Source organism: Condylostylus longicornis, unplaced genomic scaffold, assembly GCF_029603195.1.
Source record: "Condylostylus longicornis isolate FDR11 unplaced genomic scaffold, ASM2960319v2 ptg000038l, whole genome shotgun sequence".
Taxonomy (NCBI): Eukaryota; Metazoa; Arthropoda; class Insecta; order Diptera; family Dolichopodidae; genus Condylostylus; species Condylostylus longicornis.
The window spans coordinates 4308304-4369251 of NW_026578007.1; the positions used below are offsets into that span (position 1 = coordinate 4308304).

Genomic DNA, 60948 nt, shown 5'->3' on the forward strand with positions numbered 1-60948 from the left:
TCACCTACTAACATTCACTACTATTTCAGAAGCACCACGCTGTCAACTTTTTTTCTATTTAAAATTTAAAAAAAAAAAACATCTACAAAAATTTATGTATAACAGGTAACATTTTATCACTTGAAGTTGACTGCTATTTTGGTTTTTTTTTTGTTTTTTTTTCTGGTCTTTAGTAATAATAAAACCAAAAACATCACCTTTCTTGAACTTAAATAGCATCAAAATTATCAAAAATAAAGATGGTGTGATATTGTTTTGTTATAAAAGTTTGTATAATAAAAATAAAGAGTGTTCAGTAAAGTGTAACTGTTATACAATATGTGTGGTTTTATATGTATATAAAAAAAAATATTTTTTTCTAATAAAAGTGGAAAAGTTTTGAATAAATTTAGTTAAATATTGGGTCTGTGAAGTAGTTCCACCAATTTTAACACAACATTTTAAAAATTTCTATGTTATTCAATGGCAATATCGCGGGATTAATTCATAATGGAGTATATCTCACCTAATAATGAATTAAATCCGTAAATACAAATTTTTGGCAAATTTATTTCACATGAGACTAGTTCTTGCAGAGTTTTAGTTCCTTCAAGAGTTAATCAAAAATAATGTAGGACTTCTATAAATCCTTTAAAATTAATTTTGACAGATAATACAGGATTTATCAAACTATTAAGAAATTCAATTTGTAATACAAAAATGTGATTTGGTTAGCAAACTAAATCGGTTGGGCCAAAATTGAGATACACGCGTGCAAACACAAACCGACACCGGAATCTCGAAATGCGGTCGGTAATAAAGAATAGCGTAATTCGATATACAATGTGATTCTGAAAGGGATACAACAACATATTCCATTTGTTAGAGGATCGAAAATGGGTAAAACATTTGTTCCGGACTGAGTACCAAATCTCAAGGACTTCCGAGTTCCAGGGATTTTAACGAATTTGCACGAAATTTTTACTTATCCAAGTTTTTTTGATTATAACTTCCGTTCTGAAAAAGGTGGGAACTTCAAACAAAGAGTTTGAAAAATCACCCTGTATATGTCGGTACTCTCTGCATTTATTTACGTACTTGAAAACAATGTTTTGAAAACCAAAACAGGAAAAGCAAATATTATTCATATCTTGTCAAATACTAAGCTTAGAAAAAATGTTATGGAATAGCGGCGTTATTCTGCGTTTAAACTTCACTTCACAATATTTTATACGACAAGCTAAATTAAAACTTTACACAATGGCTTTTTTCAAAATCCAACAATTCCGACATTTTAAATTTAAAATATATTGTAAATGTATGCACCTTGTACCTTTTCCCACTTAATGTACATAACATGTACATATTTAAAATACATTTAGTATATAATGTCTACATAATGTACATAATCATCGAATAGAGCAGAGTATAAGTGCTCGATAGATTTAATTTCTTTTGAAATATGTCGAAAACAAAAAATGTAAAGGTAAAAATATGAAATACTTTTTCCAGGAAAAAATAATCAAGTGCATTTATCACATAAGCATACATATATGTATGTATATGTATACAAATATTGTTATTACATTATTATCATTATGTTATTTCATTACTGTTATAAAAGATGATCACATTTAATTGTGCGCTCAGTTTTTGAAACGCTCTCAAGTTTTTGTTTATTTTGTCACTTGTTAAAGCACCTAATGCATAAATGAATATACATTATATGAATGTATGTAAGCAAGACAACGATACCCACATGTAAATATATTACATGTTACATGGATTTACATTTAATGTACATATTTGTACACACATTTTGTTTTGCCTCACTCAAGTAGTCAATTCAAAAGACCATATAATTACATTTTTTGTACAATATTTAAAAGCACTCAAATTTCTTATACCTACCTATATACAAATAATAATGTACCTATGTATATGTACTTGTATATTTCAAACAGCATAATGTGTTTGTCTATAAATTATAACTGGAAGCTTTTTCTTTTATTTTTGATGGACTTGTATGGTGATATATGGTTTAATGATAATTGATAGTTTTAAATGTTTGCTACTTCTATTATATTATAACATGAAACTAATGGCCCACAACATACCAATATTATACAAAACTGTAATTCATTTTATAGCCGTTAGTACAATTGCTTATAATAAATTTATTTTCATAGGAATAATATTATGTATAAATAATGAAAATAGCTGGAACTAATGTTTTTCAAAACAAATTCAAATCAGATTATTGGTTGAAAAATTGTTGTAACCCCGTTTTTGATTATTAACATGATATTAATTTAAAAGCGACATATACATACATACATACATGCTAAGTGTTTGTTGGCCCAGTTCTGCTTAAAAATTGTGCCCTTTATGCTTATCTTCAAGACATTATTCAAAGACTTTTTCTATAACAAAAGAAACCAGATTACTCTAGTAGGTCACAAATTTAAATACAATAAGCCAATTTTAAAACTTGTAAAGGAAACTCGATAAGCTAATCAATAAAAAAAATCGAAAATTTTTGATCAAGATTTAGGTGTTTAATATTATTTTAATCAAGGTTTAGTCGTTAAGGTTATAAATGTTTTTAATATATACTCGTAGCAATACTTTTTTTCCCTAAAACTAATACCTAACAATTGGAGATATCCAATTTCCAACTATATTTTTTTCTTAAAACCATGTATACGCGATTAAGAAATTAAAAAACAAAAACCATCATAGTCGATTTGTTTGTTTACATACATGCTTTCAGATTACTCAAAGGGAGACACAATTAGTACAACATAATATGATTCAATAGTAGCATCATATTTGCTATACTAAAAATTAAATACCGCTCAGATCTAAAATCAACTTCCAAAATTTTAATCACTGATAACTGCTCCACCAAATTTAAAAAAAAATGTGCCTATAATTTGAGCCTAATCCCAGCCAGAGCCAAACATTTACAGAAAAAGTAATGCAGAACACAGACCATTTTAATAAATTTTTTTCTTGTCCATTTAACCAGAGACCCAACACTAGAATATATTTAAATTAATTTTTTTTCCTATTAAGTAAATAATAATTTACATTAAAAATTTTATTTTAAATGAACAACTAAATTTTTTCTCATTTTTAGTTCTTTCTTTTCTTTTATTGTGGAACATTAAACACGAAAATAAACTCCTACATTCTTATATATATAAAGGTGAAATTAAAATAAAATTCTCGCAGTAAACAAAAATGTTAATTTTTTATTCAAATAAAAATGTGAAAAATATTCATAGTATGTAGTTTGCTTTTTATTTTTCTTGTATTTTCATATTCCGCCCTCCCCCCTGGTTTCCTTTATTGTTTTCCATTAATTTTATTTATACTATGTATAGATATTTGCACAAGGGAGTAGAAAAAATGAAACGAAACTACGCCGCGTTCAACTCAAATATACAAAACGAAAAATGTTTAGCACCTATACACAATAATTTTAAATGGTGTTAGCCCGTAACCTATAAGGGAAATAAACACTAAAAAAAATGTGTAAGAAGTTTTGCATTGAAAAATTTCTAACTTTAACATTATTTTGTATAATTATTTTTAATATAATGTATAAACATAATGTACAACAAGACGACTGTAAGAAACTTAACAGAAATATGTGCACCTTAGTATGTGCACCTTATTATGTTCTATTGTGTTATTTTCCTATCAGTATTTCAAAGAAATCTTCTGAATACAGAATTTTTTGTGCATAATAATTTTTTTTTATTGTTTATAATCCTTTTTTAGTTTTGAATTAATTTCAAGTAGAAAAACGAAAGTGTTTTCTATTAAATATTGATCCTTTATATAAAAGATTGAGTTGAGTCTAATCATGAAAGTATTTCTGTCCAAAAAGTGAAAGTAAACCTGTAGTAAAATCAGTAAGAGATTTAGGAAAAACATTAGACGTATTCGCAACAATAATTGTACTAATAATATTGGTTTTGGCTCAGCGAAAAAATTTCAAAATAATCATAGTGTCCTGATAATATTATTATTGTACATGAAATCACAAGAGTTAGTTATGTCGTATAATCTTTAGTTATCATGTGTTCAATAGTTATTCAGATAACATTATCATTAAGTATCATTTAATGATTTACGAAATTTACATTCCGATCTTTCAATATTGATTCGGAATTAAGAAAAAATTTGTATATAGTTTTTTTGGTTTGAGTTAAAATCTCAAAATCTGGAAAAACAAATCATGAAAAATTTTAATCCCCATAACTATATCTCTTGTAGTCAGAAACAGGAATCACTTTTAAAACTAGATTTTAATAAAGTTGGATCAAACCAATGGTTTGTATTGTAGCACTTTTCCCTTCAACAAGTGAAAATTCTGCTTTTAAATGGAGTCTATGTATATCTAACACACTATTAAAAATATTTTCATTCATATACGATACTCTTTCTAGGATTGCATATATTTCAAAAATTCAAATTTTACAAATTTCAAGAGGCGATAACTTGAGAGGGGGTGGAGATGGAAAAAAATTTTCTTCTAACAAAATGAACTATTTGTTAATGTCTAAAAATTTCAAGCTCCTAAAATTTCAAGCTTCTACAGGCTGGGGTCTAGAAGAAAAACGAAATCAAAAATTTGGAAAAAAAGGACTTTAGATAACGGTAAATTTGAACGGCCATTTTGTTTTTCTAAAGTTTAGCTATAGTATACCGCACATAGTTTCATTGTAACAAATAGTTAAAAAAGGCCATTTTTAGGGTTTTGGGGGGGTATAACTTCTAGAGGGGGGGAGATAGGTAAAAATTTTGTTCTAAGGAAATAAGTTTCTAGTAAAGATCTATGTACGTATTAAATTTCAGCTTTCAATCTTCAAGGGTGTAAAAGTTTTGTAAACAAAAGAAGTGTCCACGGACGGACAGACGGACAGACTGAAATTAATAAGCACTTTTTTTCAAAATTTTTTTGGAAAAGTGCTAAAAACTATATTTCAAAACACAAATATGGCATGGATCCAATAAACTTTTTTATTTAGACAGTGAAACCGAAGTATACGAAATTCGATTCCTCTCTTAATCGAAAAAACGATTTTGTTTTATTCAACATGAAACTTTGTACGAGTATTTCGGATAAAAATGATCTTAAAATTTTAAATTCTAATGATCTAGATCCATGTAGTCATTAGCCATAACCGAAATTAATGTAAATTTCAACTCAAATTAGCTTCCTCATTACATTATTTTAATCGCTCAATCTGCTGCGGTAAATTCCTTATTGTTATCAACGAAAACGTAATTTCTTTTTGTTTATAATTTGTTTTTAATACTGGTAACGTGATTTGGTTGTGATTTAAATTAGTTAAAACACAAAAACAGTCATTAAAATCATTAAAGGGATAAATAAAGCAATTATTTAAAAAAAAACAATTCTTACTTTTTTTTGCCCATTATTTTTTAAATTCTTAATTCAAAAATATAAAAAGCAAATGAAGTATTTAAGGGGCTCTGCTAAAACTTACCTAATTCAGCCAAACATGCTCTTTAAATTCATAAAATTTAAAATATTTATTAGCCTTTTTCTTTATACATAACATAATATATTAGGACAAGAAAATTAGGTGTTGTTAAAAAAATAACAAGAAAATAGTATAGGATCTCAAGTAAAGAATTTGAATCATATCACATGTGTGTCCTAAATATGCACATAATAAGTGTGAAAGAAAAAAAACAATTTTATAAGAATATGACATTTTCATTCCCCATGGAAGTGTGAGATTAATAAAATATTTATTATAAATTATTAAAATTTAGTAAATGTTACAATATTTAGAAATACATATATGCATAATTTAATGAACCGGATAAGGAACTAAAAAATATTATTTTCTTTTCGGTTTAAAAAAAAAAATATTATTGTATTTAACATTCATTAACATTCATTTTTTTTATAGCACATGACAAATAATTAACAGAGAATGAAAATTATCATTTTATCAAAAGTCATCGTTTTCATATAACAAAAAATTTTCTCATTGCCAAGAAAGATGAAAAAAAAAAAAATTTAATTAAAACGTGAGAATAAACAACAGCTTTTAATAATTGATGATAATTTGTACTGGTCGTTACAAATTAGAATGGGAAAAATCTTGAAAATATCTGGTACCGCATCCAATATGTTAATTAAGTACCTTATGATGTAAGAAAAATATTGAAGTCACAGAAAATGTTTTACAGCTGTTCTATTATTTTTTCATGTATAATAAGAAATTTCAGTTTTCAGTCTTTTTTCCTTATTCGGAAATTTTCACTGCACAATACTATAGTTGTTTATTTTGTTATTCATTTGATTGAATATCCTTAACTACAAGTCGCCAATATAATTAATTTATTTATAACAGAAATTAAAATTAAATTGAAGAAATGAATTTGACTAAATTCGTTAATTATGTTCATCCCTTTGATGTTTCCATTTTATTTTTTTTAAATTTTCAGTGTTTTTGATACAAGTTTTTTAAATTCAGACCAAACTCTTGGTAAAGTAAAAGATTTTCCTTGAACAAATGAAAATATTTTTCAAAATAAAAAAGGATAATTTTCAATTAAAATTTCTCATTAATAATATAAGTTCTACCAAAATTATAATATTATGCAATTAATAATTATTGCATACTTTCAGGTTAAGGAAAAAATTAAAATCGTTATTAATTGGGTGAATTTATTTTTGTTAGAAAACTGTTACCGTTAGTTTTAAAAAATGAAGAGTAGTTTATATAAAGTTTCCAAAAATTCGAAAAAATTAGTTGTCGAAAATTAATTATATAATCATATCGGCGTAACTTCGAAGGATTGGTAGTAAAATAAAACAATTATTAAGTTTTAATGTTATATACATTTGTAATATAAAAGAATAAAGCTGCTGGGAGATTCTTTATTACCTTTAAACTGAAAGTACCACCATACGACAACGCATATTTAACAATATGTGGCCATATATGGTTCTGGTGAATAAATCTTACTATTGTACAAAAACCCAAAAATTATTTTTAGGATTTAATGTGGGATATTTATATTTTGCATTTTTAAATTTTAAACAATTGCAATGGATTTTCTACAGAAAGATTAATTAAAATTTCCATTTAACTTTTCTATAGTATATAAAAATAATTTTTAAATAACAAGTAAAAAAAAATATAAAATTACAAAAACTTTCAATAAAATCAAGTCTCAATTTTCTGCTTTAATTTCAGAACTCAATTTTCTGTTCTGAAACTTCAAATTATACGAGTAAGCTCAATTTTATATAAAATGAAAACATTTAAAAATCTGTATGTAGAATGAATATTCCTCCAATTAAGCTCTTAAATACACAGACCTATCAAGAATTTCGTTAGTAACCCTGAATATGAAATTCGGAAAACTACGAATGTTCTAATATGAGTTCCGAATTAATAAAATTCCGGGCCGGTTCGTAGTTCGTAGAAAAAATAAATGTCAAAAGTCTACAAAAGAAATAAGAACACTAAATATAGGCAATTTAAAGAAAATGATTGTTTTAAATTTTTAATTTTTTTTTCAAACTAATGAAGGGAAATTAATTCATATTTGCTTAAAAAATTTTTTCCTCTTTTCAAAAATATTCAAAATCTAAAAACATTGCAAAAATATAAATGAAAATTTGACAGTTGAAATAAAATATTGATTTTGATACTCCGAAAATTATTATTGCCATTATTATTAATAATCTGCTGCCATTAATTATTGATAATTTCTACGACTAAAATTTGTAATCATTCAAAAATCTACGCCATACCTATGTTCGTAATTCGTAAGATTGTACGATTGGAATTAATTGGAGAATCAAGAACTTTTTTCACTGTAACCGAGCAATTTAAAACATTAATAGTGGACACATTTTGTGGACACATTTTCGTGTCATTCTTTGTTCTACTTTAAATTTTCTTTTATAATAAACATTCTGCAATAATATTTAAAAAAAAAAAATTTAAACTTAAATAATGTTTGTTTATGCATATGTGAGTAAATTTTGTATACGATATAGTCTTATACTGTTAAATGAAATAACTGATGCGCAGCAGCAAATTTAAAACAACAACAAAATAAATAACAAAAAACATTCTCACCATTGAAATGAAGTTTATTTGATTTTAATATTAACGGGTTTCTGGGCTATTGGTTACAATGAATCGTGATCAAATTTTATCAATTTATACTTATATACAAATAAAATATGTACTAAATTGTGAATGTATGTATTTTATTTTTTTATTTATTTATTTATTTAAAGTGTTAGAGAAATGTTAAAATTCGTAGTTATTTTTTTAACAGGTTAATTTATTCATCTCATGATCTAATTAATATGTGCGAAAAATTCGAGACGAATTATCACATCATTGTAAATAGCTAACCAACTAAATAATATTATTTGATATGTATGTATGTACATTATATATAAAATGTATATATACTTATCAATTTTAAAAATATTGTGAATGTACCACGGTATGTTTTATTTTAAATAAATATTTTATAACATTATATACTAAATTTATACACGCATGCTTGTAAATATTATATTGTTGACAAATAAGTCTAATGTCAATTAATATTTTTATAATAAAATGATGATTTATCCATTTTAGATTATTCATATAAGCATTAAAAAACTTATAAAAACATAAATAAAAACTTCTTAAAAAAAACGCAATATACTATAGCATTGTATACGAGTATATATAGCACAAAACATTACGGAGTATTCGAGACTTGATGCAGGGACTCACGAATCAGAGAGATAGATTAATATTAACTTGTTGTGGAAAAGCTTATTTTTTATGTAATCTTATGTAGAATTTTGCTTTAAAGACATGCATGACATGCCTCGAATTTTTAAAATATTTGAATTTGAAATTTAGGTGAGAAAAATGTCTTTCATATTGAAAAATAAAAGTTACGTGCTTATAATGCATCAAAGATTAAAAATAAATTTTGTATTATAAGATTTATGTAATTTTGTATGATAAGATTATAAATTTTGTACGTATGATAAGATTTTGCGTAATAAGATTAAAAATAAATTTTGATTTTGTTTTCACAATGCTTTTTTTATTTATTTTTTTAATATTTTTACCCCAAGTTTTCGCCTGATAAGCATAATATTCCTAAGATTTTTGCAACATGTTGGTTAAAATACAAGAGTTCCTATAAAAAAAAACGTTAAGTTAATAACTTTTAATTATGACTAAATTACAATTAAAGCAAATTTTTATGAGCTTTAAAATGAATATACAAATTTGGTTTTACCTGCTATATTTCGTAAGTTAACAATAAAAATGTAAAAATTGAACGATTTTCAGAAATTCCAAATTTGGAGCTTCATGGAAGCGGGGTCAAATATCAATTGCTGTTTTCTCGTTCCTTCCTGTTTAGGGAATACTGCCGAATTTCAGACAGGGTGTACATACATATATACATATTTAGTGTATAAATTAGTAATAAATATGAATTAAAGGTTTATAAAGTATAGTATATATCTCTACAACTCATAAAATATACTATTGCCCACTTTTAGGAGAAGATCGATTATAGAGAATTAAAATAAAAGAAACATTAATGTAATTGCAAAATTAAAGATTTAATTGGATGACTTAAAATATAATGTTATATTTGTCAATAAGAAAATTACCATTAATCGAGAGAATTGGGTTTGAGAATTGGAATTGCGCTCAGGTTAGGAAGCGATAATTATATGAAGAGGGAGAAAGGTGTAAAAAATGTCCTAAGCAAGCGTTACGAATATGTAATATCTAAACAAAATACGAAAAGTGGAGATAAATTATTTTGTCGCAATAAAAATAAAACCATAACGGTCTAAATACATTGTTTTAGTAATTTTCTAGTTATTTTAATAATTTTCTAGTTAGCATAAACTTAAATACATAAAGGTTTTACATAGTTCCTATAAAACTATGGACATACATATAGGCAAAATGTAACACATAGGTTGTTTAACTAGTGTTCATTTTCACAAATATAATATTACAACCGCATACTACAATCGTAATACAAGCCTTGAAACAAAAAAGAATAATCTATTCGTTCCACAATAAAGCTAAAACTGATAAAGAAATTAAAGTGAAGTTATTGATCGGTCTGGCAAAAAATTGTTTTAAATTAAATTCCTTTTATTTAAAATGATACAATTTAACTGAATCGAAACATTAGTTGGGAAAGTACAAACGGATGCTTAGTATTGACATTGATATGATGCAAAAATGCGAAGAAAATCTTTTTAAGTCCCTCAGAATAATCTAAGAGAATATTATTTAAGAAACAGGTATTGAAATTTTTGGTAGAATGTGACTAGATATGAACAAAAAACACAGTTGTTTATGTTTTTAAATTTTTTTTTAAAATTAATGTTAACAAGGCTGATGCCGATAATAGAAATTAAAAAATTTATATCAAACCATAAGCTTTGCTTTAGATTGAAGCACGCACAGATTAACGAATAAGAAGAAAGGCAAATATATTCAACAATATTTTTAGACTAAGTTCCTGCGCTTGATAATGTTTGACACGAAGATTTGTTATTTAAACTTAAGAGATTGATACCTTTACAATTTGTGAAGATACTTCTATCATATTTACCTTAAGGACGAGGACTACCCCATGGATAGACAAATTAGAGCAGGTGTGCCTCAAACAAAACTAATGGTTAATCAGTTTGACTAGTTTTAGGAATAATCGGCCAGCTGCGTACAATCGAATAATTTTTGTCTTTTAATAATTTTGAACATCTGTATTAAAAAAAAGGTCCGTATTCATATAAAAAAATATTCCGTATAGGTCACTATTTATATTTCGGGTCTAGCAATAAAAAACAAACATTTATCATTGGAAATGGTTTTATTGTTTTTCAAAATATTCCCCATGAAGATCAATACACTTTTGCATGCGCTGAAACCAATTTTCGTAGCACTTTTTCCACTCCGATTGAGACACCTCCAAAACATGGTTTTTGAACGCATCGACTGCTTCTTCAGGTGTTGAAAATCGTTGTCCACGCATTTTTTTTTTGATGTGAGGGAATTACTAATACGTATTTTTATGAATCACAAAAAACAAAATGGTTAGAAATGTTCTAGCAATTGCCTGAGAAATTAATAATTTAAAATTAGATTAATTAACAATATCCACCATTTTGAATATAAATTTGAAGTACCATTAAATATCACTGAATTTGAATTAAATACAACTTTTATATAAACATTTTTTATAAAAAAAAAAAAACTTAGGTGCAAATTTTTATTATTCTATTTTTCCCTACAAATTTATATTGTAATAAAAATTTTTTTCAAGGTCTATGCTTTTATACAGAAAAAAAATAATCAAGTTCAAAGAAAGCCGCTCTGTTTAAAAAGATAAAAAACATATTTAAAATGCAAATTTACAGAAATACTAAAAAAATTTTTGGGTTTTGGTTACTTATTTTTTTTTTATTTAATTATTAATTTTATGTGATTTTATATGTAATGTTTTTCGTCTGATTTTAATGCTTAGCACCTACTTATATTATTTTAATTTGCATTTCCATATATACCTTTTCCAAAATATTTGTTAAGTTATAGACTTGTTACACCTATACTAAATATAGAATAAAATGAAGTTGAGTCAAATCAATGGTTTGTAATGAAGCGCTTTTCCCTTTGACAAATGAAAATAATACTTTTAAAAACAATCTGGCCATATAATACATTATTTAAATTACTTCCATTCATATACGAATCTATTTCACGGATTGCATACACTTAGGATGAACGATTAATACAGTCTTTGAAATAAAGCAAAAAGAAATTAGGGACGTATTAACAAAATAATTATAGGGTTTAATTGCGTGAGTTAGGGGTTAATTGCGTGAGTTAGGGGTTAATTGCGAACTATTTATTAGTGTCTTCAAGCTCTTGAAATTTCAAGCTTTTAGAAGCTGGAGTCTAGAAGGAACGCGATATCAAAAATTTGGAAAAAACGAATATTAGATACCTTAATTTTTTAAAGTTCAAATGTGGTATGCCTCGATGGAAGAAGCAAGCAACTACTTTTCTGCAAAATTTGAAAAATTCTTATGGTTTCACTACAATAAAATAGTTAAAAAAATGGAATAGTTATTGTTTTTGGAAATATCTATTACATATAAAATTTAATCTTTCTATTTTTAAAGGTGTAGAAGTTTTGTTAACATGTCCACGCACGGACGGATAGTTTTACAAAAACAAAGTTAATTATAAGCGTAAAAGTTAAGAGCAGAAGGAAAATGGTCAAATAATAGAAGAAAAAATTTTTAAAATTTTGTTTGTTTTTAGCACTTTTCCAAAAAAAATTTTAAAAAAGTGTTTATTGTTTTTGTATTTATGTGTTTTGATTTGCTTATTAAGGGTACTCATAATTATATGTTTTTTGAAGTTTGTTGCATTCGAACGGTAAATATTTAATGGAACATATTTAATAAAATGCATAATGAGTTTATTTAGGTATGAATTTTAATCAAATGAGAGAAATTACAGAAAATACACGTCGACATGCAGAATATTGAGGTTTTACTGTATAAAATTTGGAATAACTCAATAACAAAGTTAAGTTCTATAATCTAATATAAGAAAAAGAAGGGTAACCTCAAATTTTTCTAATATTTTATTATTTCTAAATAATTTTCTAATATTTTTAAATATATAATATAAAAATAAAATTAAATATATACTTTTACTAATAATTTATTGTCTACTGGAAACACGCACATTATGATAATTGTTAATATTGAAAATTTGCTATTTTACAAACCAAATGATTTATCTCAAACTTGTGTTTGTTTAATACTTTTGAAGTTCTTAAATTATTTTTACTGACAATTTCCAATTGCGTCAGAGAAGCATTCATAAAATGGTATAGGATACAAAAATTTCACATGTTTTTATTTGTATTTCATTTACAATTCATTATTATTATTCTTTAAATTTGATTAAAACTAATGAAAAATAAAATTTAAATAAATTTAAAAAAGATGTGAAATTTTTCAAATTTGTTACACGATTTTGTCTTAAGTGTATTCATGTGTTTCTATATACACCTATATGTATTGTGTGGTATTTTTGATTTATTTTATATTATTAATTTGAAAATTTATAAAAATGATATTAGGATATATTATAATACTATTATACGGCAACTACTTGAACCATTGTGCTGCCACTCATATCATTAGTGCATTTTGAAATATCTATTCTACCGACAGACTGGCAGACCGATACCTCTCTAAAAATAGTTTATTTACGCTTCCCTACTATGGAGAAAAGCGTTCCCACCGAAAACTCGATATGCAAAATTTATTGTATGCGCTATCGGTTAAAATATAAAATAAAATATCGCAGGTGCAATAGAATGCGCTCTTTATAAAAAACCAAATAAATTCGTAATTTTTTTTCTGCTTCTTCAAGTATACCATTTCACTTATCATTAAATCAAAGATTAATATATTATATACAAAAATAGTTTCTTTATATTTAATTATATTGCTTAAAAAAATATTCCATTTTGTCAATATAACACGCGCTTCTAATTGCTATAATCATTTCTTAATCTTCAAACCGCACGATACTTACAGCATATATACACATACCGTAATCTCAATTACAACCACTTAAAAGAATAAAACATATTGTATGTATGTATATAATAAAAGGGAAATTTGTTACAATATACAAAATAAATTGGAACCAAAATAATAAAAGCATTGCTTTACTACTTTCTCTTGCCACTTAAAACTTCAATAAGACTTTGTACAAATTCACTTATATAATATGAAATATTGTATACATACAAGTTTAATTTGAATCCCTGCAATAAGTACCTATATATATATTTAAAATTCTACAAAATAAAAAATTCAACATAAAATTATTATATATAGGGGACTTCACTCCTCAAACCAATATGACAGCCTGTTCTTTTCTTCTATTGAAGGATTATTAACATAACCGCAAGTATAATTTATTTATATACATATTTTATGTACACTTACAATTTGTAACACACATGCCCAATACTATCAATAATGACCCATCAAAAGAGTTTACCCTATTATTGAATTCGCCTATAACAAAAAAAGACAAAAAAAAAAGAAAATGTATAGAAAAATAAAAGGAAATTTTCAATTAGAAGTTCTTTAATTTTCTTTTGTGAAGGTTAAGAGCTGATCATAATCAGAGCAATAGAAAAGGTTAAATTTTCCAAAAGAGTAAAAAGAGCCTTTTGATATTCACCGCAAACAATTTCTGCTCTTTTTATGATTTTAAGTATTGCTGAGTGAAATTTTATTTTATTTAGAAAAGAAAAAGCCGAATTTCTTTAGATTATTTAAGAACATTAGTTAAATTTAATATTAAGTGGTGGCGCCAAGACAATAATTATAATTATTTGTTACAAAAAAAGAAAAATTTCTAAATTTACCAAATAATATTATTGTTTAGTAATTAGAAATTTCTTCTCATAAAAGTTAGAGTACTGTATGCCAGCTGCCATTTGAAAATTTCATACATATTAAAAATATTTTATTTAAAACACAAAAAGTAGTGTATGTCAAGTTTTATTGAAAACTTTAGCTGAACAATTTTAAAATAATAAATTTTAGTATAGGATTTTTGACATGATAGATAGTCATGCCCCAGTATCATTGCGTCATGGAGTTTTAAATAGATAGATGACTAGCCTGCCGTAAAACAACATAATATACTTACCCAAAATATCTATATATGTTTACCAAAAATTGAAATTTGGAAATATTTATTTTCGCGAGATACTCATATTTCGTATACCAAATTTAAGTGGAAATAAACCAATCAACCATTGTTAATTCACGAATGTGATGACTCTTTTTTCTGCAAAAACATAACGTATGATGAATACTCAATATATTTTTAACTATTCTATAAAATCAAATCTGTTCATATGCTTTAATCGCGCTACAAATAAACAATATGTGCAGCGACATACTGCGTTGTGTAATAAAAATCGTTGAAATTCCTTGACTCCTTGTTGTGTCTGCCATACAACTTCAAGAGTTATTAGGTATAGCTTAGAAACTATTTAAGAAAAGTCATAGTCTATCCCTTGTTATACCCGTACGAACGTATGTTCGAAGGGTATACTAAATTTGCCTTACCGTTTGTAACGCTAAGAAATAACGGTCTTAGATATAGACTCAAGTGTATGTTTTTGATCAGCGTCAAATTCTGAGTTGATTTAGCTTTGTCTGTCCGTCCGTCCGTCCGTCCGTCCCAACGATAACTCAAAAACTAATTGAGCTAAGTTCACTAAATTTTCACATATGATTTATTTTAGTAAGTGCCAGAACCCTATTTAAATTGAACATGATCGGGGCACCGGTTCGGGTAGCTGCCATACAACTTAAAAATTTATTTTGCTATATCTCAGAAACTATAAAAGCTGTGGTATTGAAATTTCACACAAACGAATATATTAGTAGGGCCAATGTGTCTCATAAAAGTCGTTGAAATTACTTGGCTCCTTCTGGTACCTGCCATACAACTTCAAGAGTTATTTGGCTGTATCTCAGAAACTATATAAGCTATGGTATTGAAATTTCACACAAACGAATATACCAGTAGGGCCAATGTGTTTAATAAAAGTCGTTGAAATTGCTTGGCTCCTTCTGGTACCTGCCATACAACTTAAATAGTAGTTTGGCACACACAGTATTTTGAAAAACACATAGTACTGAAATTTTGCATACATTAATATGGTAATACGGCAACTTAAAGTCATCGTCTGTCGCATAGTCAGTTATGGCATCTTTATTTGCACATAGGATAACAAATTCGTACGAGTATCACAGAGTTGACAAGGTCAACTCTATTTTTTTTCTCGTTTTTCTTTTAAATTTGATTTTAATTTCTTTGAATATCTTAAAACTTATATTTTAGACTTACTTTCTTAATATTGGAATATATTGAGAAAACTTTCTTAATATATTTTAAAAATTTAATTAGGTTCTGTGTTCATTTTTCGTCAATATAATACTCCAAACTATATAACATTGTAAAATAAGTCATCAATTTTTCAATTTTGTGTATAGATCAATTTCTACTCTTCTGTAAAAGAATTTCGAGACAAAACAGCATTTCATTTAACAACTTCTCCCAACCACTCAGAACTTATTTCGAATATTATAATCTTGTAAAAAAATTTAATTATAAGGACTAAAACTGTGTGTAATATCTAACTGTGTGTCAAATTTATACTCTTTGTGCATATTTCTTATACATTACACTTAAAATCAGAAAATACCTTATTTAGTATTTTTAGAGTAAAATTAGTTGGGAAATTTTCTTATACAATATTTAAAATTTCAAATATTATGACACTTTCTTCAAGTTAAACTCAATTAATAATATTCAGTTTTAAGAGATGCCATTTAAAGGTTAGTCACAACACAGCAATTATATCGGATTATTTATAATGTTGCCATAAATGTGGTATATTAGGGACTTGTCAAAAGTTATGTTAACATAAAATTAAACGACCTACTCTGTTAAAGAGTTATTATTTCGAATGTCACTTTACAAAATGTACATGTATATGTACATATGACACGTTTACCAATACTCTTATAATAATCTATTTGCATTTTATACAAAAGAAGCCGAAATTCATTTGAATTTCATCACTTAAAGTTCACACAAAACTCTCGGTTTTTTTCTTTGTGTTCTTCTAATAATTTAAAATTTTAAAAATTGAATTTTTCTTATCTCACCAGATAATTTTTATTGAGGTTTTAGAAAGTTTTTAGCTACTGTTGGTCTGTTTTTCGTTTGCTATGGTGTTGTCGTCTTCTTCTTTATTTTAGCATCCACTTTTTATAAATTTGAATTTTATCAGAAAACGATTAACAATTTTTTTTTTTGCTTATTATTTTTTGTATTTTTATTTTTCTCCTAATGATCAGATATAAATTTTAATTTATTTCGTTTTTTTTTATTATTCATAATGAAACACATTAAAAGAGCAACAACGAGAATTATAAAGCTTATAGCTAGTTAAAATTCATTCATGAAACCAAAATTTTAAGAAATGATCTGAAAAAAAAAAATTTAACTGTTTTAGTGTACATGTAATCCCTCGAATACAGTAATCCTTCGATATAAAATCTAAAAATAACAAATTTTAGAGAAAATGCAATATAATTTAAGTTCGATTGATGTAGATGCAGGATGATTCAGACTACTATCATTTTAATAATCCTTTCGGAATCCAAGTCCGTAGTTCAGGAAGATCCGTAGATCATTAGGTAACCTTGAACAACTGAATTTGTAGCAAAAGGCTCGAAAAAATTAAAACAACACGAACTTTTCTCAAAAACTTAGGTATGTATTTCAATAAATACCTTAGAAAATCTATTTTTTTATAAGAAAAATTAAAAATAATTAAAAATTGAAACATTCTATTAATTGATAAAGAAACAAAAACAGTTACAACTGGTTATGAACTTATACTTTTTAATAAATTGAAGCGTAAATAACAAAAATTTCTTGAAGTTTAGAAAAATTTTTTATATGAATGTGAAAATTTTGGATTCTTAAAGTTCCTCTATCTTCCTTCTAATTTGACACTGCCACTTCTTAACAATAGTTTATAATCCATTTTTGAATTACTAAACCATTGGTATATAAGATTGTGTTCATCAAATTCTTTATGTATTAATACTATTTTCAAACCTTTCGCACTAACACTCGGCACTACCGACAAATGAACTTTCTGGAATAAAATTAAATAAAAAAATATTTAATGAACGCGCTTTTCACACAATTTAGTACTTTCAAGATGAAAATTTTCAATAGTATAAAGAAAGGATTACCATACAATGTCTATTTTTCTATAGCATTTTTAAATTAAATTTTTTGTGACAGCCTCAAAAAAGTAACATATTTTATACCATATAATTTAGAGATATTTTTGAAAATTATAGCAATACTGGATAAATCTCATTATCAAACAGTCATCAAATTTATTAGAGAGATTTAGTTCTTTTAGAATAATAAGTACATACGTGAATCTGAAATCTTAAAGCAGTATATCAAAGGTGCTTATTAGCAGCTTTTTTTTTTACCTTAAAGACTTATATACCTTGTTATCTTACATACTTATATATAGAGATTCCACTGTGCATTATAATTAAAAGTATAAAAAAAGTAGATTAATTTTGTGTTTTAATATTAATTTCTTACCTTGAAACTTGCTAGAATTTAATTTAAAATCGTAAATATAAAACTTTTATTAAAAAGGAAAACTGCAAAATTAGCAAATAATTTTTTTTAAATTTCTGTATGAAACGAACCTAAGACTTTTAACATATTGTTTACACTTTAAACATAAATTTAATGAATTATTTTTAATGAAATTTTAAAAATATGATAAATTTTGATAAAAATGTTGAATATTTAAGGCCTCCACAATATGCACTTATACATTTTCGGGCTTCGTCAAAGATTGATAAAAATTACTACAATGATAATTGAATTTAAAAAAAGAAACTTTAAACATAATCCCTGCTGTACCTAAAACAGTTGGTTTAAAATTTATCTAGTCTCTTAAAATTATTTAAGGCTGCGTCAATATTATTTTTGATTCAATTTTTAGCGTCCTTACTACGTTTCAAACCAGAAAAAACACTTAATTTTTTATAAACTCATCCAATGTTTGCATTCCTTTTACAAGAAATCAGTAGTTTTGGAGTTATTTGAAAATTTTTTTTTGAAGTAATCTATTCTTTTACATATGCATTATTATTATCACTTTCTTTTACATATATAGGAGGTTATAGGTGCAGGTAAGTCTTTAAAAAATGATTAAAATCTATGCCAGCATCGTGGTAGGAGTTTTTGATATAATTTCCATGATCGTTTATGAAAATTTTGGTAAATGGATCAATATAACATGCGATGCGACTAGTGATATTAGAATTTAAAAAAATTTTAAGAAAACAAAGAATCAATATTATTTTAGAAAAAATTAGCAAACTTAGAGAGCAGCGCAGGATCTACCATATATGCAAAGTAAGCATTTTCAATTGGCGCCTTTGAAAACTTAAAAAAAAAAGACTAAATTTTTAAAAATTAAAAATTTTTTCAAATACTGTCAATTACGGGTTTTATAAAAAATTTGGTTTTTTCTATTTACAGCGAAATTAACGTTAATTACAATTATATTCAAACATCGCAAAAGAAAAATCTTAAAGTTTAATTTTAGATTTTAATTCTAAAACTTACCTCGCATTCAGCAAGGCGATTTTTTATGGACAATGCGCAATAGGTAGCCGAAATAAGTTAGAACCGGGCCAAATAGAGTGTAATCATGCCGAAATGTATACGGTGACAAAAATATACGTTAACAGATGGATATCGGAAAACCTATTTCTGCGGAAATTTAGTCTCCACTTCTCAGCGAATACGATGGTTCATTTAGCAAATTTATAACTATAAATTAAATAAAAGCTCTTTTATTGTCTACTTTAAGTAAACACATTACATTTATTTAACATTAATTTAAAAATTTAAATTAATGTAATTAATTTAATGTTAATGTTTTATTTATTAATGTTAATAAATAAAAAATAAGTTTAAAAATTTACTTTTCTTTTTTTTATTTCGGAGGACTTTTTATATGTAAATTCTAAGGCAGTAGTTACCTCCGAGTTTGTACAATACCCATATTCGAATTTATTTTGACATGTTAAATTTTCTCTTTTTAGATTCTTTCATTGTCATTCTAGCGTTAGAAAAATTTCCTAATCAAATCATCTATAACATATTTAAAAACTTTTAAAAAAATGAAAATACTCCAATTACATCCACTATATTTATTTTCTATGGTACAAGTGCGTGTGGTTATTACCGAACATTTTCAAAAATGGTAATAATATGTATTGATGTTAAAATGCAATAAATAACTTACTTTTATAAATATACATAGATGGCAAGTATATTGTTAAATCAAAATAATTGAGAAATATGTAGAATTGAGCTAGAAATTACAATATTATAAGTTTTGAGCACCCATATATGTATACATTATAAGTTACCAGAATTTGAGTTATCAAATAAAAAAAATTTTGATATTTTTACCGTAACATTACAGTCTCGGCGTTTGCAAATTATGTAACGCCCTCAATTTAGTAATTGTGTCAAAGTATACTCAAAAACAAATAAAAATTACTTGGAAAATTTTAATTCGTACTCAGATGAAACTACTCAGCAGCTAAATTACACTTTCACTCAATCGAAAGTAAATAATCTCATAATCTTAATTAAAAAAATGAGTACAATTCAGTGCAAATTTTGGAAACAGATAAAAATAAAACTAAAAAATAAAAGAGAAAATTAGTCCAAGATTTTTTAATATTGAAAAAAACGAAAAATGATAAAATAGACTATGTGAACGCTGTGATATCCGTATGACAGAAATTCCAAAAAGTTGCAATTAAGTTAGCTTACTTAATGAGACCGAATTAAATTTTAATTTAGTTATCTTATTAAAAAAATAAGCTTTGTCTCGTAAATAACCTTATTTCGAAACAAAGCTTATTTTTTATTAAAATTGTGAGACTTATTATTTTAGTAAAATTCATGTGAGTAACTTTTTGATTTTTGTCCAATGAAAATGTTCTAATAAATACATATAATTAAATAATTTTTAAATTTGTATGTCAATTATGGCTTATAAAATTTCAATATTATTTTTCTATTGTGTGGCAAAGTTTTAGTATTGCATAGCTTCTACATATTATCTAAGATACTTTAGAAGTTGCATGGGAACACAATATTATATACCTAAAACCATATACCAAGCTCAATCATATTTATATGTAACTTAAAAAAGATTCTGACATTTTATATCTTAAACTATATAAATAATAATGTAGTGAACTTTTGCAATTTTGCATTTGAGGTATCGATAAATAGACGAACGGATATGTCAAAATTTACCAAGAATTCCACTTTGTAGAATATATGTAATTTACATAAGTCGATCTACATCTATGCCTTAAACTTTCGTGGCTAACACTTATAAAAATTTCGTACTGATATAAAAATAATATGTATCATCATGTACATATGTATATATTGTGAAGGTTTTGGGAATTAAATATGAAAAAGAAACTCATAATTATTTTTCAACATAAAATTAAATGGTTTAAAAAAACGAGTACTGAACTGATTTAATAAAAATCTATAATATTTTCTTTTTATAGAATTATAATTGTTCTTACATGGTGGTTTCAATATTTTCTATATGAGCATATACATATATAGATATTTAGTAATAATTATAATAATACCAATTTTAAATTTCATTATACATAAATATATTATTGTAATTGTAAGTGTGTTAGGTGTATAAATAATCACATAAAAAGGACAGACGCATATACATACATAGGTGTTGTATATACATACATATTTTACATCTTCACACACACCTATAAAAATTATGTATTTTTAATTAAAAATGTGCATTAATTATAACGAAATTCCAGTCATGTACAAGAATCGATAAAAACAATCATCATTTTTCACTTCCATTTTTGTAAATATTTTTATTAATAATATTTTTACAAAATAAAATTAAAATTATATAAATATTGATGAAGGATTATTAAATAAAAATGTTGACAAAATGAAATTGTATTGACATACATATACATAATATCTATGTATATAATATGTGTATATTTGATACGATTATCATACATAAAAATATTAATATGTGTATTTACGTACATACATATATGTTTACAACTTGTGCAAATAAAAAATTTATAATTTTATACCCAAATTAGGAAATTGTGTGTGGCAGGTCTCTTTACTTTTTAATAAAATGGTTAAGAGATATACGAAATATAAAATGCCCAGGCAATTACAACAAAAAATTTATGTGGAAACAATTTTTATATATGGTGTTAATTTATAATTTTTTTTAAATACGTGCTATATGTATGTATATATACAGAGTGATTTAGAAAGCTATACAATAACATATACCATTGGTTAGAAGATCGAAAATGGGTAAAACTTTTGTTCCGGACTGAGTGCCAAATCTCAAGGGTTTCCGAGTTCCAGGGGTTTTAACGCATTTTCACGAAATGTTTACTTATCCAAGTTATTTGGATTATAACTTCTATTCTGAAAAAGATAGGAACTTCAAAAAGTAGTTTCTAAAAGGCCTAGTAAAGGACTTAAAATAAACATGCTGCTTGATTCTGTATTTTACCTACCTTCGGAATATCAAGCATTTGAACTTTATGGAAAATCAAATTTTTCCCTTGTTTTATTTTTTCAGTTTTTTCTAACTGGATAATTTCGTAAGAAAATTTTTTAAACCTTGACATTCTTTTATAGAATTTTTCCCAGCTGTTTAAACTTTAATTTAAGTCTTGATCACTTAATTATTAACATTAAAAAATTTTTATGGTACAGAAGATATAGCACAAAAACCACAAATATTGTGGGCAACAAATTCAATTAAAATTAAACCAAATGTTAATAAAACTAAAAGTAAATTCAATTTAATATTCTTTTATCAAAAAATTTGGAAAAATAAGCATTCCTTATTCAAAAAATTTACAAATTTCTCAAAACACCAAATTCTCCTAAAAAATTCACCTTATTCGACAAAAATTTATGTTTTTCTTCTTTCAAATCTATTTCTATTCAATCGCTTATTTTAAATTAATTGTTTTACTGGAATTCCCCTTTAATTGCATCAACCTTATCCCAATTTATTAGTCCCATTAAGATATTATTTATTAGCTTCATAATGTTAATACAATATAATTTATACAAACTCCATTTTGTATAAAAAAATTAAATTTTCCTATTGAAAAAAAATTTTTTTATTAGAACAAATGTCAAAATTTATATGGCATGACTTTAAAAATTCACTCTAGCTGGATAATTTTAATAACTTCAGATACCAAATGGTGTCTAGGCTTCGAAAATATTTTTTCCAAATTTTTAAATTGCACCCAATCTGAGAAAAATGCATTTAAAAATTTCAAACCATATAGGTACCATTTCTTATAAAAATTGGCAAAAATAAAAAATCTATCATTTTTTGTTACCAAGAAAACTTTCGAAAAAAAATTTTTTGATTACTAGATTTTTTTTTTTATTTTCCAAAATGAAAATTCTAGTTTTTCTTTTCAAAAATTTCAAATTTATTAAATTCAATTTTTGTTTTTCAATTAAAAAGTTTGTATAAAATTTCGTTTCAATTTTATTATTATTTGTTATCTTAAATGTCAACTGTTTTCTCGAGTGACTCTCGTCATCCAAAATTAATGATAGTCGATAATTACAGCGCTTAAAATAAGTAAAAATGAAAAATATTGAAAAATAGGGCCTTTAAAATCTTCACTTAGAAATGATTTTAGTATCTATCTATTTTATATCTTCTGTACCATAAAAAAAATTTAATGCTTGAACACTTAAATTAAAGCTTAAGCAGGTGGGCCAAATTCTATAAAAAGAATTTCAAGGCTTTAAAAAATTTCTTACGAAATTATCTATTTAGAAAAAACTGAAAAAATAAAACAAGAGAAAAATTTGATTTTCCCAAAAGTTCCCCAAATGCTTGATATTCCGAAGGTACGTAAAATACAGAATCAAGCAGCATGTCTATTTCAAACCCTTTACTAGGCCTTTTAAAATCTATCTTTTATAATCTATCTTTTTCAGAATGGAAGTTATAATCCAAAAAACTTGTATAATTAAAAATTTCGTGAAAATTCGTTACAGACCCTGGAACTCAGAGATCCTTGAGATCTGGCATCCAGTCCATAACAAAAGTTTTACCCATTTTCGATCTTCTAACCAATGGTATATGTTATTGTATAGCATTCTGAATCACTGCATGCATATACATGTAACATATTTTATAAAATTTTTAATAATATATTAAATTTTTTTTTTAAATTGATTCCTTTTTAATAATTTCACTTTTACATTTATTTTTATATATACACACATATACGTTATACACTATATTATTATTTTACACCTCATTCTCTGTACACTCATACCTTTATATACGCGTAAATTGCAACATATTTGAGAAAAGTATTTCGTAAATGCTTAGACATAAACAAAATCCCAATAATATATTTATGTACTTATATAGATATTCTTATGGACTATTAAAAATAAAAAATAGTCAAAAGTATTCAAGTAATTTTTTTTTTAATTTTTTTTCTTAATTTTCAAATAAATATTTTTTCTTACATTTCAAAGAGTAACTTGGTGAGTTAACAGGATGCTTCATCTCTGTTCTATCACTGGATATACATGTACATATATACCTGCAATAATTTTGTAAATTAGATTTTTAAATATGAATTTTATTTCAACCTGCAGTAAGATTGTCTGATTCCAAAGATGTTATAGTTTTAAACTTTTCATTTGAATCTATCTAAATGTTTTTCTAAATATTTATTTACATTTAAAAAAAATGGAAACCTCCTTTATTTTATTGAAACTACTCTTCATTCGAATTCAATATGAAACATCCCGTTATAATAAAAGAAAATGAAAAATATTAAAAAACGTGAAAAAACAGAGTTAACTGTGTCAACTCTGTGACACCCGTACGAATTTGTTATCCCATGGCGAATAAAAATGCAATAGCTGACTATGGGACTGACTATGACTTTAAGTTTCCATATTACCATATTAATTTATGCAGAATTTCTGTACAGTGTTTTCAATATTTTCTAAGATATGGCCAAACTGATATTTATCCATATCTTAGAAAATATGGCTAGCTGTACGGCAGCTACGAAAAAAATCCAAGCAATTTCACTGAATTTTATCAAACACATTGGCCCTACTTATATATTTGCTTGTGTGAAATTGATTTATCACAGCTTTTATAGTTTCTGAGATATAGCTAAATAACTTTTGAAGTTGTACGGCACCTACAAGAAGGAGCCAAGCAATTTCAACGACATTTATCGAACGTATTGGCCCTACTACTATATTTGCTTGTGGGAAATTTCAATATCACGACTTTTATAGTTTCTAAGATATAGTCAAATAAATTTTGGAGTTGTATGGCAACTACCCAAACCAGTACCCTGATCATATCTAATTCAATAGGATTCTGGCATTAACTATAATAAAACATTTGTGAAAATTTGGTGAACTTTATTAAAATTTGGCTCAATTAGTTTGTGAGTTATCGTTGGGACAGACGGATGGACAGGCAAAGCTAAATCTCAGACTCTAAGACTCAGAATTCTAAGCGTTATAAACGGTAAGGCAAATTTAATATACCCTTCGAACATATGTTCGTACGGATATAAAACAAGAGATACGCACTACGGAAAACTTCTCAGTCTCACTCGAAAACTACAGGATACAAATATGAAATAGTCATTAATTTCTTCTCACTTGATGAGTAAAATAGTGAAATACATGATAACCTTCTTTATAATATTAATAAGAATGTTACTGGGTGAAAAGAAAATGAGCGACTATATAGTTAGTTACATATGTACATGTTATATGTATATTCGTATAACAAATTTTCAAGTAAAAAGAATTGTTTTGTATTTCGTATATCTTTGGTTCGCCAAATGTGTACAAAATTTAGTCATGATTCATTTTCACGTTTTGTTTTAAAAAATTGAGTAATCAATATTATTGGCAAAATGATAAACTCTAATAAAAATATGAAATGATAAATCCTAATAAGTCTGAAAAAAGAAAATATCCAAAAAGAAGTATACATTATATTTCGTAGTATTTACCGCATTATGCTAATCTTTCTTTAATTCAATTGCAGACGATGTTAAAACCAATACTAAAGATTCGAGATCACTGTTTGAGACAACGCAGACAGTTCACCCCTGTGATCTATGGTATATCAATGTTTGTAAAAGTGGGGTAATAATTTTTTACTCTATTGTACAAAATTCTAAATTTGTACATACGCATATAACAAATTTTGATTTGCAACCAATGTATTTTACTTGTAAATGATGTTCCTATATATTTTTAAATTTATTAAATGCATAAGTTCGTAATTATTCTTAATTCAAAAAGTCTATAAATTGCATTTGTAATAACTTTTTTCCAAAAAAAATTTTAGAACTGTTATAATGTTAGCAAAATACTTTTCCATGTATTTATTTCCATGTATGTATGTATTTTTCATATTTACTCGATATTTGCAGTTCCTATATGAATTCCTTTCCTTTCATGGCAGCTATGTTGGAAACACTTAAACTTAAAAAAAAATTTCAAACAACCACTCTGCTTAAATTGCTTGTTAAGTGTGATTATTTCTTTCGTATGAAAGAAATAATCATTTATGAATTTATTGAAACAAATTTAATGATTTGGTCAACTTCAAATTTAAAGCGTTCTTATTGAGTTTTAAGGGATTCATAAAGTTGAAGTAAACGCATCTAAATTTTTTTGCTGTAAGTCTCTATCCTACTTCTGACTTCAGAAAATAAAAAAGGATGAAGTACATATATATGTACACGCCTTGCCTTTGCTCTTTGTATACAGATCGAGAAGATGCATAGATAAGATATGTAAGTTTCTTTCTTGGAAATTACGTCAAATAAAGAATGATAAAGAAATCGTATGTTATTGCAAGCTGGCTTGTTTCAAAATTTAATGAAATTTACTACCTCAATTTGCTACACTAATTTTTCGGAAAATAATGCGAAAATTACTATACGAGTACTAGTAGCTAATAACAAAGGTAAAACACTTGGACAAATTTTGGTACTGTTATATTCTTGTACGAAAATTGCTTTGCAAACATGCAAAAATATTACGGAATTTCATATTTTTTGGTCATTCATATATTTTTGCCCTACTGTGGCAAAAATTTTTGATTCAAAGTATGCATATATGTACATACATATATAAAAATGGAAAATTTAGAAAAAGTGTAAGCGAAATTATTTTGAATGTTTATTATAAATCTTAAAAAGTCCTTAAAATTATCCACCTTATGGAAAACACCCTATATATGAATATACTACATATGTAAATAAAAATTTTGTTTTTAGAATTATTCAGTAACCTTCTCTAGCACATGAAGCATTATTTGGCAGTTTTTATAAAGCCATCTTAGATAAACGGATTTTTTTTTTAGTTTGCGAATATTCTATTCAACTTTTTTAATAAATTTTAAAACGGAAAAAATTTTATACTTACCTATCTTCTTGGAGCTTCAACAAATCCGAAGCACTTCTTAAATGTTTTCTGCCACGCAAGATAAAAATAAATATGTATATTCATTTTTGTTTTAAACGTAAATAAGAACTCATAATTCTGAATCATAAATGCCGGTTTTGTTGTTATATAGTCACTCAGCAGAGCATACAGCCATAGCTTCACTTTTCTCTTCTAATAATTATTTTCCAGTAATATCCAATTTTGATTTACCGAATTCATCAAATGTTAAATCCTGAACAGTTTTTCATTACGATTTCAACCGGAAATGAAAATATCACATCGTTTGGAGGGCCATAGCCACCCCCTGAAACGACACCCATTAAAACATATTCTCCAAGTTTTGTATACCAATCATACCTATGACCACAAGCTGCTTTGGCCGCTGACATAGCAGAAGATAATTTTCTCAAGCTATCACTGCAGCCTCTCGCTTTTGAACAATTTCAATGAATTTCCCTTGGAGGAAATCTGCATTATTAACAGTATCTTTACTTTGACCGTTTGCAACAACTGTAGTATGTTTCGGGTCGGGGATGTGCGTAGAAGAGTGATTACCCAAAATAATTAAAATTTTGACAGCATCTATTGGTACGTTTTTGAACTTTTTATGCGTGCCTTTGCAAGACATAAATTAACAAATTTATCAAATATGTAACTTTTTATAAATAATAAACCTCAAGGCTAATTTAGAAAACCAACTTGATTAAAAAATAACTAAATTTTTTTTGAGAACGCCAAAAAAAATTTAAAATTAATATAAAAAAATTAAATTGTATTAATTAATTAATATAATATGTCAAATAGTTATAATTATAATAGTTTTTGGAGAAAAACAACTAAATAAAAGCAAGGTTAAGGTCAAAATTTGCCATTTTTACTAATATAACTAAATTAAAAGTAAATACGGTTTTGTGAAGGCACCATCTAAAATTTCTGGAACATTGGGAATTGAAAGTAATGGTTTGTTGAATATCTATGGAAAATTGTATCACTTAAAGCAACGAATTAGAAATACTAAAGGAACATCTTGAAAATGTAGCCAAATGTCTACATTTTCCAGACAAGTTTCTAGTTGTCTCTTTCTTTGCTCCAAGAATTGCCAAAGTCGTAACAGGAGCGTATTTATTTTATTTTCTTATCTGGCTTTACTATAAAAAAATGTGTAATTTGCTAATAAAATTTTTTTTTTAAAGTAAAAACCAAAAATATTTCAAAATATTTTTTCATTTTAAATATCTGTAAAAAAAATCTAATTAAAAACAAAACTCATTAATTTTTTAATCATTGAATAAATTTTGTTTTATGAATTATAAAGTTATAAATTTTGGTAAAATATTTCAAATGCAAACTTCTTTATTAATAACTCCAATCCACTTTGTTTTACTTCTAGGAAAACTGTAATTATATAAAAAAAGACCAAATTTAAATATTCTGTGTATGCTATATTCTATGAAACACAAACCAATTTTGCTTAGAAAAAAATCCGATCATGGTAAAATAATGTCATTCGAAATAATTTTAATTTAAAACAAAACAAAAACAGATGTTTTCTTTGAAAAATTAAAAACTTAATAAAATTTCAACTTATTTTTTAATCAAAGCACTATTAACAAATATTTCTTTTAATTATTGAAATGAATAATATTCAAAATTATATGTTGTAATAAAGCTATTTGTTTTTACAAATGGGAATAACAATTTAGAACTACACACCTTTTTCTTTTTCAACATATTTTTTTCTTTTGTTTCACTTTTTATGTTTTTTTATAAGTTGTTATCAATTAGTATTCTCTTTTATTCTCTGTTTACTTTTTATACAGCGGCACGTAATTTTCTAAATAAAAACACAGCATTTGGCATTTATGTAATGTTGATTTCAGTTTGACAATGCTCGGAGCAAAGAAAGAGACTTACCTAAAGTTTTTGGCTTCACTATGTTTCTTTTCTAGATACTATTTTTAGTGAGTGTAAGCGAGATAGAAACAAAGATGCTCCTTCCTTTAGTATTTATAATTGGTTGACTTAAAAGTATAACGTATAAAGTTGTTGACAAAAATATTTGGTATCCAATTAAAATTAAAGAAAAATGTATTCATAGCAAATATGCCAAAATATCTCTTTGAGTTTAAAAGTGGGAACGAGTAAGTAAGTATATTTTATTTTACGTACATATGTTTTATATCCAGAATTACTAAAATGTTTTTTTTTTTTTTTGAACGCCAGTGTTTTCGCTTTTCTTGATAACACGGTTTGATTTTTTGTAGGCCAAGTTTGGCAAACAAAATTTTAAATCGTAAATATATAAGATTCTTTTATTAGAAATTCTTATTATTTTTATTTTATGTTGAAAAAAAATAATAGGTTTCTTAACAAAACAAAAATTAAAAATAACTGAGTTAACCAATTTTTATTCCTGATAATCAGCTGATTTTTTTGGGTTCTTTTATAACGCTGAAGACTTTAGAGAGTATAAGCAAGATAGAATCGCATATTGAAAATCAATAGAAATTATAGAAATTGTGAAAGGTCAATGTCAAATAGCTTTTTTCTTTTAGAAAGATCACCAATCGTTTGTTAATTTACTAAATTAATGATTAGCGTGATTTGAGTGTGAACAATCATAAAAAAAAATAAAAAATATGTTAAAAATGGACTACTATTATACAAAAGAAATATATAAAACGGCAAAGAGAACAAAATTTTTTAGAAAGGGATGAACAATTCCAAATAGTTATTTGCATTAGAAAAAGCAAATGGATGTTTTCGAAAATAAAATATATATTTTATTTTCAAAGTTATAATATTCTTTATAAACCCGATAAAAGTATTAGCTTGACTTGAAAATCGACTGCGTGTACGCGGATTGAAAGGTTGTAAATGAGAAATGGATACATAATGTTTGTCAGCTAATGTCAAACTCAATCGACTTCAAGAGATTTTATTCCAATATATATTCAATTACAAAATATTATTCCACTATACATAGGATAGTTGGATTCATTGGTTCGTCATTTTTGAGCTGCGCTATTTGTTTTTCTCTAGATTGTTCATTGGTTCATCTGAAAAAAGCTGATCGTTTTTTTTTATTATAATGCATTTATTACTTTTTTGACTAGGGTTATATGTAATTGTAATAGTTCAGTATACGTAAATTTGACGTTGTTTAAAAAAACTTCCGCATTTAAGAAGTTGAATCAGCTTTTTGAGAGAGAGAAAAAAAGCTGTATTAAAAAATACATCGTCTCATCGCGAAAGCGACAAACAAGTGAATCTAGCTTATATACGCAGATCAAGAACTCGATCCGCTATTTGAATGAAATAAATATAGGTATTTACATATGAATTATTGATGAATCAAATTTTGACAATGGTCTTCACAACCAGGCTGGTGTAACGCTTATCTAATATCAGCAGCTGATTTATCTCTAATATGTATTCACAGAACTGTTGTTTTTATTATAATGTAGATATCGAGTAATATGTGTAAAATTGACAGCCGTCAGAATAAATAAAAAAATTTTTATATTTCATCGAATTTTGATTCAATGTTAAAAGTATTACGAAAAAATGTTTAAATTTTGTTTAATTAGTCTCAATTTATCAAATTTTTATTATTAACACATTAAATATCAAAGCCTCTGCGAAAGTCAATAAAAAAATTTAGTATTGCAAAAACAAAACTAATTATTGTAGTTATGTTTAGTGTTAATGATTGTGAATATAATAAGGAAAGTTTTCTTGAAGAAAAAAAGGCTGCCAGAGAAGAAAGAGCCTTAGAGAAAAAACGTGAAAATGCAGCTATTTGTATTCAAGCACAAATTAGGGGATTTATTTCTCGACAAAAATATAAAAAACGTGTCAAGTAAGTAAAACTGCACCCAAAGCTAATCTATAGTTATGCTCAATGATAAAATAAAAATTCTTTTAGTACTGATTTAGATACAGTTCTATCAGAATTTAAAAGTAATGAAGAATATCCGAAATTTACATTTCCTATTAAAGTTTATGAAGCTGCTTCAAGATACTTGACTCAATTTGTTCCATCTGAAAATGACGATAGAGAAAGATTTGATAATTTGTGCCGCTATATAAATGCGTCGATCGAATATGAAAATCCAAAATATAATTACGCTAGTTTGGCGCTAAACAAAGAATTAAGGTAATTAAATTCCTAAATAAGTATGTTCTTCTTTTAACTATAATAGTTCTTTCAGTTTGTTATGGATTAAACATATTAAAAATATAGCAAATACCTGTTGCAAAATAATTGAAATAATTAAGCCTGGTAAAATAGTTTTCAATTAAATAAATTTTGATAAACATTTAATATTTTAATTTTTAGAAAATCATACCGATAGCATATCATTAGCACTTTATTTACACACTTTAATTGTATTAACATCACCAAAAACTTGGGGTATTCTTCATAATAAAAATATGGAAAAAATGCTCCCAGCTTATCAAAAGATTTGCCATAATATACAAGGCGATCTAATTCAAAAAGGTTTTTTTAAATCAATGAGGGTATGATTTTGAAAGTTTTAAGCTTTTCTAGAAAATTATTTACTTTTTTAATTAGACAATACTTTTGCGAGGAACTTCCAGGGAAGAAATAACATTGAAACCAGTGTCGTTAAAGGCTATAATAACATTAACAACAAGACCACTAATTGATGGGAATTTCAGTCAAAATTTATTATCACAATTTTTATCAGAAATATTATCAGTTCCAGCTCTTATTTGGCATATTGAATCATATGCTTTAGATTGCATACCATTGTTTCAATCCATAAACTTGTTAGAAAAAAGCTTAAAAATTACAGATGACTTAAGTTGGTATAAAAATTTTGCAACCGAAGTGCCAGTAAGTAAAACCTTTTAATGATATTTGTATTGAATAATCTTTTAATTTAAATTTAAAAGTTTAAAACCAAAATTGTTATTTATATTTTTTTATTCAAAAACTTAGGGCACGAAGTCTTTGGCATTCTTAGGAAATTTAGTTCAACTTTTCAACGACGAAGAGCAAGAAACTGCTGAACGTATTGCATTTCCTACTTTTACGGTAAATTAAAGAAATATAGAAAAAAATAGCTTCTTTATATGTAAATAATTTTTTGCAGAGCATTGCAGCAATTTTATTAGAAAAAATTCCTGATACTGTTGGTACAAAGGGTGTATTTTCACAATGGCATGATCTACTAGGATGGTATACCCCAGTTCCAGGTGCAGCCCAAAATCAAAATGTACAATTAATAAGACGTCAGTATCATTTGTTATGGGGTCATAAGTGCATTAAAATTTTACTTGGAAATTGTTTGAAAAAGTTAAGCGAAAATTATGAACGAATTGAATTTCAACCCCCGCCCCAAAACACCGGAAGCAATCTGTTTAGAAGAGCTTTAGAAAGAAGTTCAACTAAAGGAAATTTAAGTAAAAGTGGCAGGCCATGGAGAAAATTAGACTCGGTTGAAGTTTTAAGAATTGCAAAAGTTTGTGCAATGTATCACAACGCTTTAAGCACCTTATCTCTGTTGAAACTGGACATTTTATCAGGTTCAAATCAAACTTTATTTTAATTTTTGTTTTTCTATTTTTAATTAATTCAATTTTAATTTCTTTTTTTTTTAAAACATTATTTTATATTAGGAATTTGTTACAACAATACCGTTCTCTATGATCTTTGGTTACTCATTACATCACTTGGACAACATTGTGGATTAAAAGAATTTTATGAAATGCTTAAGTTAGATTCGTCTGTAACTCAACCACAATTGCTGATGCTGATGCTTTTTTGTGAATGTATGACCCATTATGTTACGTAAGTATTACTTAGAGGTTAATAAGCAGTATCCAATATCATGTATATTGTGATTAATTTGTTTTATATGTTTTTAGCATCTTGGATGAATATGAAATGTATACCGAACAAAAACCTTTTCTTTTGAATGATTATGTTGCACTGTCATATTTTTTGAATAATTTTCTTTACAAAATAATACAAGATAATATTTTAGGTATTTTTCCAAATTTATGTTTTCTATTATTTAATCTTTTAATTATCTTGATTAACATAGGTACAAGAACTGTTACATCAAGCCCATTATTCATATCACTTCACACATTGCTTTTGTGTTTATATCGACGAGATTGTCGTAGACAATTTGCGCCCGCTAATCATTGGTTAATACATGAAATTCGGCCTTCAACTTTTCTTAGTGACTTAGATAAAGGCAAGCGACATACACAAATTTTACTACAAAAGATGCCTCATATTATACCACATGATGATCGCGTTAAGCTGTTTAGAAAATACGTTCAGAATGAAAAAGCTGTGTTAGGTTTAACTGAATCTGCGTGTGCTTCTCCAAGATCTGCTTTAATAACTATTCATAGGGATCGAATCGTTGAAGATGGGTACAGACAGTTAGCAGCTCTACGAGCTCACGCTTTGAAAGGTGTTATTAGAGTACGTTTTATTAACCAACAGGGCCTTCATGAAGCTGGAATTGATCAAGATGGTGTCTTTAAAGAATTTCTTGAAGAAACAATCAAAAGAGTTTTTGATCCGGCACTTAATTTATTTAAAACGACATCAGATCAACGTCTTTATCCTTCACCAATTTCATATGTTCAAGATAATCATTTACAACTATTTGATTTTGTTGGCAAAATGTTAGGAAAAGCTGTTTATGAAGGAATTGTTGTTGATGTTCCTTTCGCTTCATTTTTTCTATCTCAACTGCTTGGTCAAACTCATCAGGCGTTGTATAGTTGTGTAGACGAATTGCCATCATTAGATAATGAATTATATAAGAGTTTAACATTTATTAAGCACTATAAGCAAGATGTATCTGATCTGAATTTAACATTTTCAGTAGATCAAGATGTTATGGGTAAAATAGTAACACATGAATTACATCCTGGAGGAAAAGCACGAGTTGTTACAGATACAAATAAGTAATTGAATTTATGATTTAGAAATATAAATACATGATACCAAAACTATTTTAAACATAATTATAGGATAAATTACATTCATTATATGGCATATTTTCATATGCATACACAAATTCGAGAACAAACGGCTGCTTTTAATCGCGGATTTCGAAGTATTGTAAATCCAGAATGGCTATCTCTTTTTTCTGCTCCTGAACTGCAACGTCTTATATCAGGCGATACAGTTCCTCTAGATTTGAGAGACTTACGAAAACATACTCAATATTATGGAGGTTTTCATGATTCTCATCGTGTTATAGGTTGGCTTTGGGATGTATTGGCAAGAGATTTTACTGAAGAAGAAAGAAAACTTTTCTTGAAGGTAAATTGAAATATAATATCTTTTTCAAAAAACAGAAAGAAATTTAGTATATGTATGTATATGATTTTAGTTTGTAACAAGTTGCTCGAAGCCGCCCCTACTCGGTTTTGCACATTTAGAGCCTCCATTCTCTATACGTTGTGTTGAAGTAGGTGACGATGAGGATACTGGTGATACAATTGGAAGTGTTATAAGGGGCTTTTTCACAATTAGAAAAAAAGACCCATTAAATCGATTACCAACTTCATCAACATGTTTTAATTTATTAAAATTACCTAATTATCAAAAGAAAACTACTCTTAGAGATAAATTACGTTATGCTGTATGCAGTAATACAGGATTTGAATTGTCTTAAATAATATATACATATATGTTTATAGACGAATTCTTTTCTTCACTAGCTATATTAAAATATAAATATGATAAGCAAGAAAAATATCCAAAGACGTGAAAAGTAAGATATACACAAAAAAATTTTAGAAATTTAGTTTATTAGACTCAAATTTTGTATAGAAATTCTAAAGAAAAATTAATAAATTAATGTTTAAGTAATTGTCAAAATTAAAACAAAATGACCAAAAGGATAAATCAATCAATTTCAAAATTTTCCACGGAAAATATAAAAATGTTTGACAAGAAAGTGTCCTCTACAATATTTAAAAATTTAATTTCTTTTAACGATAGATATAGCTGACTGGTTCAGTTTAATATTAGAAAAACATAACAAAAACACATTATTGGGTTTTCCTATTCTTATCTTTTTTTTTTTTGTAAAATTTATAAAAATATCTCAATGAAAAATATAATAAAAATTAATAATACTAGGATAAAAACTTAGACTGTAAGAAAAAAAATTTATAAAGACACAATCTAAATAATTATATATATACAAATTAATATTGATACTGAAATGTTACGTACATATTATAAAATTAAGGAAATCATAATCTGTAACACAAAAAAATTATTCAAAAAATCATATTTTTAATATTGATTTTTGTTGTAAAAATTAAATTCTTACAAAAAATAAATAAGTAACAAAATGTTAGTAATTGATGTTTGTACCATGATTAAAAAGTAAAAAAATATCTTAAATATGTATATATATAACTGTGATAACAATTATTAAAAATTAAAAACTAATAAATCATTTTTTTTTATTTAAAAATCTAGCATAATATAAAGTACGTTCCAAAAAAAGGAAAATTTTAATAAGAATTAGATTATAAATAGAAAAATGTTGGATATTTAGTGCTACAAATCTGCGAATGTAAATTACGCCAATTTTGCAGATTTTAAAAAATTTAGTTTCGAGAACTCACGCCTGAATTATCAAAAATCCGCGTACCAAACCTTTCAATGTTTTGTACTTTAATGTTTCTGAGTGAAAGTTATAAAACTAATACTTAAAGAAAAAAGTTATTTCAACAAATTTTAAGTATTTCTAAAAATTTTCATTTTGTTATTTTAATTTTTATTTGAAAAATGACGCACAATTGGGAATTCCAAATCAGAGAACATGAAGGCTTAGGCTCACTTAGGGCTGTAGCGTCAACTGATGATGATGATGATTTGAAAATAAAAATATGTTTATCATAACATTCTGTTCTTTTAAAATTGGCTAGTAATTTGTAGATAAATAATTTTATACTTGCATAGTAAATTGGATAATTAATTTTTTGGTTATACAGATTATATGCAATGTCGCAAGTATAATTGTAATAAATGCAACAGCATCGAAATACTGCAGACCCAAATTCTTTATGAATGCATATAAGAACTTTTCTTATAAAATTTCATTAAGTTAAGCCTTTTGTAAATGCATGTGATATTATTTATTGTGTAACACAAATTTATATGTTAAAATTAATTAATGCAATGTTTAATAGAAATAACATACATATTAAAAGTATAATTCTCAGCTACAAATTCTATATTATGAATTCTGCTTTTTAATCAATCGAAATTAATTTTTAATTACATAATTTAATAATTTAAAGAAATTTCAGCAAAATACATTATCAAACATTACAAATGTTGACATGCCAATTATTTTTGTTAGCAAAACAGAAACAAGTTTATAATTTAAATTGGTTTATTTATTTTTAATTTAATAAATCATACAAACAAAAACAAAATAATTTTAAAAAACATGAAATAAAAAACTCCACAACAATTAATTTTTTTGTTCTTTTAAAATAGGTAGGTAGGTACACAGAAACTTTTTATTCTGGTGTAAAGCAATATTCGATGAATTCAGTAAAAATATCAAATTCTTTACCAAATTTCTGTATCATAATTGGCAAATTTTTTTTTAATAGCGATAAATATTTATAATCGCTTCGATATTGTACAATTATCTCGTAAGTAACATCGACACCATACTCTGGTATTTCATTTGAGCTCGAGTTGCCAAATGCTTTATCTAAATCAATTCCCATTAAAAGTTTTGAAGCATCTTTTTCTAATTTTTCCAGTTTAAATTTTTTTGTAATTTTTTTTGGTTCTATCTCCTTAGTTAAAACTATTGTTGGCTTTATTGTATTGCAATCCATTAATATTAATAGAAAGTTTTTAGTAAAAAATGCGTCACAATATGCTTTCAAAGCCTCTAAATATAAATAAAGGTACTGCTCTCTATAAATTTTTAATACTGGTATTTCTAATATTTTATTTTCAATTTTAGGATAGTTCGGGAATTTTTCTTCATACGGAATGTTAATAATTTTTTCATTTAAATAATTTATTGGTGTTGATGATATTTCATATTTTTGCCAAAGAAGTTTTCTAAATCGTTCGAAAATAAGTTTTGGATTTAAATAATCTGTTGCTGCTGTTTTGTCTTTGTCTAACTTCTTTATAAAGTGATCGATAATCAACAAACGAACTAGAGGTATTTCAATGTGGTTATATATTTTGAAGAATTTAATAAAATTCAATTCACCTACATTGCAAATTTAAATTAAATCAATATTCAAATATCTAGATAAATTAAAAATGATTTACCTGCAAGCGAATCAAATATCTGCTTTGAAAATTGCATTGTCTTCGACTTTAATTTGAAATTTGGAAATTTAATGGCATTTTCCTCAGCATCAGCTAAATTTATTACAACATAAATAAGTGATAGAAGTCGCTATAATTTAATAAAGAAAATATGTGAAAGAAATTTTTTTATTATTTGTAATTCATAAAATTAAAAAATAAAATTACCTTAAAAACTATAATCTGAAATTTTGGATAGTTATTTAATATTAAACTGACAAATAATTCAATTATTTTTAAAATATGATCTGACATAAAATTAGATTCTTTAATTAAAAGAGCTGCAACAATTAAAGGTTTATCACATGTAAATAAATGTTTATAGGGGTTTGACAAATATCTTAAAATCCATAATGACAAATCGGTTTCAAAAATTTTCACAAATATGTCCAGACTTAAGAATAAACGATTTAATTTTTCTTCTCTAGTAAAGGCGTTCATATTATTACATTTTGAATTTTTTCTTTCCCATTCATTAAAGTTAAGTATGATTTCAGATTCAGGAACACTGGTTTCTAATGTTTCTTCTTCTTCTTTAGCGACTTTTTCAATCATGTATACTATAAATAAGAACATATTTCTTTTTTCAACTGGATCACTATTCTCTGGTAAGTATTTAGTTTGATCAACAGGATTTGTACAAAAATTTAAATAGATATTGCGATTACCCTTCCAACAGGGTGGGAATAAATTAATGAAATTGATTAAAGTCAACTTAGATTCATTTATGAGATACTCATTGGTGTAATGCAAAATTTCGTCTTCAAATCCATAAGACTAAAATAAATATAAATGTTGAATGAAATTAAAAAAAAATATTTATTTTTAAAATATAGCCACCTACGTCTTTCAACTTACAATTATTAATTGAAATATTGAATTAAATATATTCTCATCCGGTATTATTCCTTGTTGCATTATACTGTTACAAATTTTTATATAATTTAGAGGACGTTTTTCTATTAAAAACTGATTTATGCGATATGTAAACATTTTTGATATAATAGGTGGACCAGGACAATTTTTTGAGTGGTTATTTTTACAAAACAATAAGTCACGCACGCAATTTGGAATATAATTTAATTTTAGGCGGTCGATGACATCAACGTATTTATCAGAAAGAAATTTTTGTAAGTGATAAATATGTTTTTCGTAAAGTTCTGAATCTGAAATTTCATTGTCCTTATTGTTATTTTCTTTGCCAAAGGATTTCAAATCTGAAACTTTTTTTGAAGTTGTTAATAAAGTTCTCTTGGTACATGTTCCATCGTTGGTGTCATCTGTTTGTTTGCGTTTTTTTGTTTTAACTTTTTCAATTGAATTTACCATTGTAAGTGCAGTGTCTATAAAAGAAAAAGTGTAATTCTGTTTTACTTGTACATTTTGAAATAATTTTAAGTCTATATATTATAAATTATTTATCATAACTGTTTAAGTAAGACCAATACAGGTTCGTATTTATGTATATGTACGCAAGTAGGTACATACTTCATAGAGATGTAACTTAAATCCTGCAATATTTATATTTTAAACTGTTTTCCCATTTTAAGGCGCTTCTTGCCATTAGAATATAAAAAAATTACTTTTTCTCATAACAATATATTTTATCATACATTAATTTGCTTGCTTTTTTATTTAAGTCCTCTCAACAAAATCTCCTTATAAATTTTGTTAATGGCGCGTTATTCATACTTAAATATGTATATGTAGGTACCTAAACAGTATTTTTTTCGTAGAATAATTTATAATAGTGAACTTAAGATCTTCTGAAAACTATTATTATTATTAATAAAAAGGAAAAAAATTTTCGCTAGTTTTCATGTAAGTGCCTAATTCTTTAAAAATTAAAAATGTACTTATGTATGTAATTCACAAAATTGAATACCCAAAGCTTTAGTTTTAGTTTTCGATCGAGTTAATGGCATTCCTATAAGATATTAAACAACATATTATAATGCTTGTTAAAGACTTTTAAATACTTAAAATAAATTGAATATAAATCTTTTACCTAGAAAACAACAAAGCTCCTTTTAGTTTTAATTCTTAAACTACAAATTGCTATTTTATTATTATAACAAAACTGAATCCTCTTTTATTTTTTATTTACCAAATTGCGACAACTGCTTATAAAAATACATACATATTTAATATGTACCTACATATTTTTAATTTTGACAGTCCATCTAACGTAAGGCTAATGAAATGTCAATGGGACACAGATATTTATGTTTACATCAAAGTATATCTATTAAGAAGTAGTTCGACCCTCCGTTTACATCAAAGTATATTTATTAATAAGTAGTTTGACTTGGTCCGTTCCGTTAGTTTTCGTTTGCATTTTGCTTCTAAATTCTTAAACTATTACATTTTTTTTAGAAATAGATGGTAATAAGTTGCGTAGGCATGTAAGGAAAAAAATATTATAAATAAACGAGTGTATTAAAAACATTTAATTAAATAAGAAGATAGAATGTCTACATATTGCTTTGGTAATATTTTTTCTAACTTGCATATCAATCCTTCGTGCCGAACCTTGTCAAAAATTGATGCACAAATTTGCTTTTCTTCTAGAGCTTGCTCAATAATATTTATAATTCTATGAATTTGATCAGTAGTTGAGTGTTCTGCTCTAAACCCAAATTCGTGGTTCGGGATTAATGACCCCTGCTCAATTATAGTTGCCATTCTTTTTAGTAATAACTTCTCAAAAAGTTTCGACAAAATTGGTAGCAGAGAAATTAGTCTATAAGGCTTAATTTCATTCAAAGGTTTACCAGGTTTCGGTATCATTATAACTTCTGCCACCTTCCAAGCATTAGGCACATATTTTAACCTTAATACAGAATTCATTATAATAGTCAACATTGTTATACCCTTTTTTAATAATTGCTTCTGTATCTTAGAAGTAATTAAATCTTAACCCGGGTTATGATTATAGAAATAAATAGGCACTTTGTGGTATGTATATAAAATATCAACATAAACATATGTTATGTACATATGTATATAAAATATCAAAAATCACTTTTCATTTTGGAATCGCCATATTCTAATTTATATACTCATAAATTTAATAACTTCTTTAATTCATCGAATCTTCTATATTAAAATAATATAGCAATGGATCGCATATTCGAACATTGGTTAATGTTATTGGTTTAGAATTTATGGCTATTATTTGAATATTTTTTTTCATTTATATGCGAACACAATTTTCTTAATTTTATATTTACTCTCGAGTTAGTGCAAATTGGCTGTGCATAAGCGCAATAATTGCAAAGCATATCAAAAAACTTTTAACAGTTGTTTTACAATATTTGTAATTGTTTTTATGAATAAAATGCTTAAATTGGAAAGAAAAAATGCTTTAAGAAAGTGAGAAAAATATTGTTTCTAAGTATTTGTTAACACAGGTCGGTGAAGATTATTAATATTCGTATCATTATTTCATATTGTATATTTGTTTCAATACATATAGCGCAAATATGGTGCAAAAATAATTTCGCGGTTATCCCTATTAATTTTGCTTTGTTTACATTTTTCTATCCTGAAATCCTTGTTTAAATATCTGACGGTAGATGTCGCTTAAAAGACATTCAATATCGCTGTATAATACCGCCAATTTTAATTAATATTCCAATCACTTTTAGCGCTAGTAGTAGAAATTAAAGAAGTAATGTGCTTATGTATTTTAAATTATTTTTTGACATTTGCTTATATTTGCGTTTCGCAATCGAATTCGAAATTATTCAGATTCAAATATAAACAGAAAAGCAGTTGGTAAAGTTTTTATAAATTTTCATAAATATTTAATTTTGTTTCTAATTATTTGAAATAATGTGGTTAAATTTGACATTTCAAAAAAATTATAAAATGGAAACAAAGCAAGCACAGCTTTAAATTGTGTTCATAGTGTAGATAATATATGTATGTATATGCACATAGCATAACCAATATATACTTATTATAATATATGTATGTGTATTATTCTCTTTATCTGTATCTAATTGTGTTTTAGATTCGTTTGACAAAAGTACATTAGCATAATTGTGAGTAAAAACATATACATAATAAAAGACAAACTTGTCTTTTATTATATTAAGAGTTAAAAGCAATTCTTAAACTTCGATGTAATACTGAAGCACGTATTCAATTTGAGAGTAAACCAAATCTGCCACTTTTTGAATGTCAAAACCTGTAAAGGCTTTTAAAATTGCACATGAAGAGGCGGTTAAAAAATTGCTGTCAACATATTTGTGCGAACAAGGCTTCTCCACTCTAATAAACCTAAAAACGAAAAACAGAAATCGATTAAACGCCGAAAACTGTATTCAAATTGCTCTTGCATCAGAAAGTTCCAGTTTTGAAGCAATTGTATCGAACATGAAACAAAATTTTTTTTCCAAAACGTGAAGGAAGAAAATTTTCAATTACTCTAATTTTTCAATTCTAATTGTTGTCTGTGCCACCATTATTATTATTATAATTTGTTACGGTACCCCAAATTGTCAACCTTCAATTGTACCCCAATGAGTTTCAATTTGTTACATATAGAATTAAAGAGTACAATATTATATACTTATGTACATATAATAGGGCAGTGGGTAAAATTATTGTTTGGAACTAGTTGTGAAAACCCAACGGTTTCCCAGATACAGTAATTTTAACGAATTTCCACGAAATTATTATTTGCCCAAACTTGTTTGCTTATAACTTCCCTTCCGAAAAAGATAAAGGCTTCAAATGAACAGTTTCTAAAAGGACTAGTAAACTGTTTGAAAACAACGTAATACTTGATTTTTTATTTTATGTACTTTCAGAATGTTTTTGTTATTGTAGGAACCTTCGTATCTGTTTTATACACTTTAAGGGTTATGAAGGAGAACCCATAGTTAAGGACAAATCCCTGACTCTCCAGAGGTGCCAAAGATACCCTATTCATAATTATGAGGGCCTGCAGATAGTCGCCCTTTTTCTCTTGCAACTTTGCCACCCGCCAGTTGGCTGTTGGCCAAACTTCCCCTACTCCTGCTATTGCCTTTTTATACAGGTCGAGAGACCTGCCGTCAGCACAGGCCACAAGTTTGACAAATCCCTGGTGTCAACCTTGGTCTCTGCACGAGGGATATGGGCTTGGATTCTCCTCCATGATTTGAGGAAAGCCCGCCATTAGTCGGTTTTCAACATTTCTCCAATTCTTGACTGAAGATGACTGAGATCCTGCCATCTTCTTGCGCCTGGTCCACCACAGCGAAAACAAGATGGTCGTTCAGGATCTCACTGAAAGGCCTCGTAGTGGGGCGCTTAAGAGTTTGCTCTGTGGGCTTGGGTCTGTAGCTTTCCGAGGTGATTTCTCTGTGGAGCGCTGTCGCTTTGTTTTGCTGTAGACCTTTTGTGAGGGCGTTATCGTTGCCAACGACGCTCTTTTCTTGCTCTGACTAGTCTGTGCGACTGTAGTCATTAAGCAAATTTTTAAAATTAAAGAATTTTTAATTTTTAGCCAATTTTTCGTATAGAAAACTCGAAATCAAAATTTGTAAAAATCATCATTTTTCACAAAAAGCAACAAAAAAAAATGAATCTTCTAGAACTTTAACAAATACATTCACAAAAAAAACAGGGTCCCGGCCTTGATTTTTTGTAAAGCCAAGGTTGGTGATAAACTTCACATTCTTTGGTAGAAGAAAAAAAAATCTGATGTGGTCAGCACATAACCGACCGCATTGTATATTGTCTAGTTAAGTGAAAGGGTTACAGAATATTATAAAAATGTCTGTTAAATACTTCTTTCCAATTTTTAGGACATTAGTAAGCTTATAATTAACATACCTAGAAATATGTAAATTTGGCTCTTAGTAGAGTTTTGCTCTACCCGAATTCCCAGAAATGCTCGCCAGTTAACCACAACTCAAATATTAAATTTCAAGAAATTCCATCAATTCGTTCCGTAGATATGGTGCAAAATGTAAAATCGGCCCGCAAATCAGTTTTCGGGCCCTGATCTTTCCAAAAAAATTACATGTTCATTGTTTTAATACGAGGAATTCAAATATTAAATTTCAATAAAATCGGTTGGTTATTTCTCTTTATATACACAAAAATGTATGTTTGGCCCGTAGTAAACGTCCAGTTGCTGATGCCTGATCTTTCCAAAAAATTTACATGTTCATTATTTTAATACGAAGAATTCAAATATTAAATTTCAATGAAATCGGTTCATTATTTCTCCTTATATACGCAAAAATGTATATTTGGCCCGTAGTAAACCTCCAGTTGCTGATGCCTGATTTGTTCCAAAAGCTAGGAGTTTTCACGGACGGTCGAGCAAAGCTCATATATGAAATTTCAAGTAAACCGGTTGAATATTTTCTTCGAAATGGTGAAAAATATAAAATCGGCCCGCAAATCAGTTTTCGAGCCCTGATCTTTCCAAAAAATTTATATGTTCATTGTTTTAATACGAGGAGTTCATATATTAAATTTCAATGAAATCGGTTGATTATTTCTCTTTATATACACAAAAATGTATATTTGGCCCGTAGTAAACGTCTAGTTGCCGATGCCTGATTTCTTCCAAAACATACGAATTTTTGCGGACGGTCGAGCTGAGCTTATATATAAAATTTCAAGTAAATCGGTTGAATATTTTCTTCAAAATGTTCAAAAATGTAAAACAGGCCCGCTAAAAAGTGCAGTTCCCGAGGCCTGATATATACCAAAACTTGATCGATCCGTGCCATGGTGGAAACAAACTTACATATAAAATTTCATCAAAATCGGTTCAGTCGAACTTGAGATACACGCGTGCACACACAGACCGACAGGTTGCTAAAAATAGTTTATTTACACTTCCCTACTATGGAGAAGTACGTTCCCACCGAAAACTCGATATGCAAAATTTGTTTATTACCGACCCTATTGTTTACACAATACGGTCGGTAATAAAATAAAGTTGGGTCAAACCAATGGTTTGTATTGTAGCACTTTTCCTTTCAACAAGTAAAAATACTGCCTTTAAATACAGTCTATGTATGCCTACGACAATATTAAAATTATTTTTATTCATAAACGAAACTATTTCTAGGATTGCATATGTTTAGGATGAACGATTTATGCAGTCTTTGAAATAAAGCAAAAATTAATATAAAAAGGGGTTGCCATAATACTCAATTTTAAGGGTTAATTGCGTGAGTTAAGAAAAATAATAATATTTTTTAATGTCATGGAATTTACCGTTAGCTTTTTGCGTTTATTAAAAAAGCTTGTGGTTTCGGAAATATAAGGCGTCAAAAATTCAAATTTTAAAAATTTCAAGAGACGAGAACTTGAGAGGGGGTGGAAATGGAAAAAAATTTCTTCTAATGAAATGAACTCCCACAACCTGTGGTCTAGAAAAAAAACGATATCAAAAATTAGGAAAAAACGGATTTTAGATAACGTTAAATTTGAACGGCCATTTTGTTTTTGTGAAGTTGAACTATAGTATACCGCGATAGGAGAAGCAAGCCACTGCCTTTCTGCGTTTGCAAAATTTGGAAAATGCTTATGATTTCACTGCCATAAAAAGTTAAAAAATGGAATTTTTAGGGTTTTTTTTTGTGGGTGGGAGGGAGTATAACTTCTAGAGGGGGGAAGATAGGTAAAAATTTTCTTCTACAGAAATAAGTTTCTAGTAAAGATCTATATACATATAAAATTTCTGCCTTCTATCTTCAAGGAGTAGAAGTTTTGTAAACATGTCCACGGACGGATGGACGGACGTACAGAGTGAAACTAATAAGCACTTTTTTTCAAAAAAATTTTTGGAAAAGTGCTAAAAAGGAAAAATTAATTCATCATATCACAACGATTGATAAGGGACCTAAAATTAAAATTTTGCAAATTTTGATAGAGAAATTTTGGGAAGAGGAAGGAGATGGAAAAAAAATTTCTGAGAAAATATATAATTTCTTTGAGAATACAAGTAATTTATGTTAACGTATTCTTATATTAATTTATGTTAAGTAGCTCTTATATTCATGTGTTTGCAGATTTTAAAAAATATTTAATTTCAATATTAAAAAATGAAATTTTTGCGAAATTTAGGAACTACGTTATAATTTTTAAACGCGATCTCCTAAGAAAAATTTTTTTACTATGAATATAAATAAGTTTCTAGTAAACAACTATTTGTGTATGTACATATGTACGTAATTTCGGCCTTCTTTCTACTTTCAATTTTCCAAACATTAATTTATTTTGTCCATTGAAACAATTTGAATTTTATTAAAAATTTTTTTAAAACAATACTCGTAACACATTGTTTTGTGCTATTATAATTTCCAGAATGTTTTGTATTAATTTATACCACTTTTTCGTTTCTATTCAGTTGCTTCTTTCCAAAAGCTAAATTTAGCTTAAAGAATTTTCCGAGAAGAAATTTCACACTTCAACTCAATAGAAAAATAACTTATTTTTCTATTGAAGATTTGTAAAGTTACACGTACATAATACTGGTTATTGCGTACTGGAAATTTACAATCCACGTAATATTCTGAAAAAATTTCGGAATAAATATATTTCGGTACAAAGATTGAGGTATACCTCAATCCAAACTAAAAGCTGAAACTACAAAAGAAGAAAAAACCAATAAATTGAATGAAAAATCATAACAGAAAATTAGATTTCATTTTTGTTTTTGTTCTACGTTGTGTGAACAAAGTCACGGTTTGTATTTTGTTAGTTGCCAGTTCAGTTATACGTTATTGTGTTATACCGATTTAAATGTTTCTTTATACGATGACTTTGTCCTAGAAAACCATTGCAAACTTATGAAAAGGTAGAAATGTAAAATGAAAAGAAATTATAAATATTTATAAATTTTAAAAATCACTGAAGTTTTAAATTTGCAAAATGATGAGGTATAATTACTTCTTAAGACATAATCAATTACTTCATACCTTAGAAATTTTTCTTTATTGTGAGTTTATTTAAAATTACTTTTTCATGCATATATTATATACATAGTTCTTTTATGGAAAATAGCAACGATCTTGACTTCTTTTAATAGTTTATTAATTGAAGATTTTAAATTGTAATTTGATTATTAAATAATTTCTTTATTTTAATTAAATACCATTATGTAATGTAATTCGTTTAGCATTTGTTTGTGCTAAAGAAATTTGTGATTTTGTTAAAGTGTTATTCCAGATGATTTTAAAAATATATGAAATGCACGTCGTGTTAAAATAATTTTTTTTCAATAAAATAAATGTGTCAAACACAATACTTATGGAACGTTGAAACGTTGACTGTCAGAAAAGTAAAAATTTTCCCGAAAAGTGATGAAACGAGTATTAAAAAATTACACACAATGTTAAGAGCATTCCACAACCCTATAATGACTAAGTTCTGTTGTACGTTGGCAAATTGGGATTCCTCATTATAATTATTTTTGGAATGTTATTAATGTTACACGGTTCTGCTGGTATCGAGCAACAACCGTACAGTCTTTGGGATTTGATCTTTTGGTACAACGGCGAGTTTCATTCCGGGACAAACGTCACTTTGAAATTTCTTTTGAAATTTTGCTATCATCTTTGGCTTCGTCTATCACAGCAGCGATTAAATAACTGTTGGTTATTTTAACGCTTATAAGCAACTGCGTTTGAAAGATTATTCGGCTGTTGTGTCTGCTATTCTATGATTCTTCCGCTTTTTGTTGGAACCTATTCCCCTTTTGATTTCGTTGAGTTACACTTTTTTTTCTATTGTCCTTAGAGTTTTCGTCTTTTGATTTATTGTATGCAGAAAACCGCCGTTTTGTGTAAACGTTTGATTATATAACAATAGATGCAATACTCTTTTTTGGTCAGCAACTGCAGGTGATGAGCTAACGCTCAAACTACAATCAATCTTATCAAAACTTTGCGTTACCCAACTTGCTTATCTTAGTTTCGTGTTAAATGTTTCCAAGATTCTCTTGATAGTTTCTTTTTCTATAGAATTTACTTTACTGTGTTCTTTTTGAAATTTTTTCCATTTAAATCCCATAGCTTGCAAAGAAACAGTCTAAGCAGAGATTCGATGTACTTAAACAAGGCTAACGCCAGAGAGTGGCGGGTATCTGGATACTCAGATCTTGACTGATATATCTATATGGGCCCCCAGCCAAGTTGATAATCGGCATGGGTCGCATAACACTTTAATCCGGCATCAGATTAAAATTTCTGATTTTGGAAAAGGGTTTGAAAAGATAATCATCTTTTCGTTTCAGATTTCATCTAGGAATAACTCTTCAGATTCGTGATACTACTCAGTCTCTACCTCACCGCAAAGTATATAATCGCGTAAGAGGTCGAATAGAAAATACCATATACGAAATCAGTTTATTTAAAAGCGTGATATTAAATTTAAATACATTTGTATACCCGTACGAACGTATGTTAGAAGGCTATATTAAATTTGTCTTACCGTTTGTAACGCTAAAAAATAATGGTCTAAGATATAGATTCTAAGTATATGTTTTTGATTCTGAGTCGATTTAGCTTTGTCTGTCTATCTGATAACTCAAAAACTAATTGAGGTAATTCACCAAACTTTCACAAATGATTTATTATACTAAATGCCAGAACCCTATTTAAATTGGTCGTGATTGGGGTACTATTTCGGCTACCTACATACAACTATTGTAATACAACTTCCAAATTTATTCGGCTATATCTTAGAAACTATAAAAGCTGTGGTATTGAAATTTCAATATTTTAAAAACTGTTAAACCTACATTACTGAAATTTTGAAAAATAAAATTTGGTAATAAGGCAACTTAAAGTCGTAGTCATTCCCATTGTCAGCTATGGCATATTTACTAGCACATAGGACAAGGTCAACTCTATTTTTTCTTGTTTTGTTTAAAAGTGTTTTATACTTTTTTTAATTAAATTTTTATAGTTTGCGTAAATATTTTATTCCATTGTGATTTTACATATTTTGGCAAATAAAAGTTTTTTTAAGATAAACAGAATTAGGAAAACAGAGTCAATATTTTAACCAACATTTTCATAATTTTATTGGTAAAGCTATAATGAAACTTCCAAAACATTGACTTTCTTAGTTTTTGTATGATACGCTTGTCATTTGAAACTTTTCAGAAGTCAGTATGGTTAATCTTTTTACCGACCGTATTGCGTAAACAATAGGTAGGTTATGTGATGGCAACAAATTTTGCATATCGAGTTTTCGGTGGGAACGTACTTCTCCATAGTAGGGAAGTGTAAATAAACTATTTTTAGCAACCTGTCGGTCTGTCCGTCTGTCGGTCTGTCGGTCTGTGTGTGCACGCGAGTATCTCAAGTTCGAGCCTGTTTTACTTTTTTGAACATTTTGAAGAAAATATTCAACCGATTTACTTGAAATTTTATATATAAGCTCAGCTCGACCGTCCGCAAAAATTCGTATGTTTTGGAAGATATCAGGCATCGGCAACTAGATGTTTACTACGGGCCAAATATACATTTTTGTGTATATAAAGAGAAATAATCAACCGATTTCATTGAAATTTAATATATGAATTCCTCATATTAAAGGAATGAACATATAACTGTTTTGGAAAGATCAGGGCTCGAGAACAGATTTGCGGGCCGCTTTTACATTTTTCACCATATCCACAGAACAAATTGATATTTGAGTTCTGGTTGTTACCGAAACTAACTGGCGAGCATTTCAGGGAATTCGGGTAGCACAAAGCGAAACTCTACTAAGAGCCAAATTTTCATTTTTCTAAGTATGTTAACTATAAGCTTACTAATGTCCTAAAAATTGGAAAGAAGTATTTAACAGACATTTTTATAATATTCTGTAACACTTTCATTTAACTAGACAATACACAATGCGGTCGGTTATGTGCTGACCACATCAGATTTTTTGTTATTATATCTACAAACAAATAAAATATAAATTCGTTTTTATTATCATCGTAGTATATTATTATATTATTTATATTTATTTTAAAATTATAATTTCTTTTATACAACTACAAATTTTTTGCATAAGTAAAAAGTATAGTGTTCTACTTTTTATTTGAATAGTTTTTAATTTTTAAAACATTTGTTATGTAACTAATAATTTTTGAAATTTAATTAGAATTCAATATTCCTAACTTCTCTGACACGCATATTTACATATATGTACGTAAATACTACTATAAACTAAATAAGTTGTAAACTAATTTTATAATAATACTGTATCAGTCATTCAATCGACTAATGGCGCATACACATTTTTAAACTTACTAAACAATTCAAAATTTTTAATATCTATACCACGTAGATAGTATAGGTATATAAAAATGTCAATCTTTTATTCCAATATATATATATATTAATATTGTAAGATACTAGACCAAAAACGTGTTGGATTTCCTAACTTAAAGAAAGAAATTAAAAAAAAAAATTTTTGATTTGGTTCATTGGTATTTCAATAAAAATTTTATAAGTACATACATAACTGTAGATTAAAATTAAAGCTGTCGCTTACCAATAATTTCATTTATTTAGTTACATATTATATATATAGTTTACTAATTTTTTGAAATTTGCCTAATTTAAGCATAGAGTCTATTGTTAAATTAAAATGATCTCAGTTATTAAAGAAAATCGATACAAGCGATCATAAGATATATGTGTACATACACACATATTATAAGGAATAAAGAAAATTTCCACCTTTCCAACACGTTTCAACTTTTAAATCAAATTTAAATAAAACAAAGAAAGTATACATATATATAATCGTAATTCGTATATACCCAATGTTAATTCGTTCAAATTTAAAGTGCGGAATTACAGAAAATGTCTAACAAACAAAATAATTTAGTTAAGTTGCAAAAAGTAAAAATACTAAGTTTATATTGTATAGAAAGAGATAAAACAAATTTTTTTTTTGAAGTAATTAAAAACAGCAGTTAATCTAAAATTATATTTAAAAATTTAAGCAAGTTAGCATTCAAATTTTTTTTTTTAAATTTTAACTTTTAAAATTTAGGCTATTGGGAACATGTGAATTATATATTCTTTTACATTTCATAACGAATATTAACGAAAAATTTTCTAGTTTACTATTGTCCCTAATACGCAAAATGTCAATGCAATGTTTACATTTTGATTTTTAATTATTTTCATTTAATATTATAACCAACATTCTTTCTGATTTTACTTCATAAACAGAAATTAAATGTATTGGAGTCTTATGATAGAGATGTTTTGCTTTCTTCATAAACACATGTATGACCGATAAGCATATTTTTGACATTTGACAGCATAAAAACATAGCAGTACAATTGATATAAAATATACAAAAATTTATATATAAAATTGATTTGCGATATAAATGCAACCCGAATGAAATTTTCTCAATATATTTTTGTGGTGAAATTGACAAACGGACTGTTTAAAATATTAATTTTAATTTTATTAAAATTAAACATTGAAATTCATTTAACTATTGTCAAAACTAAAATTTACACTTAAATAATAAGAAATAAAAGAAAAAGAGTGTTAAAACCATAACATTTTAATTAAAAGAATCGGAAAATAATTTTAAAAATATGCGTCGAAGTTATCAATAAAAGAAAATTTTATGCGGTTAAATAAAGAAAAATTGCCTAATAATTTTGTATCGGTTATTTTTACAATGAAATAAGAGGAAGTTACAAAAGAAAATCGAATCATTTCTATTATTTCTATAAATAATATGAAACAGAAAATTTTGGTAGCACTTAACTTTTGGTCAAGCTCAGTAAAACATCGTTATTTTATTGGAATGGAATAAAAACGTTATTGAGACAACAAATTATAGTTTAAAATTAAAAGGGATATTTACACATTATTCATATATAACACTTAAGATTCAATATTTAAAACAGGATTTATAAAAAAGGACCGCACTCAGATCATATTAAAATAAAATTTAATAAAATGTTACAAGTTAGTAATAATTTCAGTAATATTTTAAACTGTTATTAAATTTTAAATTTTTGAATTCGAAAAATTAAAAAAAAAAAAAATTTTTTTTTTTTAAATAAAAATATATAGATTCGTACAACGCTTATATTAGGATTAATAATATCAACAGTAATAGGATTATGTAATTGTCGACCAGTTGGTTTTAGTTATGCAAAATTTAGTGGACCAGTTAGTGGTCCTGAAAAAGAAATCTACCTTAAAGATCAACATGGACGTAGTTATGTTGACTACATACAAAAACCTGATTATAGTTTTGCATATGGTGTAGATGATCCAAAAACACGTGTATTACAGAATCGCAAAGAATCAAGACATGGTGATGCTGTTAAAGGTGAATATAGGTATGTATACAATTATTGATTGAATTTGAAATTTTATATTTAAGCAAAAAAAAGAAAAAATTAAAATATGTATATTTTTTGAAATATTTTAGTGTTGTTGATCCGGATGGTACACTTCGTGTTGTTAAATACACAGCTGATAAAAAAAACGGATTTCAAGCAGAAGTTATAACTGATGGTAAATCACAAACACATGGACATGATTTAGCACCAAATACACAACAACATAATACACAATATCATTCACCGTCGCCACAATCATCATCACAATATCAACAACAATATCCAACATCACATCAATCTGTGCAACACAATGAACAACCATATCAAGAACATGATTATTATGGTAATCATAATAATGAAGAATCAGAACCAAATTATCATCAAAATAATAACGATGTACCACAAACAGCAGCTTATACATCACACACAAAGCATCCGCCTGCAGCAAATACACAATATCATCAAGGAAGTTATTCAGGTGTGTATAAAATAATTAATTGAATTGAATTCAATTAAATTAATTTGAGTTAATATTTTATTCATTTAAAATTTATACAAATTTAATATAATTTTATTTTTAATTTAACTCATAAGTAAATGTGTAAATTCTACTTTCGTGAACTTTGATTTTCAATTATTTTGTTTGGAATCTAAAAAATAGTTTGTATAATTTTCGTTTCAAATATTTTTGATAAATTCAAAAATAATTTTTATTTTGAAATAAAATAATTCAATATTTAAATAATAGGTTGTAATACATGAAGGTAGATCTTTGTAGCAATAATGCTACATATATCATTGAACAATTCAAAATTATAAGAACTTTCTAACAAGTAAATAAGCTTAATAGTTTTATTAATACAGTACAGACTGCAATTTCGAATATATTGAAAATTCGTATTTATAATTAATGGAAATTTTTTATTTGTACGTATACAGGTGAAAATGATTACGATGATGATGGTAATGAAAATAGCGGAGAAGATGATGAGGAGGAAGGTGATGATGAAAGTGGTGAGGAAGATGATGAAGAAGATGAAGAAGAAGGAGATGATTATTAATGTATATATAGATTTTTAATTTAGTTCTGTTTTTTTATTAGAGTTTAAAAATTTTTATTATTACGATCTTTGTGATTTTGCCAGTATTAATACTACTCTGTTTTTGTTGAAAATAAATATTTTTTTTGTTAAAGTTTAAAGTTGTTACATTAATTTGTCGAGTAGGTCTTAATATATTTCATTATTCTCGTATACGGACTTTTTTGGCAAGACATTATCTGATCAGTAATGGTCTAAGATATAATATTAATTTTTAGTCAAATAACGTATGTCTTTCCATCAATTAAGGCATGTGTGTCTGTCAATTTAGCTACACATGCATGTATGCTTAATAAGTAACAAGGTAACATATACCTTAAAGTTCTACTATGTATTATAATTTTGATTCTACAAAAAAAAATAATGCATGCCTTTAAAATTATTAATTAGAATACAACTAATACGTAAGCTACATACATACATATATGAAATTTTACAAAATACTAAAGATAAAAATTTAACTAAAATGTGGCTTCTTCTAACTTGCTAAGAACACACACAAAATCGTAGTTTTTTGCTTCTGTTTACCTATCTTGTAGTGTTAAGATCTGTATTTTTATCTTGTCGAATTTTGTGTATTATTATTTCATTCCTTCATATTTACTAAAAGAAAAGTTGTAATTGCAGTGGTATATAATAAAATAATAAAGAACATATCGTTTATTTAAAAAAAAAATTGTAATTCGATAATGATTACGTACCCTTTACATAACGTAAAGCAGAAATGTATGCAATTAATATGTGCTTGCTCTTTAGCCGGGTAAGGTGTTATCATAAATAAAATGTACATCATATGAATTAAGTGACCGTAATTGCGTTAAACTGTACATACTTTTTTTTTGTCATTCGTGGCATTTAAATTGTATAGTACTACAGTACTAATACACAATTCAGCTTACTAATCCTGATTGGTTAATTGTTTGAAAATTAAATGTTGTATTGAAATTAAATTTCGGACCGATTTAGGTAAACTAATGAACTGTCGAACCAGAAATTTGTGATATGACGGTAATACTAGACACTAAAATCTCAAATAAATAAATAATTTTTATCTTTTAAAATGGGCTTTAGTCAATGGTAAAAAAATTTTGCCTTTAAAAATACCATTCAAATCTCGTCATCTAAGCCTATCTGTAAAGTTTGTCTAAAAGGAACAATAGCTTTATAATTTAATGACTTTATTTTATTGTTCTATTATTTTCTCAACATTCGCAACATTCTTTATAAAGATTTGATTTTCATTAGGTTTTGAGAATCGAGAATTAATTTGTAATGAAATTTTCAGCCCTATTATGAATTCCACTAGTAGAAATCTACGAATTATGAATTTAGCTACGTCATAGTCTTTTAAATGATCACAAATTCTTTTCGTAGAGATGAATCAGCAGTGGTAACACAATTTTTCGGAGTACCAAATTCAGTATTTTATTTCAACTGTCAAATGTTTATTTGTTTTTTGTTGCTATTTGAGTACACAACTTTGGTAAAAAGGGATATTTTTTAAAAACGCGAGTTTTACAGTTTTTTTTAGTTTTTAGCAAATAGGAAGAACTATTAATTTAAACAGAAAAATTGAAAACTTGAAAATTTCAAACAACCAACTCTGCTTAAAGTGCTTGTTACGTGTGATTATTTCTTTCGTAGACTTTCGAATGTTCTTTTTACTACGAACGTAATTTATTATTACTCTATTATTACCGTAGTATGATTTTAATAAATTGGAATTGAGAATATGAAATTTGTAATTTTCCGAATTTTGGAATTCATGATAGGGCTGTTGATCTTTGGAAAAGAAAACCTTGCAATTCCTGAGTTAAAAGTATCATGATTTCATTCACATTTAACAAAAGAACCAAGTACGAGATCTAATATTAAATAATATTTTTTGTTTTATTTATTTTCCAGTTTTTTGTGTTTTTGGGTTAAGCTTGAAACTTAAAAAAAATTTTTTTTATTATGCAATTGTATAGAAGACATTTGACCACATTTTAATAAAATTAAAAGCAGAAAATGCGTAGTTGAAATTAAATAAGAGAAGAAAAAGTCTTATAATGAAGTAAAAAGAAAAAGTGTAACGTTTAATTTTTTTTCATTTCGTAAAAAATTAAGTTAAAGAACTGATTATGTGATTTTTAGCTCACGTGGGAGGTAATACAAAATTAAATATTGTTTAGTTTTTGCAAGATTTTTGGAATTATATAAAAAATGCCGACCGAAACTTTTTGTTTTCTTTTTTTTTATTTTTGGCTTTTAAGATTATGAATTGTATTAAATTCACTTTATGAGATAGTTCTGTAAAAATTTTCTTTGGGAATTTTCTAATTTATGTACGTTCTTAATGGACGTTCAATAGGAAATCATTTGGTTGATTTTTATAATATGGATCACATTTATTGCAGTCAATCTACTTATGTGTATGATTTAATAAATACATTTACGTTTGTATATGTATGTATGTTGAATATACTAAAAAAAAAGGAACTATCGAATTATTTTTTTAGAATTCAGAAACTATTATAGCGGCGAAACCGCAAACTTTGACGATGTATATCAAGTCTTCGGTGGGAAATAAACTATTTGTAGAGTGGTGTCGGTCTGGCTGTTTGTCTGTTTAACATATGTGTGCACGTGTGTATCCCGAGTTCCGCTGAACCGATTTTGATGAAATTTTATATGTAAGTTTATTTCGACTATGTCACGGATTGATCAATATATATCAGGCCTCGGGAACTGGGCCCTTTAAAGGGCCTGCTTTAGATTATTGATAATTTTAAAGAAAATATGCAACAGATTTACTTGACATTTCGTTTACTACGGGCCAAATATACAATTTTGAGTATATAAAGAGTAATAATCAACCGATTTCATTGAAATTTAATATTTAAATTTGAAATGGTAAAACAATGAAAGAATAAATTTTTTGGAAAGATCAGGGCGCGAATACCAAACTGGGGGCCGATTTTATCTTTTTTACCATATCTAAGGAACGAATTGATGGAATTTCTTGAAATTTTTGTATTTGAGTTCCGGTTGTTCCCGAAACTAACGGGCGAGCATTTCAGGGAATTCGGGTAGGACAAAGCGAAACAATACTAAGAGCCAAATTTACATTTTTCTAGGTATGTTAACTCTAGGCTTACTAATGCACTGAAAATTGGAAAGAAGTATTTAACAGACATTTTTATAATATTCTGTAACACTTTCACTTAACTAGACAATACACATTGCGGTCAGTTATTGACCACATCAGATTTTTTAATATTAACGAGACAAAATTAAAAATAATTATTATTGATTACGCAAGAAATTATTAAAAAGATTTTTGACAAAATTTTTAATTAAAAATCAAGATTTTTTCTTAAAATAAAAAAAAATTAAAGAAAATATCAAGAAATTAATAATAGCGTGTGTGTTTATGAAATATGCAGAAAAAATAAAAACTAGTATTCTGGAAAAATTTTAAAATTAAAAAAAAAAATCTCGAATTAGAATTGAATTTTAAATTGTAACTATTCAAGTTTTCAACTTCGCGTATTTGTTGTTTGTCTCTTTATACGTTATTTATTTTTCTTGTCTTTTCAATTAGATCTAGTTTTACTACATTATAATCTAATATTGCGCAAAGAAAGTAGACTTCATATGTTTTTAGAATTGTATATTGATTTTTAATTTTTGTTTTTTTTTAAATATTTTCGCTAATATTACATAATTACTTCAATTAAAGTTATAACATTTATGAAAAAATATTTAAAGAGCAAAAACTAGTTTAGAAAAATATGAAAAAAAAAACTTTACGTAGTACTTTTTATTCGCACACAAATTATGAGATTTTTCTATTGATATTATGAAAATTTTTTAAAATTAAGAGTTTTGTTGTCAAATTGTTGAACTGTTATGTAATTATAGTAAGTATATGCTATGTATTTACATATACACACATATGTATTTACATATGCAAAAATTTTAAATTGATTTAATAATTCTATTATAATTAATATAATTATATTTAATATTTAATAAGTCTATTCTATATTGTATATGAAAAGAGATCTGAGCATAAAATATGAAAAATATTGAAATCAAAATATTTTCGTAATGTCCAATTACTTCTGAACCTAACACTGTATTAAATGTGTTATGGAGAATATGAATATAGATTTTCAATAGATATATATATGTATAGGTTAAAACTTTGTACGAACCCATAGATCAATGAAAGGCTCTGAGATAATGAGCCTTAAAATGAATTTTTTTTATTACTTACAATTTTAATACTTTTAATTGCTTTATTTTTGTGTAGCCGGTAGACTCATGATTAAATATGATTTTGAAAGCATATAGAGTAAGGTTTTCGTCAAAGATAACATTTAAATTTTTTTATAGGCTTGAGAGATTATTTTTTTTTTAAATTTTCTTATAAAGTTCTTATAATAATATAAGTAGATTTGTTTAGTTTTTAGATATGTATAATAAAGCGTTCAGTTAGGTTAGGTTAGGTAAGTCAAGAGATACTGCTACCAGCTTCCAAACTGACTACAGTCAAGTCTTCATTACTGTAAAGAGGTAATAGAAAAGCATTTAAGTTACTTCTAATAAGTATGCATGATCTCACCTTCGAACTGCCTATATCGCTATAAAACAGCTTGTATCCTGGCGTCCTCAGTCCGCAGATCTTTCTCCCTGCTATCCAGGGCTCCTGGACCAAGACTGTATCTTCTCCACCCCTTTGTAAGCGGAGAAGAAGCGCAGTTGAAGCTGCTTTAGAGTGGTGGAGGTTGATCTGAATTGCACGAAGCTTTGCTGCTTTCGTTAACCTCCACCAGCGTCTTATTTGTATCCTCGTCCAGATTCAAGTCCAACAAAGCCCCCTCCAGATCCAAATCAAGATGCATTACGTCTTCGTCTGTCAGCCCCGCTTCATCCAGCATCTCTGCTTCTGATGAGACCGACCAGACGATTTCTCTGGAGCCTTGTTGGTGACGTTGACAACCGATGGCATGCCTTCAGGATGTTCCCGTTGGTCACTCTGTTTCTGAGCCCCCTCAACCTTTGTGTCTGTTTTATACACTTTAAGGGTTATGGAGGAGAACCCATAGTTAAGTACAAATCTCTGACTCTCCAAAGGTGCCAAAGATTCCCTATTTCTCTCTTCCAACTTCGCCACCCGCCACTTGGCTATCGGTAAGTTGGGATTGCCGCGGTCTGCTTGGAATTTGGTCTTTCGCAACGATCGCAAGCCTACCCCCGGGCCAAACTTCCCCTACTCCTGCTATCGTCTTTTTATACAGGTCGAGAGACCTGCCGTCAGCACAGGCTACAAATTTGACAAATCCCTGGTGTTAACCTTGCTCTCTGCACGAGGGATATGGGCCTGGATTATCCTTTATGATTTGAGGAAAGCCTGCCATTAGTCGGCTTTCAACTTTCCTCCAATTCTCAGCAGAGTCCTGCCATCTTCTTGAGCCTGGTCAAGCACAGCGACAACAAGATGGTCCTTCAGGATTTCATTGAAAGACCTCGTAATGGATGCGCTCAAGGGTCTATTCGGTGGCCTTGGCTTTTTAGCTTCCCGAGGTGGTTCCTCTGTGGAGCGCTGTCGTTTTGTTGCCACAACCCTCTCGCTTAATCGCTTGTCCACAATACTCTTGGCCCAGTTGTATGTGGACCTTTCTTCTTCAGACCGGTCTTTTCCCGGAATTCGACCGATCCTTTCCAGGTTCCTAAATGCAGAACGCCGTTCCCTATATCCCAGATGCTCCGTTAGCGACTGGGCTATTTGTCTGGGCCCCCAGTCAAGCTGATTATCGGCATGGATCGCGTAACGCCTTAATCCGGCCCAGGGGGAATCAGGAGCGATAGGATGCAGTGGGGGGATAGGTGCGGGGAAAGGGTTTGATTATTTTTTGGTTTCAGGCCTCATCTGGGGACGCATCCCGAGACTCCTTGACCCTACTCAGCTCCTACAATATCTCGAAAACCCTTGAGATTTCGCACCTACTCCGGAACAAAAGTTTTACCCTTTTTCGACTCTCTAAACAATGATATATGTTGTTGTATATCTTTCTGAATCATCCTGTATAATGTAATAAAATAACATTTACTTCATAAACTTACTACTTTCCATATAATTTATAGCGTCATTTCTCTTAGCAGTGCAATCATTTGTTTTATCACCTTGATGTTTATTTTCCATTAAATGTGAGTTTTTTAATTTGGTATTCTCAATAATTAGTTTTATATTTTCTGTTATCAATTTAATAACTAAACTTGCATTTTTTTTTATAAATTTCAAAAAATTGCCAATTATAAAGCTATATTCGAATTGAAATCTGTCAAAAGTAAATTGTTCTTGAGTAGAAGAATTTGTTGAGCTTTCTGATATAATTTCTTTTTCTTCCAAATTACATCTGTATTGAATGGGATGTTGTGTATTTAAATTTATTTGTTCACTATAACTGGTTAAAGAATTATCATTGTATTCACGTTCTTCTTGAACCGAAGAATTACTTAAGCAGCCGGATATTACTTCTTCACCTTTCGAATTAGAACTGGATGTCAAGTGACGTTGTGTATTTAAATTTGTTGGTCCATTATAACTGGTTAAAGAATTATTTTTGCTTTCATGTTTTTCTTGAATCGAAGAATTAGCAAATGACGTTTGAAAGCTGGGTTGCATCTCGTGTTGCGTATTAAAATTTAATTGTTCATTATAACTGATTAAAGAATTATCATAGTTTTCATGTTCTTCTTGAACCGAAGAATTACTTGAACTTCCGAACATTACTTCTTCACTTTTCCAATTAAACCTGGATTTCAGCTGACATTGTATACTTAAATGTGATGGTTCACTATGACAGTTTAAAGAATTATTATTGGCTTCATGTTTCCTTGGAACATGTGAGTTTTTAGATTTTACATCTTCGTTTTCCGAATCAGAATTGGGTTTAACCTGATATTGTGCGGTAAGATTTTGTGTTATGATTGAAGTTGTGGAAAAATCGAAGTCCAATGATTCGTGTGTTTTAAAATACCTTTGCTCAAAATCATCATATGTTATTGCTTCATCTATGGAATCCATAATGAAATTCCATCTCACGTTATGCTTTTAAATTTATTGGTTCATCATGACAGGTTGTAGAATTATGTTAACTCAAATTTTTTGAATTTTTTTTAAAATTTTGGAAGAAAACGATAAATCTAGAAAGATATATAAAAAAAAATATTATAAATTTTAAACAAGAATAATGATGGGCTAAAATTTAAACGGTACAGTTCTGTTGCCAAAAGTAGATAAATTGTTGTTAAAATGAAAAATTTTATTTAAAAATGTGTAGACAAGATACATTAGTTTGAATATTTTTCTAATTATCAAAAATAACAGCTTGCAAAATTTAAATTTTCGGATATTATGAAAATGAAATGGCATTTTTAGAGAATTTTTTTGCATACAGTACTTCTAATGAACCCTTCCCAATTTACCCATAAATTATGTTAAAAATATGTATGCATTTTCACATTTGCATATTTTCAAAATAAAAATCTATTTCAAATAAACCCCTGTATATTAAATTGGTTTAATAGGTAGTTATTCCATTTCAACCTTTTTCGAGACAGAGAAATTCTATGAAAATAAAAGAATGAATGTCTGAAGCATATTTTAAAAATAATTCAAAAATATATTGAGGTAGGTTTAGCAGATTTTCACCAATGTATCAGCAGCACGAACCATATTTAATTTCGATTCAATTGAATCAGTAGTTTTGGAGTAGCTATACCATTGTTTTTGTCTATGATCTTAGAGATTGTACATGTAAC

General features: G+C 27.1%; 2 protein-coding genes across 4 annotated transcripts; one reads left to right on the forward strand and one right to left on the reverse strand.

The window, feature by feature from the left end:
* Positions 1 to 30841: 30841 nt before the first annotated feature.
* Positions 30842 to 35613, forward strand: LOC129609002 (ubiquitin-protein ligase E3B). Of its 3 annotated transcripts, XM_055520828.1 has the most exons (12): positions 30842 to 31185; positions 31252 to 31482; positions 31538 to 31608; positions 31666 to 31847; positions 31903 to 32187; positions 32293 to 32388; positions 32447 to 32879; positions 32973 to 33144; positions 33222 to 33340; positions 33401 to 34283; positions 34350 to 34644; positions 34715 to 35612. In XM_055520828.1, exons 1-12 carry the CDS (start codon positions 31019 to 31021, stop codon positions 34997 to 34999), a joined length of 3219 nt encoding a protein of 1072 aa, XP_055376803.1. In that variant the 5' UTR covers positions 30842 to 31018; the 3' UTR covers positions 35000 to 35612. The 3 variants fall into 3 exon arrangements, with proteins under 3 accessions (XP_055376803.1, XP_055376802.1, XP_055376805.1); XM_055520827.1 differs by having other exon boundaries at positions 33222 to 34283; positions 34715 to 35613; XM_055520830.1 differs by having other exon boundaries at positions 31326 to 31482; positions 33222 to 34283; positions 34715 to 35613.
* Positions 35614 to 36727: 1114 nt separating this feature from the next.
* On the reverse strand, positions 36728 to 60325 carry LOC129609004 (uncharacterized). Its single transcript, XM_055520833.1, has 5 exons — positions 59248 to 60325; positions 38548 to 39032; positions 37858 to 38466; positions 37651 to 37780; positions 36728 to 37588 (listed from the first exon to the last, which is right to left on the reverse strand). Exons 1-5 carry the CDS (start codon positions 60209 to 60211, stop codon positions 36870 to 36872), a joined length of 2907 nt encoding a protein of 968 aa, XP_055376808.1. The 5' UTR covers positions 60212 to 60325; the 3' UTR covers positions 36728 to 36869.
* Between the last annotated feature and the right edge of the window lie 623 nt (positions 60326 to 60948).

What these genes read in the sequence shown, in the direction of transcription:
- LOC129609004 (XM_055520833.1), bottom strand. Translation starts at nt 60,211, where the DNA reads ATGGATTCCATAGATGAAGCAATAACATATGATGATTTTGAGCAAAGG. An exon ending in TATAAATTATATGGAAAGTA is followed by an intron (nt 39,033 to 59,247) that starts GTAAGTTTATGA and finishes TTTCTTTTATAG; the next exon opens with ACACTGCACTTACAATGGTA. An exon ending in GATATTTGATTCGCTTGCAG is followed by an intron (nt 37,589 to 37,650) that starts GTAAATCATTTT and finishes TTTGCAATGTAG; the next exon opens with GTGAATTGAATTTTATTAAA.
- LOC129609002 (XM_055520827.1), top strand. Translation starts at nt 31,019, where the DNA reads ATGTTTAGTGTTAATGATTGTGAATATAATAAGGAAAGTTTTCTTGAA. An exon ending in ATTTTGCAACCGAAGTGCCA is followed by an intron (nt 32,188 to 32,292) that starts GTAAGTAAAACC and finishes TCAAAAACTTAG; the next exon opens with GGCACGAAGTCTTTGGCATT. An exon ending in TGTATGACCCATTATGTTAC is followed by an intron (nt 33,145 to 33,221) that starts GTAAGTATTACT and finishes ATATGTTTTTAG; the next exon opens with CATCTTGGATGAATATGAAA.